General features: G+C 38.9%; 1 protein-coding gene and 1 long non-coding RNA gene across 18 annotated transcripts in view; both read left to right on the forward strand.

Moving 5' to 3' along the window:
- The window catches only part of LOC107763530 (uncharacterized), a 14,200-nt gene extending 5,328 nt beyond the window's left edge, over positions 1 to 8,872 (forward strand). For 4 of the 17 annotated variants that reach the window (XM_075257122.1, XM_075257118.1, XM_075257125.1 and 1 more), the window contains 9 exons: positions 611 to 1,965; positions 2,071 to 2,152; positions 3,260 to 3,364; positions 4,084 to 4,237; positions 4,323 to 4,429; positions 4,508 to 6,356; positions 7,204 to 7,265; positions 7,706 to 7,801; positions 8,415 to 8,872. In XM_075257122.1, coding sequence (XP_075113223.1) covers positions 611 to 885 — 275 coding nt within the window. In that variant the 3' untranslated portion in view covers positions 886 to 1,965; positions 2,071 to 2,152; positions 3,260 to 3,364; ... (4 more) ...; positions 7,706 to 7,801; positions 8,415 to 8,872. Of the gene's footprint in view, positions 1 to 610; positions 1,966 to 2,070; positions 2,153 to 2,253; positions 2,397 to 3,259; positions 3,365 to 4,083; positions 4,238 to 4,322; positions 4,430 to 4,507; positions 6,357 to 7,203; positions 7,266 to 7,705; positions 7,802 to 8,414 lie in introns of all 17 variants that reach the window. The other 13 variants (XR_012711563.1, XR_012711564.1, XM_075257130.1 and 10 more) reach the window with 8 other exon arrangements.
- Positions 8,873 to 29,585: 20,713 nt separating this feature from the next.
- LOC142182679 (uncharacterized) lies at positions 29,586 to 51,329 on the forward strand. Its single transcript, XR_012711565.1, has 3 exons — positions 29,586 to 30,223; positions 33,927 to 42,543; positions 51,109 to 51,329. It is a non-coding gene; the product is annotated as an uncharacterized LOC142182679 (long non-coding RNA).
- Positions 51,330 to 72,089: the final 20,760 nt, after the last annotated feature.

The raw sequence follows: 72,089 nt of genomic DNA on the forward strand, positions 1-72,089 counted from the left end.
AAAACAACGCTCTTCTATTGGTCGAATCATAACGTGTCATCCAACAGAAGGTGAACGGTATTATCTCAGATTATTACTAATGCATGTACGCGGACCGAAATCATATAACAATCTTTTAACAGTAAACGGAGAACCTTGTAGTACTTTCAAAGAGTCCGTGGAGAAAAAAGGATTGTTACATTGTGATAATAGTTTGATAGAATTCATGTCTGAAGCAGCAGGTTATCAGATGTCATACAACCTAAGGCGTTTATTTGCTACATTATTGGTCTATTATAATCCTACCAGTCCAAGACAATTATGGGAGAATTTTGAAGAGTCAATGACCGAAGACTATAAAGTACTACAAACTAATAAAAGAAAAGAAATACGATACCAAGCTTTGAATCATATCAACGACATTTTACATTCTATGGGCCACGATGTTAATGAGTATGAACTCATCCCAGAAACTATTCGGCCTTCAATAGCAGCAAAAGAAGCAAAAGAAGTTCATTTTGAAAAATCTATTACTATAAGTGAAGAAGACGTGTTATTACATACGAGATTAAACAAGAAGCAACTAATAGCATATAATGTGATTACTGATGAATATTTTCGAATAAAGCAGGTGCTTTCTTTGTCGATGGTCCAGGAGGAACTGAAAAAACTTTTTTATACCGTGCTTTATTGGCAACTGTACGATCTATAAGATATATAGCTTTGACAACAGCTACTTCAGGTGTTGCTGCTTCTATTCTCCCGGGTGGACGTACTGCACACTCGCACTTTAAAATTCCTATTGATATTGATGAACATTCCAGTTGTAACATTAGCAAACAAAGTGCACTAGTAGGTTTAATACGAGAAGCAAAATTGATTATATGGGATGAAGTATGGCAATAAAAGAATGCTAGAAGTTTTTGATTTGCTTTTAAAAGATCTTATGAATACAAATGTTTTATTTGATGGGAAAGTCGTTGTTTTAGGAGGTGACTTTAGAGAAACTCTTCCTGTTGTGCGAAATGGAAAGAAAGAAGATTTCATCAATGAAAGTTTGTTATATTCTAGAATTTGGTATGAACTTGAAAAATTACAACTGTCTAAGAACATGAGAGCAAAAATAGATCCTCTATTTTATGATTATTTGATGAGAATTGGAAATAGATAAGAACAAGATAGCTCAACGAATTAGATTAAATTTCCTGATTCTTTGGTTATCCCTTTCACAACCGAAAGAGAATCTTTAGATAAGCTATTCACAGTGACATATCCAAATTTGAATTCGTTCAACTCCAACACATTCTGTACAAATTCTCATGTAATTTTGACTACAAAAAATAATTTTATAAATGAAATCAATGACATGCTTATTGACCAATTTCCAGGAAAAGTAAGAACATTTACCGGCATTGATGAGACCATTGAATTGAATAATTAAACACAATTTGAAGATTTATTACACAGTTTAAATCCTCCAAGTTTGCCTCCTTATAAATTATCTTTGAAAGAGAATTGCCCCAATATGTTATTGCGTAACTTAAATCCATATGAAGGTTTATGTAATGGCACACGACTGACCTGCTGTGATTTTAAAACTCATGTGATAAGTGCTAAGATTTCAACAGGTGACTTCAAAAATACGCATGTATTTATACCGAGAATACCGTTATTATCATCACAGGATGAGAAAATGCCCATTTCATTTAAGAGAATACAATTTCCAATAAGATTGTGCTTTGCTATGACTATAAATAAAGCACAAGGGCAAATATTAGATTTTGTAGGGATTTATTTGTGGGAACCTATATTTTCGCATGATCAACTTTATGTTGCTTTATCGAGAGCTAAAAATTCGAACTGTGTAAAATTTCTGATTCGACCACCTACGCCGACAAGCTATGATGATCATTCTACATGTAGCATTGTTTATGATGAAATCATTCGAAAGGCAGCTAGTTGATGTTTTTGGCATAAGATGATCTTGTAGGTTTACCGTTCTTTTCGTACTTCATTATTCTGTATATACATGTTACCATGTCTTACTTTTGATAAAGTATTTTGCGTAACCTTTTTTCTTTCTTACTCCAGTTGCCAACACAATAGCTTTCATCTCAACAAATGAAGTAAAAGAAATGTCAAAACGAAGACGCTGGGCAAATTACTTAACTCGGTAATCCGAGTGCCAACTATATGGCTTCTCATTCTCTTACTTTTACTTATATTATGTTATCTACAATTGAAAATTTTCTTATTCTTTGATATGATCATCAGCTAAAAATCCTTGGATGGTATTCCAGTTTTAGTGGTTGATTATAACGAACATGTTATTGGCTACTCCTGCCAAAATTCACGGATTGCTTGACGCTTCAAGTTCTATGTTTCTTGATATTTACCACACATCATGTGATTCCCATGTAACTACTATTTGTTTCTTACTATTTATTTCACTACCATGTCAATTATGTCTATATTATATTAAACAGATGTTTCATTCTAAGATGACAATAAAGAGTAGAAGAGTTAATAGCAACAGTTTAGATTCTCCCATCTGGTGTGTGTTTATTCTGGCTTATAAGTATAATTACATTTACTATATTAAAGAAGATAGGAGATCGTGAATTATTCGAATTACCAAGATTTTCAATCTTTATCGTTTGATCCATGATACAAAATTGTAAGGTTTCTCCCTCTCTATCTTTTTTCTTTTCTGTTTCTTTTCCGTCGAGAACATTAGATTTGGGAGTGAAATGAACAATATCTATTACGAAATCCAAATGGGTGTTAACGAGCAAGACACAATTTTTACGAAATCCAACTGAGTTCTATAAATCTTTTCTTGGTTTTCTATTTTCTCTATGTGATTGGATTGACTCATTAGTGGAATTGATTATAATATGCATTCAAGTGGGTTCTTCTTCATTTTATTGACCCATTGTGCATTTGTAATGTATTGGAGTTGATTGTAGACTTAGAGTAATCTGTTTCAGTTATTACTTTGTTTTGAATTAGAAATACATGAATGTGTGATTATTTGGGCAATTGAAGTAGGAAAAAGAGGAACTTTTTAATTAGAATTATGTAGAGTATTTCTTTTTAGTTCGTAATTTTAAAATTTGAAGAATATATCTAGAAGTGTGTACTAGAGCTAGACCATAAAAATTATATTTGTATAAAAGAAAATCTGTTGTGATGAGTAGAAAGTTGGCATATTGTTGTACATTTTTCACTAAATAACAGATGAGGTTTGGAAGATTGACTTTCTTGATTCTATTGGCAGAAAGTATTTTAGAAGAATGTCATGGGGTTGAGCAAAACTAAAGTGAACTTGAAGAGATTACTTGTAAATGCACCACAGCAGCAAAATCAAGCAAAGTTTATACATGTAAGTGCATATATCATTCAAGTTCGATTCTTTATAAAGGAATGATGATTGCATTTTCTCATTTTTCTTTTCATTCTTCGAAGTACCTTGGGTGCTTTTTGTTGCATTTATGTGAGACTGGTCACGAATATGATGAGTTTATCATATCATTGATTACATTGTGTTGTTTTTTTTCTTATAGATATATATTAAGATATTATATTCTTAGATTGCCGAGCACCTCTATGTAAAACAATAAGAAAATCTGATGCTTGCTAACGTTGCCTCAATCTGCTTAAAGATTTACAATTTATTCTATACTTTCACTGATAGTATCGTAAATGCTGCTGGATTCAAATGTAGTTGCATGCGACTTTTGAGTGCAAATTCAGCTACTACTGGATTTGGAATTGGATATGAAGTACTGAACCCGAATAAATCTGTACTTATTAGTTCAACTTCTACTGCTTAATTGAATTATACTATTACTGTAGGTTTTTAAATTGATATGCACATAAATCTGTTGCTCCAACGAGTTTTTTGCTTCGAACAACTAAACTGTTGGTGTTAAATTATGTATGCTTAAAAGCTTGACCTTGAATTTTCAGTCACAATAAAATTTTCACTGATTATGTAATGGCACAACTTATTGGTGAGGTAGAAAACATGATACACCTGTGGTCTCTAAATGTTCATATTTTATACTACTTTTGCTGACTAATCATATACTTTTTTGGCAGAATTTTGTTCATATTGTGGATCTTGAAGACATGATCCCTGAAAGAAGGGGTATTACATCTTTGAATACATAAATGGTAACCTTGGGGTTCCCTATCTAAAGATCCAATCCCTCTTCGTTCACCCAGCACAACAAGAGCATACTTTCTTGAATCAGTACGTGTACTGCAAAAAAAAAAAAATAGTGGTTACTTTAAAATTTCCTTGGTCTGTCAGATTGATTCTCACTCAATTATTGCAGCATAATCTGCATGTTGGTTCTTATGTGAAGAATCGAAAAGAACTTTATTTATACGGTAACACATCCGGTCCCAAGCCCAAAGGAGGAGAGTTTACTATCTCTTAACAGTAAGATCGCCGATTGTTCTGTGTTCACTTTATGATTTGATTCTACTTATCATTAATTATTCTTCTCTATTATGATAGATTTGCCTCGCTCCGTCACCACATGATTTGTCTCCTAAAATAGTCAGAATGCTATTAACGGAATCCTAAAAGTTAAGCTTTTGCTGCTAACTATTTTATACACCAAGTAAATTTGATCTTTTGCAAAGCAAGTCAGAATCTATAGAAAGTTATGCAAATTCTTAGCAAAGAGACCCTGGGGTTATTATTCCCGGGACCTTACCTTAAGTTAGTACATTCATATTTGCTTTAAATCAATGATAAAGTTAGTTGCCTCTATTATATAGTTGCGACACTTTCTGTTTGATAATCTGTAGTCATAAATAGGGACAGTGGAAAGTTGGGTCCTAAAAACTGCGGGGAACACTTGGATTAGACGGGAAAAAGTTCCAGTATGTAAAGGCCAATTTGATACTGTGACAGCGCTAATGTGACGACTCGGTCGGCCGTCTTAATAATTAACGCCCCGATCCTCTATTAACTGCTTTCCCCAAGTTTAATTCTGCTATTTTAATTTGCCGGGATGTTCGGTGTTGAGTTTCGGAGAGTTTTGGGACACTTAGTCCCTAAATGAGAGTTTAAGTGTTGGAAAGTTGGCCGTAGTTGAAACAGTGTGAAGATCGCCTCGGAATGGAAATCCGATGGTTCTGTTAGCTCCGTTAGGTGATATCGGGCTTAGGCGCGTGTTCGGATTGTGTTTTGGAGGTCCGTAGCTAAATTAGGTTTGAAATGCCGAAAGTTGAATTTTTGAAGTTCCGATCCGATAATGAGATTTTGATCCGAGGGCCGGAATGGAATTCCAGAAGTTGGAATAGTTCCATAGTGTTGAATGTGATGTGTGTGCAAAATTTCAGGTCATTCGGACGAGGTTTGATAGATTTTTTGATCGAAAGCGTATTTTGAGAATTTTGGAGTTCTTAGGCTTGAATCCATGGTTAATTCAAGGTTTCGATGTTGTTTTAGGTGTTTTAAGGATTGGTACAAGTTTGGGTAGTAGTTTGTGACTTGTTGGTGCCTTTGGTTGAGGTCCCGGAGGCCTCGGGATGATTTCGGATGATTGACGAAAAGATTTTGAAATTTTAGTTGCAGCTTCAGCTGCTGGTTTTGTCATAACCGCACCTGCGGTTTGGGTTCCGCAGGTGCGGCGCCACAGAAGCGAAATTGAGGGAGGGCAGCAGGTTCCGCAGATGCGGGAGATTTTTTGCAGAAGCGGAACCGCATCTGCGAGTTGGAGACCGCAGGTGCGGAAATTGGCCATTAAATGAAAAGTTGCAGATGCAACCTTGGCTCCGTAGAAGCGGGACCGCAGATGCAGTCCCAAGGCCGCAAATGCGAAAATCGCTGGACAGAACATATAAATTCTTGTCTTCGCGAAATTTAGCCATTTTTCATTTTTTTCAAAACGGGAAGAAACTTGGGGAGCACTTTTCAAGAGGGATTTTCAGAGGAGTTCATTGGGGTAAGGTCTTTGGTCCCTAAACTCGTTATTAGAGTGATTTTTATATATTTAAGCATGAAAAATTAAGAAAAATCAGTGGTAATTGGGGGTTAGGGCTTGTCTAATTGGAGACTTTTGAGTGATGATTTGAGGGATGAATTGAGATCCGATATTGGTACTTTTGATATGACTGGACTTGTGAGAGTGCGAAGTTTCTAAAAATATAAATTTTACCTGATTTTGAGACGTGGGCCGAAGGGGTATTTTGGTCATTTTACCTAATTTCGCTTATTAGCTTAGAATATAATTGTAGAATTAGTTACTTGAAGTGTTATTTACATTATGAAATTGAACTTAATAGATTTGGGTCATTTGGAGTCGAGTACTAGTGGCAAGAGCATGGTTTCGGATTGATTTTTGAACCGGTTCGAGGTAAGTGACTTGTCTAACCTTGTGTGGGGGACCTTCCCCTTAGGATATGATATATTTGGTAATTGAAATTCCTTGTACGTGAGGTGACGAGCGCGTACTTGAGCTAATTGTTGAAATTCCAGTTTTTCCTTAAGTATTTCAATTGAGTTCTTTTTTTTTTCCTGTTTTATTCTACTTGCGAATTTAGCATATTGCTAGTTTAGAAAAGCATGTTTAGTTGACCTAATTGCATGTTTGCTTAAACTGCCTTAATTGTATTACGTGAAGCATGTTAGGCTAGAAATAACTGTTACTTGGTACAAAATTTAGCTTAATTAGGTATTCTTGTGTTGCTGCTGTGTGTTTTTTTACTTTGGGACTACGGGACGGCATCCTGGGAGATCCCATGTACGTATTTATGATCTGAACTGAGGTGCGGGATACCAAGAGATCCATGGCACGTATATTGAGGATACTAAGAGATCCTCGGGATACCGAGGGATCCCTAGCATATATTGAGGATACCAAGAGATCCTCGGGATACCAAGAGATCCCTAGCATATATTGAGGATACCAAGAGATCCTCGGGATACCAAGAGATCTCCGGCTATCATCGTTGTTATGAGTGGTACTTCCTGGTGTTTGCCTTTATTTCTGTTTCCGTTATTGTACTCCTTGTTATCCTGTGTAGATTCTTACTGTAGATTCTCAATTGTACTGTTTATCTTATCTTGTCATCTTATTATTTATTTAACCTCAGTAGGGCCCTGACCTTCCTCGTTACTACCCGACCGAGGTTAGGCTTGGCACTTACTGAGTACCGATGTGGTGTACTCATGCCCCTTCTGCTCATGTTTTTTATGTGCAGATCCAGGTACCGCTACTCAGGCCTACCCCCTTGAGGGAGGCGACTGTTTTAGAGACTTCGAGGTACATCTGCCGCGTCCGCAGACCGATGAGTCCTTTCTATTCCTGCTTTTAGTATTTAGCCCTTCTGTATTTTTCTATTCTTATTAGATATTCCGGAGTTAGAGCTATGTAGTATTTTTCTTAGCTTGTGATTCGTGGGTTTCCAAGTCTTGGATTTACGTATTGGTATCAAGAGTTAAACATGGTGTACGTCGAGCGGCACATTTAAACACTATTATTACTTTATTCTTATTTTAAATTGTTTTACTTCCGCAAATTTTAGTTTTTCTTCTGCAATTTAGGCTTACCTAGTCGTAGAGACTAGGTGCCGTCACGATGGTTCACGGAGGGCGAACCGGGATCGTGACAGCTAATTCCATGAAACTTTTTGTTACTGCTCTTGCCATGAATTGGAAAACTAGCTAAGGTCATTTCTGTTTTTGTTGCTCATTCTTTTTCAGAAGCTTGGAATGCTCAAGAAGCAAAGCATGGAACATACAAGTTCAATCACCTTGTATACTCCGATAGTCAAAGGCAAAAATGATGAGGATATGAGTGTAAGTTCCTCTTAATTAGTCCTTTTAACTTATAGGAGAAACTAACTAAGCAACTATGTTGTACCAATGTATGTCATTTTTAATTTTTTTAATTGATACATGATATGATGTTTTATCAAATTCTCAAACTTGGGCAACTTTTAAAATAAAAATTAATTACATCAGTAGAGCTAAGTGGAATATTTTTGGACAGATTGAAAAGGTATGATGAGTGCTTCCCTTCATGTAATCTACTTTGTTTGTTATTGAGTAATTTGATTCTCAAAATGATGTGCAATTCCAGAGCTTCATAGGTATGGTCCTGTCCTTGAATGCATTATCACAATACTGAAGAATTAGCATTGGAAAAGAGGCTGTTCAACTGCTTTCAAAAGACAAATATATGGGTCTTCCTCTCTTCCCCTTGGCCCTCTTCCCGTCTTGTATACCCTTGCTGCTATTAGCATTCTGCCTACTCTTATCATCCTCCATTATTCCAGCACTTCTCACTTTATTCTAAGAAATGAATCCTGCTTGGTTTTTTAATCTTAATTAGAAAACTTCATATACAATTAGCTTTCTCTAAATTTGCTCAAAGGGATTATATACATTTATTTGATTCTATTCTTTGTAGGTCCTCTTCATGGGATTCGGTATGGTCTGAAGAACATTATTGGCTTTCAAATCTTTCAAGAATGAAGTTCTTGATGTTGAAGCTTGGACTTATAAGAGGTATTGATATTTAATGAATGTAGAGACCGCATCCAGAAGCGACCTTGTGCATATGTTTGTATAACTTATAGATACGGATGCAAGCTGAAATCTACTGCTGCAGTTTTTGTTGCAAAATTGGTCGCTGGTTCTAAATAGGGAGAGTTTCACGAGCTTCGGGTTGTCCTTGCTAACCAGAGGATAAAATTAGAATTTTATCAGTTTGACTCATTGTTTTAATACCGTGCCAACTGGATATCTACATTCAAAGAGCAGCGCGTGTAGGTTTTGTAAAACCTGCCTGCCAAGTGCCAACACAAGTTTTCTCAGTACAATGTACTATTTGCCAACCCTTCTGATTATAGTTGATCCCCTTCTTCATTTTGTTTTGCCCTGTTCAATTTTCTCTTTACGATTGGTTGGTGGTCCTTTTTTTTTTCCTCCTGTTCCCCAAGTTGGCACTGCTGAAACTAAAAAACATGAGTTTTGCTGAAGGGTGAGTTTTGCTGAAATTTTTCTTCTTTAAGCTTTCCCTGCTATCTACTACTGCTGACAAGCTAGACATGCTTCTTTTATTAGCTTTCTGTTTCATCCTGATTAATATGATGGCTCTATTTTGTTTCATCTTGATTAATTTCATAGCTCTACTTAGCTTCTTAACTGATATATAACGAACTATTTGTGATTTAACATATGTAAATTAAGTTATTGTTAGTGAAAGCTGTGGAAATTATGTAGGAAGTACTTATATTTCACAATAAGTGAGCTACATCAAGAGTACGGAAATTGTTTGAGCACTACAAAACGCAAAAAACTTTTTACTTTTTTTTTTTTATTAACTTGGTAAAAAAAATCATTTTCCAAGAGAGAAGATGTGGCTCCTCTTACACCAACTCTCGGAGATTTTCAAATTTGTCACTGCTGATTTAATTAGTATACGTTGTATGCAACTCTTTGAGGTATTGGTTTATGTATTCCTCTCTCTCATAGAATTGCATCATGGTATTCAACCTTCATAAAGCTATAAACCTTTAAAATAGTTAAACCACAGAAGCATGAAATATCATTTGGGATCATCAATTTAGGAGGAACATTGGAAGTTGGAGGAATTTCAGAGGCTGGTTGAAATGATTAACAAACAAACCATTTCATTAGAGAGTCCCGATTCTTGGAGATGAGACTTTAAGGAATGATGATCGATTCCCAGTGTAGTCTTTTGCTTGCTAGATTAGGGATTTTAACTACCGAAAATTTGAGTAAGAAGAGGATCTCCTATGTTAGTTGGCCTTAATATAAGTTGTACAGAGAAAGAAATAAGATATTGTTTGAAGGAAGTGAACTTGATTTTGTACATTTGAATAACATTCTCTTATCTTATTTTTGTAGCTTAATCTACACCTTAGTATACTTCTTCTATGCGACATGGTTTTCTCCATTGTTAATGAATTAACGCTCTGAATAAAAAATTCTCATTATTCACCATTTGCTAATGTTTTGGTTTCGTATTGTAGAATATAAGTCCTAAATTTCTACGGAGAGCTTAAATTTTTTGCGAAAAAATTTCATTCTAAGATGCACGCCAGAGAATCAAGAGTTTTCTTTTGGTGCACCAAGTAACTTTCCGCTGTCTATGGAAATGCATACCACCTGTTTGGTATCTCAATTGTGAACTGCGCTTGTCCTTCGACTGTAATATTTTACTTTAAATGCAACGTAACTGCGGAATATGTAATCATCTAGAGCTTTATCTAAGCAGTTTTCAAAGCATTTGATAATCGCAATTTTAGTCAAAGAAATAATTACAGTAACAAAAATCAAAAGCACTAAATTACCAGGTGGTCTGTGTTTTCATTTGATCAACTATTTTCACAGTTTATTCCGATTTTTTATCGCACTATAGTTCTAAATCATCTACAGTAGTTTACAAAGCATTTGAGAATAGTCATTTTAATCAAACAAAGTGTTACATTGGAATGTCGAAAATCAAAAGCACCAAATTACCAAGCGGCCGCGATCAATTCCAATCTTTTACAGACACTATAATTACAACTTTTGGATGCAACTTTATAGGAGAAAAAAGAAATTCACAATAATTGGGCCCGGGCTTAGCCCGGCTACTCCTAACTAGTGAGTTCATATAAAGGCGAAATGGGGAAAAAGATGTGTATGTAGCAATAAAAGGGAAAAATGGGAGCGCTTATCAGCAAAATAACAAAGACACGCTTATCAGAGAAGACTAATTCACAAAGATCAAGTTCATTTATGGTAAGAGCCTAAATATATCCCCGCCAGAGTCACCCCTTTTTCTCGCGAAATCAGGTTTCGACATGTGACAACTCTTTTAAGAAAGGGTTTAAAAAGAGAGAGTCACTACCTGACGGGTTAAGGTACGTTAGGGCACTTATTTGTAGATAACTTTGTTTAACCAGTTTGCGCCACCAAAGATCGGGTAAGGGCTCAAAATTACCTTGAAGAGAAGGTGTTAGGCACTCTTCGAGGTCCACAAATGTGGGTCCCGCCCGAACTCAATTATGTAAATTATTATAATAAAGAAGCGAGGGGATTAATTAATAGGGATGGGGAGTCCTAAGTTATTTAGCCTAAAGGATCACCCCGTATAACATAAATAGTACTTTGTAACTCCCACAAGGCGGGGTGTTACTCATATTATTCAGCGGACACAGACTATCATTTCCTGCTACCCGATTACTATCTTTTAGTTATTCACTTAAAGCGATCTAATCAATTCTAACTCGTATCCTATGTGTGCACTATCCATCCCTTACCTATGGTCCTAGAGGCATTGAGACCTCTATTTTGGATGGTTCTAGACTCAACTTAGGTTGCTCAAAATTGTAAAACTATTCTACATAAAAAACAAGTTGGAATTTTCATACAAGAGCAGAAAAGGCTCAATTTACATTAAGCAGCAAATGCACGCAAATAGATTAGCATGTTGATAGTTTTAACAGTTAAGGCTATTGGATCCTATAGATATGATTTCTACGTGATTCTGGATTTTAAACATGCTGACAATTTATGAAAGTAATTTCTAGGTGATTCTGTAATTGTCTATTGATTTCAATTATAAGCATTTAAACCTATAGGCATGTTATCTATGTGATTTTCTCGACAGTTGACAGTAGTGACAACAAAAAATGCTCAAAATTAGTTACTCTTATAAGCATGTTTTCTAATGGTATTTAGCAAGACACCATGTTGAATCCAGTTTTAATACTTGGCACAAGTGATAGTTATCCCTATAGGCATGTATTCTACTTTTGAAACTACCATTATAGACATGCAGGTTAGCCAGGCGAGTATGATAATTAATTAAAGCCTATAGCCATGATCTCTACAGAAGCAGATTTAAATATGTTGTAAGTTGAACTTGATTATTGTACTTTCTATAGGCATGGTATCTAATCATGCGAAGTAGAATAGACAGTATACTAGCAGAACTTATTTGCCAGAATAAAATTCCTATAGGCGGGTTATCTAACATGCGATGGCAGACATAAATATTTAGACAAGTGTAACGACTCGGCCGGTCGTTTCATGAGTTACCGCTCCGTTTTCCCCATTTCTGCTTCTTTATGTGTTGTTCAGCTTCATTTCATCGTATCGTGTTGGTTGGTTCGGGTTTGGAGTAGTTTTGGAGTGATATGAGACACCTAGTCTCTTAAGTTGGCCATTTAGTTGGAAAATCAATCGGGAGTTAACTTCTGAGTAAACAATCTCAGAATTTGGATTTTATGGTTCAGATGGCTTCGTTAGGTGATTTGGGACTTAGGAGCATGATTGGAATGTAATTTGGAAGTCTGTGGTAGATTTAGGCTTGAATTGGCGAAATTGGAATTTTGCGTTTTCCAGTTGGTAGTGAAAATTTTGATATCGGGGTCGGAATGAAATTCTGTAAATTGGAGTAGATCTGTTGTGTCATTTGTGATGTGTGTGCAAAATTTTAGGTCATTCGGGTGAGGTTTGATAGACTTTTTGATTGTTTGCGGAATTCGGAAGATTTGGAAACCTTAGGCTTAAATCCGAGGGTGTTTTGATGATTCGATTTGTTTTGAGTGTTCCGAGGGTTGGTATAGGTTTGAATAATGGTACGTGACTTGTTCGTATTTTTTGTTGAGGTCTCGGCGGCCTTGGGATGATTTCGGATGGTTATCGGAAAGTTTGGAAATTTGAGTGTGCAGTTGAAGCTGATGGTTCTGTCATAACCACACTTGCGGTTAGGGGACCGTAGGAGCGAGGAAGTAGCCGCAGATGCGGCCACAAGTGAAAAGGGCAAAAGCCGCAGGTGCGGAAGAAGCAACGCACCTGCGAGACTGCGGTGCGGGTTAGGAGTCGTAGATGCGGTTCCAGGGCAATAAGTAAAAACCGCATATGCGGTTGCTTAGACCGCAGAAGTGGGAAAAGGACTGCAGGTGCGGAATCCCTGGGTAAGAAAGTATATAAGTTTCTCTTCGCGAAATTTGGGTTGTTTTTCACCATTTTTATCCGGAGTTGAAGCTTTTTAGAGGGTTTTGAAGAGGGAATCAAGGGGGTTTTCGTTGAGGTGAGTTTCTGGACCTAAAACTTGATTCTATGTTGATTTTTAGTTGTTAAGCATGAAATTTATGAGATTAAAGGTGAAAAATTGGGGAAGTTAGGGCTTGAAATTAGAGAGGTAAAATTGGGGATTTGAGGGGTCATTTGAGGTCCGAATTTGATGTTTTTGATATGTATGAACTTGTGGGAAGATAAGGATTCTATTAATATGATTTTTATCGGATTCTGAGACATGGGCTCAGGGGTCGGGTTTGACCAATTTCGAAATTTTTGATGTAATTTGATTATTTTTGCATGGGCTTCGTTCCCTTAACATATATTGTTATGATTCTGATTTTGGATAGATTCAACGTGAGTTAAGGCCGAGTCGAGAGGCAAGGGCGTTGTGGAGTATGATTTCATCCAGTTTGAGGTAAGTAACGATTGTAAATCTAGACCTGAGGGTATGAAACCCCGAAATTTCCTACTATTTTGATAAATGAGGTGACACACATGCTAGGTGACGGGCGTGTGGGCGTGCGCCCGTAAGGATTGTGACTTGGTCCGTCCCGTGGCAATTGTATAGTTGCATATTTTGATATACTGTATATAATATCCATATGTTTTAGCAATGAATCTGTTAACTTGGGTTGAAAGCCATGTTTGGGGCCTTTGTGCCGAACTGTTTAGACCCTTAGGGGTATTTTACTACTTTCCACACTGTTTTGATTTGAAAGTATATCCTTAGTCATATTTTACCTGTTTATTGTTTAATCCGGTTTCATTACTCTACTTCTTAATATATGACAACTGTATGGGCTGAGTTTCCCTGATTTTTACTGAAATGCCCGAGTGGCCATGAGGTTAATGACTGAGAGAGGTTGAGAACTTAATGGTGATGATTATATATATGTTGTGGATCGGGCATCACGTCACAGAGATATTATATATATGTTATGGATCGGGATGCACGCCGCAACGATATTTATATGTATATGGATCGGTCTACACACCGCAGTGATATGTATTGGATCGGGTTGCACGCTGCAGCAATATGACGCTTGGGCTATAGGAGCTCCTCCGGAGTCTGTACACCCAGTGAGCGTAGCCGACTATATACTATGGATCGGGTTGCACGCCTCAGCGGTTATTATTATGAGATATCTATTGAGCTAGAGTGCTAAGCGTGAGTACTGAGTGACGAGAGCTGAGTCACGAGTGACTAAGAGGCTTGCCCGAGAGGCTATACCTATGAGTATTACTTTGCCCGAGGGGCTTGTTTATGAGATTTTTTTATTTCTATTCTTCTTTTGTGCTGAGCCTCTATTGAAAAATATTGAATAAATGTTTTAAAGGATTTTCATTGAAACTGGAGTTTCTACGAGCTATTTGGTTATTGAACTGCAGATTTTCACTTTGATATTTCTGCTGAGATTCTTGATAAAGTATGCAAATGATTTTAAATGCTCGTCACTGCACTCAAACTTTATTTACTTTAGTTACTTACTGAGTTGGCATACTCACATTACTCCCTGCACCTTGTGTGCAAATCCAGGTGACAAAGCATCAGAGTGAGAGCTTTTACCAGCATCTGTGTATTTTCGGAGTTAGCAAGGTAGCTGCACGGCATTCGCAGCCCTGCCTTTCTCCTTCCTATCCTAGTACTTTATATTTCAGACTTGTTTTGTATTAAGCAGACAGTGTTTAGTTGTACTTAGTGGCTCATGACTAGTGACACCAGATTCGGGTTGTGTTGATGTATTTATGTACTTGTTTCCGCATATTTCTTTTGATATTTCAAAAATGAAAGATTTGAGACTTAATCTGTTTAGAAAAAAAATGAATTTTACAAAAGTCTTCATGTTGTTCGTGTGGTATTGGCTGGCCTAGTATTGTGATAGACGCCATCACGACTAGGGTATTTGGGGTCGTGACAAGTTGGTATCAGAACCTAGGTTACATAGGTCTCACGGGTCATGAGCCGGTTTAGTAGAGTCTCGCAGATCGGTACGGATACATTTGTACTTATCCTCGGAAGGCTGTAGAATCTTTAGGAAAACTTGACATTCTTGAAATTCCGGTCATGCGAATCTGTTGATTCTAGTACTAAACTTCTGTTATTCTATTCTCTCACAGATATTGACGACACGTGCTACCGATCAGGACGGACGACCACTAGTACCACCAGTTGGGGCCACTAGAGGCCGAGGTCACGGTCGAGGTCGTGGTAGGGGTAGGGGTGTAGCCTGCATAGCAAGTAGGGCAGCACCTGTAGATCCACCCGCTGCCCAGTTCAAGATCAGGTCCCAGTTGCGGACGCTCTAGCAGTACCAACTCAGGCACCGACTGTGCCGATTGTTATTCCATGCCTTCAGGAGGCCCTAACCCAGATTCTATCAGTGTTCACTGGCCTAGCTCAGTCGATCTCAGTTACTATGGCTGCAGTTACTTCTCAGGCCAGGGGAGGCTCTCAGACTCCCGCCGCGTGCACACCTGAGCAGGTTGTGCAGGGACTTCAAACACCAGGGGCACCTCCAACCCAGCCGGTTGCACCAGCCCAAGATTATGTGGTACCAGTTATGCCTGATGACAAGCACCATCGATTGGAGAGGTTTGGTAGACTTCAGCCTCCGACTTTCAATAGTGCAGAGGGAGAGGATGCCTAGGGTATCTTAGACAAGTGTTAGAGGATGCTTTGGACCGTGGGTATTTTGGAGACCAGTGGGGTCTCGTTCACTACTTTCCAGTTTTCAGGAGCTGCTTTTACTTGGTGGGAGGCTTATGAGAGGCGTAGGCCTATTGATGTAGCACCCCTTACTTGGCAGCAATTCTCTGCTATCTTTTTGGAGAAGTATGTGCCATAGTCTCGCAGAGAGGAGCTGCGCAGGTAGTTCGAGTAGTTGTGTCAGGATGATATGACTGTCACACAGTATGAGATGAGATTTTTAGAGTTAGCTCGTCATGCTGTGTGGTTGGTTCCTACGGATAGGGAAAGGCTCAGGAGGTTCGTGGATGGCCTCACGTATCAGCTTCAGATTCTTATGGCTAGAGAGAGGGTATCAGGTGCTACATTTGAGCAGGTTGTTGATATTGCCCGCGAGATTGAGTCAGTTTGTCTCCAGGAGTGAGATGAGAGGGAGGCCAAGAGGTCTCGAGGATTTGGTAGTTTTGGTGGCGCTCCTTCGAGAGGCCAGTTTCAGCATGGCAGATGCCGTCCATTTAAGCATGCTCAGTCGGCTCGTCCAGTTCATCACAGGGCATCATCGAGTCATGGTTCTCACAGTTCTCCTCAAAGCCAATCATTACTTAGCGCCCTTCCAGCCTAGAGTTTGTCCCATGTTCCACCAGTTTAGGGCTCTTCTATACCAGGTTCATCTACTAGTCATCCTGGTGCTAAGGGTTCCCTCCAGTCCCCATCTCCAGCACCAGGGAGTTGTTATGAGTGTGGAGTGTTCGGACATATGAGGAGGTAGTGTCCTCATCTTCTTGGGGGTCTAGCTCAGCAGAGGAGTCAACCCTCAACTTCAGTTCTAGTTACTTCACCACCCGCTCAGGCAGCCGGGGGAGTCAGTCAACTAAGGGTCTCCTTAGAAGGGAAGGTCGATCAGGTAGTGGTCAAGCCCGTTTCTATGCACTCCCAGCTAGACCCGGTGCTATTGCTTCAGATGCTATGATCAAAGGTATTGTCTCAGTTTTCTATAGAGATGCCTCTGTGTTATTTGATCCTGGTTCCACTTTTTCATATGTGTCATCATATTTTGCTCGTTTTTTGGATACACCCCGTAAGTCTCTAGTTTCATCTATTCGTGCATCTACTCCAATGGGCGATACTATTATTGTGGACCATATATATCGGTCGTGTGTGGTGACTATAGGGGTCTGGAGACCCTAGTGGACCTTTTGTTGCTTTGTATGGTGGACTTTGATGTGATATTGGACATGGATTGGCTATATCCGTATCGTGCTATATTGGACTGTCATGCTAAGGCAGTGACGTTGGCTATGCCAAGTATGCCATGGATAGAGTGGCGAGGTTTGACTTATTTTGTCCCCAGTAGGGTGATTTCGTTTTTCAAGGCCCCGCGGATGGTTGGGAAAGGTTGTCTTTCATGCTTGGACTTTGTGAGGGATGTCAGTGCAGGGACTCTGAGTATTGATTTTGTTCCCGTAGTGAGGGATTCTCCCGATGTGTTTCCTGCAGACCTGCTGGGCATGCCGCCGGACAGGGATATTGATTTTGGTATTGATCTGGTGCTGGGCACTCAACCCTTTTCTATTCCATCGTATCGTATGACACTAGTGGAGTTGAAAGAGCAGCTTTAGGACCTCCTTGATAAGGGGTTTATTCGGCCTTGTGTGTCACCTTGGGGTGCGCCTATTTTATTTGTGAAGAAGAAGGATGGCACGATGAGGATGTGCATTGATTACAGGCAGTTAAATAAAGTTACAATCAAGAACAAGTATCCTTTGCCTCACATCGATGATTTATTTGACCAACTTCAGGGAGCGAGAGTGTTCTCCAAGATTGATATCCATTCAGGGTATCACCAGTTGAAGATCAGGGACTCGGATATTCTTAAGACAGCCTTCGGGACCCGATATGGTCATTATGAGTTCCTTGTGATGTATTTTGGGCTAACCAATGCCCCAACAACGTTCATGCATTTGATGAACAGCGTGTTTCGGCCTTATCTCGACTCGTTTGTGATTGCTTTCATTGATGATATTCTTGTATACTCGCGTAGTCAGGAGGAGCACACGGAGCATTTGAGAGTTGTGTTGTAGAGGATTAGGGAGGATAAGCTTTATGCAAAGTCCTCCAAATATGAGCTTTGGCTCAGTTCAGTGGCTTTCTTAGGGCATGTGGTGTCCGGTAAGGGTATTCAGGTTGATCCGAAGAAGATAGAGGCGATTTAGAGTTGGACCACACCGTCTTCAGCCATAGAGATTCGCAGCTTTCTTGGTTTGGCGGGCTATTACCATCGGTTCGTTCAGGGATTTTCATCTATTGCATCACCCTTTACTAAATTGACTCAAAAGGGTTCTCCATTTAGGTGGTCGGATGAGTGTGAGGCGAGCTTTTAGAAGCTCAAGACTGCTTTGACCACAGCTCCAGTGTTAGTTTTGCCATCAGCTTCAGGTTCATATAATGTGTATTGTTATGCTTTGAGAGTTGGTATTGGGTGTGTGTTGATGCAGGAGGGTAGAGTGATTGCTTATGCTTCTCGTCAGTTGAAGCCTCATGAGAAGAACTACCCTGTTCATGATCTAGAGTTGGCTGCCATTTTTCACGCGTTGAATATTTGGAGGCATTACTTGTATGGTGTGTCTTGTAAGGTGTTTACTGATCATCGTAGCCTCCAACACTTGTTCAAGTAGAAGGATCTCAATTTGAAGTGACATAATCGAAACGGGATTATTATTATTCAAATTCAGAGTCGCCACTTGGGATAATTTATGGTGTCCCAAGTCACCGGTTTAAAATCCCGAATCGAGAAAGTTTTGACTCTGTTTTAGAGTCCGCAAAATACAGAAATCCGGGTAAGGAATTCTTTTAACCCGAGACAAGGTGTTAGGCATTTCCGGGTTCCGTAGTTTTAGCACGGTCGCTCAACTATTATTAATTGGCCTAATTACCTAATTTATTATATATTTAAAACCTATTGTACATTTTAACCTTTTAACTGCTTTTAATTATTTATGGAATTATTTCTACAACAAGTCACGATTGTCGTACACTTATTTGTTTTTGTACATGTTGCGAATCGTGTCACGGGAACCGTACCCACAATCGACAACACGTGTATTTTATTATTGTTTGAAGTTGTGGTCGGGTCACATGAAGGCCATACCCGAATTGAGATTTACGTATCATGACCATGTCACGAGAACCGTACCCATGGCTACAATAATTACTTACGCGCTGAAAAGTTTGCCTACCCGAATATTAACGACCTAAACATGTTACTAGCATTAATGAAACAACCCATTAGTCTTTGTTCTACCTAATTCAACTTTGCTGAACAAGCAAAAATGCACCAAAAAGCAACTGCAAGCAACTTAGAAACAAAAACAAGTATAACAATAGCAAACAATGCAAACTCATCACGAGACAGACACCAAAAAATGTAGATAAATAAATAAATATATAAAAAGAATATTTTTGTATGAATTCTTGATATGATAAACTCTTGAAGCTAAACAGACCATGTAAATTTGATTAGAAAGTCAACATGAAAGAAACTAAATTAGTTGTATTCAGATACTCAAAACCTAAAAGCATATCCCAAATACAGCACTTCAAGCAAAACAAAACAAAATAAAATGATAACCTTTCCTTAGTAAACCATCAAAACTAGAAAATTCCAACAAATTCATGCATGTAATAGGACTCTCACTTCATCGAAGCAACTGAATAAAAAGAAACACGCAAATACAGACACCATTAGTTGAAGAAGACAATAAAACTGATCTGCTGAAATCAAACCTTAAGTCAGAAACCTTGACCGAAACTTATTCAGTGCCGAGCTCCGATTTCTGTGAAATGGAGCGGACAGGAGAGGATGGACGCTGGTGTTTGGAATCACATTCGCAGGCCAGCCAGTGATGAAATCCGGCGGCGGCGATGGTATTGGAGAAGGGGAGGTGTGGTCGTTTGAGGGTGGTCGTTGGTTAGGGGTATGGTGGTGATGGCTGAGGTCTTGGTTATGAGATGAAAGCAGCATCGACTGTTTTTCTTATCTAGGGTTTCTGACGTTATGGTTTTTGTCCAAGGGTCCCTTGAAGAAGATGATCTCCAAGTCTTTTTTGTCAAAAACGGTTGATGCTTCCCTTTGGTGTAAACAAAATCTGATCTATATCTAGGTTTTTAGGGTTATTTTTAGGTTAGGGGAGTATGGGCGGCTAGATCTGAATTGGGCCAAATTTTGGCCAAATTTACCTTTAAAAAAGTGGCCCTTCTAAAATTATTAACTCCCAAAATAATAACTATAAAATTGTGAAATCATTCCTAATTAATTAAAACAAACTACATTATGACAAGAAGTTATATATATATATATTGATATTTTCAAAGATTATACTAAAATAAAAATGGGTTAAGAATAATATTTTTCTAAAAATACCTAATACCTTAATTAAATAGTGAAAAATGAAATTATTTTTTTGTATTTTCAGTTTTTGTGATAAAATAAAGTAAAAGAGTCAAAATTAGTTAAAATAACTATATTAGACCTAAACTAAGTATTTAAATGCTAAAATATATAAAATCTTGGAGAGGGTCAAAAATCACATGTCTACAGCTGCCCCTCTTTGACTGGAAATACGAAGTATTTTTAGACAAAGAATGACGAGACAGGTTTTTTGACCCGACCCTTATTTAGAGAGACCAAAAGCTAAAAGAACGGAGAATGTGATCGAGCCCTGGTATCTAAGCTGCCTATATATCCTTGCTTATAAAGGAATCAGGCCACGTGTAGTTCAGAAGTAGGAACGGTAATGGAGTATACCGAGGTGGAGAGCCGATTAAGGTGTCATTCCGTCGAGGTTCCGGTCTGTAGTCCCTTTTTTACATCAAAAGTCAAAATTAAAAGACTAACTAAGCCTATCAGCTACGAGTTACAAGATTCCTATCTATGAGTCTTCTGAAGCTTGATCTTGAGTCTTGGTTGGTTCTTCATGTGGACTCTGATCTGAATCTTGATGCTTGTTAGCTGCAGGTGCTGGTTCATTCCTTTTTCAACTTCTCGGATCAAGGCTGGACATGCAAATCTTGTGACTTTAATCACGTCTTGAGCAGCCCACATCTTTTCTCCGCTTCTGCACTTTGAGTTCACTTCTTTTCTTTTTCTCTTCTTTTTTTCTTTTTTTCTTCATTGAGACTCCTTTTGGTTATCTCAAACCCTTGTCGACCCGCATTCTTGAGGCGAGCTTCTGCTACTTCTAACTTGAATTGACAACAAGACTGGAGGTTGCCCCTATTCTTCAAGAGGGATCCTGCTATCTCTGATTGGAACTTGAAATGAATTCCCTTATTCTTCAGGTGGGCGCCTGCTACTGACTTGAAACTTCAAATGACTCTCAAATGAGTTCCCTTGTTCTCCAGGTGGGTGCCTTCTACTATAATAAAACAGACAAAACAAAAGAAACTTTTCTGCCGCAGTTTGCACTAGGAAGATTTGTGAGTTGGTAGCAGAACTATAAATCACCTATGTTATTAACGAGAGTAAAATTGAAGACTCGACTAGGATGTGCGTCTCCTGTGAGTAAAACCAAGAAAATTTCGACTAGCAAATGCGTCTGCTAAAAAACCTAAATGACCCAGAATAGGAAGTGTGTCTCCTAGATTTAAGATTGAACTTGCGGAAAACTATAAACTACGCTTGACTAAAGTAAAAACTGACCCTATTCTCCAAGCGGAATCCCTGATTTCAAGAAAACTGAAGATTGGTAACTTAAGAAAATTAAAAATTGACCCTTTTTTTTTCAAATCCAGACTTCCTCTTTTTTATTATTATTTTTAAAGAAATTATTATCCTAGGAGAAATTTCATCAGACTAGATTTTAATCTTAGGAGAAAGATTCATCACACTAAGACTTCGATCCTAGGAGAAAGTTCATCAGACTAGGATTTTGATCTTAGGAGAAAGATTCATCAGACTAAGACTTCGATCCTAGGAGAAAGCTTATCAGACTAGGTCTCTTCGCTTTTTTTTGGTATCTTAGGAGAAAGATTCATCAGACTAGGATTTTGATCCTAGGAGAAAGTTCATCAGACCTGGTCTCTTTTTTTGGTATCTTAGGAGAAAGATTCATCAGACTAAGATTTCTTTCCTAAGAGAAAGTTCATTAGACTAGGTCTTCTATCTTAGGAGAAAGATTCATCAGACTAAGATTTTGATCGTAGGAGAAAGTTCATCAGACTAGGTCTCTTAGGAGAAAGATTCATCAGACTAAGACTTCGATCCTAGGAGAAAGTTCATCAGACTGGGTCTTCTATCTTAGGAGAAAGATTCATCAGACTAAGATTTTGATCATAAGAGAAAATTCATCAGACTAGGTCTATTTTTGTTATCTTAGGAGAAAGTTCATCAGACTAGGTCTTATCTTAGGAGAAAGATTCATCAGACTAAGATTTTAATCCTAGGAGAAAGTTCATCAGACTAGGTCTCTTTTTTTGGTATCTTAGGAGAAAATTCATCAGACTAAGACATTTATCCTAGGAGAAAGATTCATCAGACTATATTTTCTTATCTTAGGAGAAAGTTCATCAGACTAAGATTTCTATTGGGAGAAAAATCCATCAGACTAGGACTTTTATCCTAGGAGAAAAAATGTGAAGATCAATGGCAAGATTTTATGCACAATAGCAAGACAAATAAAGGCAAAGATTTGAGAAACTTCCCTTTGTTAGCTCTTCTCTTCTTTTCTTTGTCTTCTCTTTTTTTTTCTTTTTTTTGAACCACTTTCCTTGCACTGCTTTGTTCCTATTCAAACAAAGAAATTTTTATCAGTTTTTTTAAAAGTGGTGGTCAGTTTGTGGCCTTGAGTCTTGAGCAACTTGGCTTTTGCTCAATCAACTTGAGTCGGTTTCAAGAGACCCTTGCTCTGCATCAACCCTAATTGTTTCACACCCAGTACCATTTGAATTTGTGGCTCAATCAGCCTTATCGCAACTGGAGATCTTTTCTTAGTTGACCTTTTCTGATATCTTGAATGACTTCCTGCTTTTGAGCAATTTGTCTGCCAGAGAGAATCATCAGTTATTTTTAATTATGCCAAGTAGGCTGAGAAGAGTCTTTTGGGGGAGCCTTTGCTTAAATCCTCAAGCCACGTTGACAGTAACAACCAAGTGTGCTGGCCAAATTTGCTTTGTGCAACTGAAAAGCTGGTAGCAGATTTTGAAATCTTTTCTTGCTTGTTTTGACAAGGACTGACTCGGAGTGAAGGACACAATGATGCAAAGAAACAAGTATTAACAAGAAATGTCCCTGTCGGAAGGACATAAGGAAGAGTTTTTTTTCTTTTCTTTTTTCATAACTAGCCTTAATGATCATGACATGCATTTTGGACTTAATGGCCTGATCTATCAAACTAATCTAATCTTCCCTTTTACCATTCTTATGACCTTTTCGTGTCAATTCTTTGCATCAGCTTCACGACTCACTATTGACTAGCGGTGCCCTGAGGGGTTTTCACTAACAAGTCTCTCTCATTTATTCATCTCTGCTTACCATCGCCTTATAGTGCTCGTGAAGATTTTCACTAGCAAGACTCTCTCATTTTTTCTTTCTCTTTTTTTTGGTGAGCAACTTGACAGTGTTCTATGTTGTGTGACAACTGTTGGTCATTACATGCATCTCTCGGCATTCTTGAAGGCAGATCAGGAGGTCTTTATTTGGAAGGTTTTGGACAGGGTTGGAAAGAAAGGACGGTATGGAGGCTCAAAGTAAACTCAATATAATGGGTTGTATACTTACAACTCATGGAATCGACTCTTTCAAAAACTAAACAAACTCATGCCCCAGTTTTAGATAATGGGGAGTTTTGGATTTTTTTTCTCTTTTTTTCTGAATTCTTATTTGGTTGGACCGAACCGTGTAAGGCTGCCTACGTATCCTTTTTTTAAGGAATCAGGTCAAACATAGTTCAAACATCTAACCTAACTAAATTTTTTTCATCTTTTGTCTGTTAATCTGTCTTCTTCTTTTTTTCTATCTTTTTTTCCCTTTTTGTTTTCAAAACAAGTTGCCCCAGCTTCTATTTTCTGGGGGCATGGATCTTTGACAGTTCTTTTCTTCTTTATTTTTTTCACTTGAACTTTCTAAGAATTTTCCCAGTTTGTACTCTTGGGACTTGGACTTTTCTTTTCTTTTTCTTTTTCTTTTTCTTTTTTTTCATTTTGGTTTTTTTTGTGATTCTTGACTCTAAATTTGATTCCAAAAGGAGGGTGGTCAAAGAAAATAACACAGACTCAAAAGGGGTAGCGAAGGATATAAAGTGTTTGGATAGCAGAAAAAGGGCCTCCCAGCTCGAGAACGCCAAACATAGTATCCTTTCGCAATCACGGCATTGATGAACATGTTTATCTTCTTGGTCTGTCGTGGTCGAAAGACACTTTCAATCCGCTAATGTCAAACTTTCGACCAGGCTTCAATTGATTCAATATCCCAAGCTCGATCTTCACAGTGATTCAAAAGGTAGATATCTTTAACTTCCATGAGCATGACTGCTTTGATTCCATGTAAACTTGGCTCATGCTCATTTTTCCAATGTTTTATGTCTTTATTCATCTTCAAAAGTGTCTCTTTCTCACTTGTCCAGTTCAAGACTAAATCAGTTTTCTAAGATCTGGCCAAAAATTCCACATGCACGTCATGTCACTAGAACTAGCGTGAAAAAAACTATGAACAAAATGGACACACAATGACTGACTACCTTTGTTTCTATTGAATAAAGGATAGAAAGGTCCGATAGCATAAAAAGAAGAAGAAAATAAGACAAAATATGCTACCATGACTCATCTCTGTCTAAAAAAGGAATGACTTTCCAGCTTCTAAGCAACAACTAGCCACAGACTTGTACATTAGCATTACTACGGTTGTAACGACCCGACTGGTCGTTTCATGAGTTACCGCTCTATTTCCCCCATTTCTGCTTCTTATTGCCTTGTTCAGCTGTATTTTGTGTTATCAGGTTGGTTGGATCGGGTTCGGAGAGGTTTTGGTAAGGTTTGAGACACTTAGTCTTTTTTTAGTAAGCTTAAATTGGAAAAGTCAACCGGATGTTGACTTATGTGTTAAAGGGCTCGGATGTGAGTTCTGATGGTTCGGATAGCTTCGAGAGGTGATTTGAGACTTATGAGGGTGATCAGAATGTGTTTTGGAGGTACGGAGTAGATTTAGGCTTGAATTGGCGAAATTGGAATTTGGCGTTTTCCGGTTGGTAGGTGAGTTTTTGATATAGGGGTCGGAATGGAATTCCGGGAGTTGCATTAGGTCCGTTGTGTCATTTGGAATGTGTGTGCCAAATTTTAGGTCATTCGGACGTGGTTTGATAGACGTTTTGATCGAAAGCGGAATTTTGGAAGATTTTGGAATTCTTAGGCTTGAATCCGATGCAAATTTGGTGTTTTGATGTTGTTTTGAGCGTTCCGAAGGTTGGAACAAGTTTGAATAATGTTATGGGATATGTTGGCATGTTTGGTTGAGGTCCCGATGGCCTCAGGTGAGTTTCAGGTGGTTAAACGGACCATTTCAAGTTGGATAAAATTGAAGAAAATCTGTTGTTGATGTTGCAGACAATTGTTCTTCGTGTTCGCGAGTGGACCCTCGCGTTCGCGAAGGGTTAGTATGGGAGGTTGTGAAGTTGTACTTTGCATTTGTGAAGGAGGTCCCGCGATCGCGAAGGGATGAGCTTGTTGGTCATCGCGTTCGCGAGGGTGATGCCGCGTCCGTAAAAGGTTGAGTTGTTGAGGCATCGCATTTGCGAGTGGTGGTCGCGTTCGCGTAAGAGGAATTAAAAAAACTAGGCAGAATGATTTAAAAGACCTATTCCGCGACTTTTAGCCTAAGTTCCTCAATTTTTGGGCAATTTTAAAGCTTTTTGAAGGAAATTGAAGAGGGAATCAAGGGGGAACACTTGGAGGTAAGATTATGGACTTAATACTCAATCCTAATGTGATTTCTACCTAAATAATCATGGAATTTGTAGAATTTAAGCGTAAATATTGAAGAACTAGGGCTTGTAATTGAAGACCTAGAATTTAGGATTTTAGGGATCGTTTATGGTTGGATTTCGGTGCTTTTAACGTGAATGAACTCGGGGAGTGATAAGGAGTCTATTAATGTAATTTTTATCGGATTCCGAGACGTGAGCCCAGGGGTTGGATTTGGCCAATTTCGGGATTTGTATTGTAATTTGATTTCTATCGAGTGGCCTTTGTTCCCTTAGCATATTTTGATGGTTTTGCACTGATTTTTGTTATATTTGGAGCATCCGGAGGCCGATTCGAGAGGCAAGGGCATAACGGGCTAGAGTTTGGACCGGATAGAGGTGAGTAATGATTGTAAATGTTGTCCTGAGGGTATGAAACCCCAGATTTCACATCGTTGTGCTATATTGAGGTGACGCACATGCTAGATGATGAGCGTGGGGTCGTGCACCATTGGGGATTGTGATTTAGTCCATTCTGTATGACTGTTTTACTGCGTAATTGATTGAAAACTGTTTGCTATCATCATGTTTTGGGTTGAATGCCAACTGTTTGGACCCTTAGGGGATTTTTACTGCTATTTCCTCACTGTTTTGATTTTATATCTGTACTCAGTCATGCTATATTATACTGTTTTTATAACTCAGTCATGTTCACTCTATTTTAATACCTTAAATGATATTTTGGGTTGAGCATCATATTTTACTGTGCCCGAGTGGCTTTTAGAGATTTCTGACTGAGTACGGCCGAGGGCCTATGTTGTGAGGTTATTATGGGATCGGACTGCGCGCCGCAGCAGTGTTGTACTGATTATAATTATGAGGCCGAGGGCCTGAGTTGTACGCCATAAGGTGGTTTGATATGAGGTCGAGAGCCTATTTGTTTATGCCACGAGATGGCTTGATATTGCGCTTGGGTCGTAAGGGGCCTCTCCCGGAGTCTATACACCCCCAGTGAGCGCGGGTACCCAGTGTGATATGCGATATAGCCTGAGGGGCTTGTGTTGTTCCATGTTATTGCCCGAGGGGCTGATTTTATGTTTTTACCTTTTCTCGCTGCTTTTCATTTACTTGTTTAACTATTAAAAAGGTGTTTTAAAGGAGTTTATACTGAACTAAGGTGTTTTTATAAGATTTCACTATTTTATTGCATTGTATTGGTTTTACATTGCCTCTTGTAGCATTTTGCTTGTCTTTTACGTGTTTTCTATCGCTCAGTCTTCATTTATTTTTATTACTCACTGAGTTGGAGTACTCACTTTACTCCCTGCACCCTATGTGCAGATTCAGGCGCTTCAGGTCCCGCCAGTGAGGGTTGATTGCTCCCAACAGGCTATTCAGAGTCTACTAGGTAGCTGCTCGGCGTTCACAGCCCAATGTTTCTCCCTCCTATTTTACTTCCCTTGTTCTAGTTCTGTAATAGACTATAGAAACACTTTCATACTCTTAGACTTATGTTAGATGCTCATGACTGGTGACACCCCGATGGCGGGCTATGTTTGTTTCTGCAATTGATATATTTCACTCTATTTTGGGATTTACCATTATTAATGACTTAATTATGAATTATTATATCTGTTAATTAATTTGGGAGTTTGTGTAGGTTGGCCTTGTCTTCACGAGAGGCGTCATCACAACCAGATCTAGGTTTAGGGTCGTGACAAGTTAGTATCAGAGCCTAGATTACGTAGGTCTCACGAGTCATGAGCAGGTTTAGTAGAGTCTCATGAATCGATACGGAGATGTCTGTATTTATCCTCGAGAGGCTATAGAACCTTTAGGGAAAAACTTCATATTCTTGAAATTCTTGTCGTGCGATTTTTTGATCCGAGTACTAAACTTCTGTTATTCTATTTTCTCACAGATAGTGAGGACACGTGCTATCGGTCAGGATGGACGACCACCAGTACCACCAACTGTGGCCACTAGAGGCCGAGGATGCGATTGAGGTCGTGGTAGGGGCAGGGGTGTATCCCGCACAGCAGCTAGGGTAGCACCTGCAGATCCACCAGCCGCCCCAGTTCAAGATCAGGTCCCAGTTGCGGACGCTCCAGCAGCACCAGCTCAGGCACCAGCTGTGCCCATTGTGATTCTGGGTCTTCAGGAGGCCCTAGCTCAGATTCTATTAGTATGCACTGCCCTAGCTCAGGTGGTCTAAGTTACTACAGCCACAACTACTTCTCAGGCTGGGGGAGACACTTAGACTCCCGCCGCTCGCACACCTGAGCAGGCCGTGCAGGGGATTCAGACACCGGGGGCATATCCAGCCTAACCGATTGCAGCTGCTCGGGACTATGTAGCTCCTGCCATGCCAGAGGACGAGCAGCGCAGGTTGGAGAGGTTTGGTAGGCTTCAGCCTCCGACTTTCAGTGGTGTAGAGGGCGAGGATGCCTAGGGTTTCTTGGACAAGTGTTAGAGGATTCTTCGTACAACGGGTATTCTGGATACCAGTAGGGTTGCTTTCACTACTTTTCAGTTTTTTGGAGCTGCCTTCACTTGGTGGAAGTCTTATAAGAGGTGTAGGCCTGTTGGTGCAGCAACCCTTATCTGACAGCAGTTCTCTGTTCTCTTTTTGGAGAAGTATGTGCCATAGTCTCGCAAAGAGGAGCTGTGCAGGCAGTTCGATTGGTTGCGTGAGGGAGATTTGACTGTCACACAGTATGAGATGAGGTTCTCGGAGTTAGCTGTCATGCTATTTGGTTGGTTCCTATGGAGAGAGAGAGAGGATTAGGAGGTTCGTTGATGCCCTCACTTATCAGCTTCGTATTCTCATGACCAGGGAGAGGGTGTCTAGTGCTACTTTTGAGGAGGTTGTTGATATTGCTCATGAGATTGAGTTAGTTCGTCGCCAAGAGCAAGATGAGAGGGAGGCCAAGAGGCCTCGAGGATCTGGTAGTTATGGTGGTGATCCTTCGAGGGGTTAGTTCCAGCACGATAGAGGTTGTCCATTCAGGCATGCTCAGCCAGCTCGCCAAGGTTATCGTGGGCGTCATCGGGTCATGGTTCTCACAGTTCTCATCAGGGCCAGTCATCACTCAGTGCCCTTCCAGCCCAGAGTTCGTCCCGTGCTCCATCAGTTCAGGGCTCTTCTATGCCAGGTGCATCTACTATTTATCTTGGTGTAGGGGTTCCCTTCAGTCCCCATCTCCAGCACCAGGGAGTTGTTATAAGTGTGGAGAGTTGGGTCACATGTGGAGACAGTGTCCTCGTCGTCTTGGATTTTTGACCATCCCCAAAAAATTTTATATTTTAGCATGTAAATATTTAATATAGGCCTAATATAGCTATTTCAACTATTTTTGACTTCTTTACTTTACTTTCGTCATAAAAATGGAAAATTACAAAAAAAATTTATCTTACGTATCTTTCATAAATTTAAATAAAAATAAACAAAAAATAGTACCTTATTTTTATTTTTACATAATCTTGAAAATACAAAAAAATATGTTGCATTTGCATTTAGGATTTAATTTTACATTTTTAAATCAGTTAGTAATTTATCTGCTTTACAAAAAAAAAATCACAAAAAATAGTTTATTTTGCTTCAATTTTTAGATTTGAATTTTGTTGGTTTTCCTTTAATTTGGTTTTTAATTAGTTGTAATAATTATTAGGTTAATTAATTTAATTTTCTAGGATAATTTACGGTTAGGAATTAATTTAGGTTTTATTTAAAAAAACAAAATAAATAAAAAGGAGGTTTGTACCTAATTTAGGAAGCTTCCCATAGTGGTAGGGTTTAGGAAAATGCACTACTAATTAATTTAAAGAACTAAGTTAAGTGAAGTTAATTAAAAATTATTGAAAGGGCATTTGTGAATCCAATGGGGCATTTTCTACTGCCTATATAGAGGAGCTGAAAAGAGAGGACAAAAAAATGAAGAAGACGCCTGATATACAAAAAAGAGACTGAAATTAGCGCAGCTTCTCACAAAAAACAGACCACCCCCCCACATCGTCTTCTTCTCCATAGAACTTAGAGCAGCCATAACAAAAGAAGCTGTTGCTTCTTCTTCAGAAAACCAACAGATCCTTTCTCCAAAAGTGCACATACACAGTTACGATACAAAACCTGGAACCCCCCTAAAACACAGCAGAACCTGAGGACCCAATTCCAAAAAAGCTTGAGCAGCACTCCCAAATTGGAGACTCTCGTCTCTTTGTTACACACGTCGTAGATTCCCCTCCCCATCTTCATTTTTTTTCATTTTCTTTGTGTTTTCAATTGGTAAACAAACAAACACCGCATCGAAACTCAACCCCCAAAACATGGCAAAATGAAACCAAAAAAAAAAACGAAGCAATAGCCGGCGATGAGGTTGGTTGAGGTGGCTGGAAAAGTTTTCCGGTTGAGGTTCCGTTCGTAAGCTCTGGTCGCTGTCCAAATTTCCATCGAAATTTCGTCGCTAATTTCAAGATTTTTATTCCATTTCCCATCTACTTTCTTAAAGATTTGGCTTGGAGATTCTTATTAAATTACAAAAGGTCAATTCTCTTACTCATTTCTTCTATTAATTTATGTGTAGATCTAATTTATACTCTTCTGGCTTGAATATTATGGCGTATGTTCTAGATTCAAAATTTTAACATGACTAGCAGGACTGATTTTGTTGGCAAAAGTGTTGATGTTGCGATTTCTCTGTATGTAGGAGGAAGCATTATTTTGTCTTAGATTTAATTGGAAATTAGTATTTCACGTTTTAGTCTATCACGTGTGTAGTAAGCAGTTTGGATGATTTTAAATGTGTGTAGTAGTTTGAATGATTTTAAATGATTTTGTCTTTTTGTTAAGTAATAGTAAGTACCACTGTTAGTAAATTATTGCTTTACTAGTTTTAATCTTTTGTCCATTGTGGTAAACAAATCACCGTGTAGTAGTTTGAATGATTTTAAATGATTTTATCTTTTTGTTATGTAATAGTAAGTACCATTGTTAGTAAATTATTGCTTTTCTAGTTTTAATCTTTTGTCTATTGTGGTAAACAAATCACCTTTGAAGGAAGTGTATAACTTACTTTACAAGGGGTAATCTTCAAAAAGCTCTGGTACAAAGGTTTGTTGGCTCGAGAATAATAAGCATATTTTACAGCCTTGTTTTGTGGTTTAATCACTCTTTAATTTACCGTTGTTCTTGATATGTGTATATATAAGTAATATAGAGTAAATAAATTATGAACATCCGTAGTTCGCTTTAAGTTGAGTACAACCGTTTGAAATAATCTGAGGCGTGCCATGCCAAATAAAATCCCAAAACTCATGGCCCTCACTTAATTAATTTTAACTCTTTAGAAATCGATGCGTGCCATTAGTTGAATTATCCATGGCCCTGATAAACTTGAAAGTGCGTAGTTGCTTTAGGCGCGTTATTTTAATAATTTACCTTCCTAAACTCGGGTGTGCATTTATGTGACCCAAATCCAAATCTCAACAATGTTAGATAAAATGTGTTGCGAACCTCGGGTGCATTTATATAGCGTGGCTTACGATGTGTTTTAATTAACTTTGAATTTTTCTCAAAATATTAAAAGCTGCTAAAACAATAGCAGCTTTTGCTTTTGCTTTTTACTTTTTTTTTTGCTTTTTGCTTTGGGTCTGTATGATTCGTCCATTTTGAAAGATATGAAAAAAAATATGTTAGAATAAGATTTTAATTTAATCCCAATAATTTATCTCATACTTTTGTTTTAGTAGCCTCTTTGTTAATTAATTTCACATTGACTTATCTTAATAACAATGAAGTTATCCTAAAAGGTTTAAAGTGTCAAAGTACGTCCCTTTATTAGTAAATGATGTAAATAATAAATAGCACACTCCCTAGTTTGCCTTCACTTTCCATAGTCAAGCCTTTCTCTAATTATAAAAAACATAATTCATAAACAACGTAGTTTGCTTTAGGCACGATTGTTAATAGATTATCATGGCTATGGGTACGGTTCCCGTGACATAGTTATGATACCTAATTCTCAAATTCAGGGGTGCATTACATGTGACCCGATCATAATAACTTCAAACAATAATAAAATAAACATGTATTGAATCGCGAGTGCATTTCATGTAGCGTGATTCGCGGTGTGTGCCAAAACGACAAGTGTACGACAATCGTAACTTGTTAAACCTAGAATAACATAGCCTCATGCCGAATCCCTAGTAGGAACATTTGTTGCATCATGTGCATTTGACTTTGGGGACTCAACACAGGGGTTGGGTCCATCTAGGACAGGTGTACCCAAAATAACAGACCATCTTGATGCATCCTATGTGCTACATGTTGCATTTCTTCGAGGGTAAAAGGGTCATTTGGCGGACCAATGATAATAGAGGGTGAATGAAAAAAGAGAGGTTGAAATGTGAAGATAAAGCAAGTAGGGCTCAATTATGTTTTTTGTCACATTGTTTTTAAGGAAAAAAAAAAGATTTTGCACTTTTTTATCATTTTTCGAAAAATCAGAAAATCAAAAAAAAGAAAAGAAAATCCAAAAAGATTTTACATGTTTCATCATTTTTCGAAAAAAAAAAACAAAATAATGTGCTTTCTATAAATTAATTTTTTTTTTAATTCTCGCCCGTATCCAATCTGCCCGAACTACGCATACCTGATTCTCATCTTTCGGGGCGGGATACGTAGGCAACCCACATAGGGTCCGATCTTCCTAGTAAATCTTAGGCGGGTCTTAGCAAAATTTTGCACTTCTAGCCACCTTTTGGCCACATAAGTCATTTTGCAAAATAGCCTCAACCATGTCTTGCATGTGTCTAATAGGGAATGTTATTGTTTCACATAGTGTTGGTTTAAGTTTTCTCATACATACGTGAATTTACTTACCGGAGTTTGAGCATGACAGACACCTCGAAACCATCCAAGCAGGATCACTCATTCAGGAGTTGTTTAAGAAGAATTTTCATTTTTTATTTTTATTTTTATGTTTTGAGTTTGTTTTCTTTTTATGTCGTCTTTTACCTTTTAGTTTTGTATAGTAATGTCGAATTTTTTTATTATTATTGTACTTTCTATTTTGTATTTAAAAAGGTGTGTAATAAATTAAAAATCCAAAAAAAAAAAGATTTTGCGTTTTATATTTCCGTTAGGAATTTCTTTAGAATACTAATTGTAGAAATGAAAAATTTGAGGTGGTTTTTCCTTTATGCAATTAATATGTAGAATTTAAAATAAAAATTATTTTTATATTTCATTTACTATATTAGGACCAAAAATTCAAAAAAAAAAGAATTTTTCTTTTAAATTCTACATATGTTTTCTCTAAGATATTAATTCCAAAAATCCAAAAAAAATCTTTTGAGGTTCTTCTTTGGGAAATCAATAAAAATGAAAATAAAAATTTTACTAGAACTTTAGGACATTGTACATAGAAGAAATAACATACCTTATTTGTTGTTTATCTTTAAAATTTCTCCTTTAGGTAACTAAAACATTGAAATCCAAAAACAGTTTTTTTTTTATCTTTTTCTTTTCTCATTTTAAAATCTTTCTTCAAGGATATCAAATGAAAATTCAAAATATTTTTCTTTGGTTTATTGTTTAGATTTCCTTCCTAAAAAAAAAGAATCAAAAAATATTTTTCTCTTGTAGGGTTTTTTCCTTAATAATTTCTCATAGAGTGTTTGTTTCAAAAAGAAGAAAAAAAAGGTACAAAATATTTGATCGTTGAGCTTGAGTTTAGAATAAGTTATAGAACATTAAGCCTAAAAAATTCAAAAAAATGGGGGATTTGCTACTTTTATTCCTCTTTGCTCATCAGAGTAGTCATTAAGGTAATTAAAAAAGAAAAGAAAAAGGGAACTCTAGTTTGTTATTTTATTCCCGATCTTCCAGAACTACGCAAAAATCTGATTCATGCGGGGTCATGATACGTAGGCAACCTACATAGGGTTTGATCGAATCATTTTTTTTATTATTAAAAAAAGAAAAGAAAAAAAAGTGAAATTATGGGATGTGAGAAATGAGAGGAAAGAAAAGAGTGATAATTAGAAGGGAAAAAGGAAGGAAAATGAATAAGCAAGTGCTAGAAAAGCAAAGAAAAGAGAGGTTGAAATGAACAAATTGGGATGATGCCAACTGACCTTTAGAACCGATAACTGTGGCTAGGTGCATTGCACATAAAATGAGATTATCTTATGTTAAATGCCCTAACGCTAATGTGATGACTTCATTTTGTTATATTCATCGCAGAAGGTTGGTTGGTTTGTGGGTTTTAAAGTGGTAACTCTTCTCTACAACACAAAGTCAAAAAGCAATGGCAGACAACAACAGAACTGAGTTGGTTGATACTGGTGCCCGAAAGCAGTTGGTTGAACAGGACAAAGGGTTGGTTGAAGAGGTAAAGATGTTAAGACAACACATGGCGGACATGTATCAGGCTTGGATGACTGGGGAGGCACCACCCCCGCCACCACCTAGCTTCCTAGATGCTGCCCTTACCCAAACTCCGGACACAATGCCAGATGATTCTCCATACTCTCCAGATCCACCCGCTTATCACAGCTTTCCCAACCACCCTAGTAGCTCCATCATTCGTCCTCCAACTATCTTTTCCTAAAAATGTCCTCCTGTCACATCTACTATCCCAACAATGGACACCCACTCAAAGCTCATGATGCCCAATATTACCCCTCAGAGGTTGCCCACAAGGTTCCCAACTCATACAAGCATGGCCCGCGGGATGAGCCTCATGTTGAAAATAAAAAGTTCACAGGAAGAGAAAGGCGAGATGGGATATCCAGGAGGATGAAAATTATAGAACAGTCCTTAAAGAACAAGCAAGGAATGGGAGACCAGGGTAGCATGGATTACAAAGAACTGTCTGTGTCCCCTGACGTTCGCCTGCCCGCGGATTTAAAGTGCCAAAATTTAACTTGTATGATGGGTGTGGAGATCCGGTAGTCCACCTGATGGTTTATTGCAGTGAAATGAGAAGTGTTGGAGAGAAAAATGACTTGTTGATGGCCTATTTCACTAAGAGTTTGACTGGGGAAGCTTTAGACTGGCATACTCGTCAAGATGTTGGTAAGTGGCCTACATTGGGTGACATGGCTCAAGATTTTGTTCGATACTTTCAATACAAATCAGGTGTTATCCCAGACTGCTCCTCCCTATCTAGAATGGAAAAGAAGCCGGAGGAAAGCTTTAGAGAGTTTGGGCTCAGATGGAGGGAGCAGGCTGCTCGAGTCAATACCTCGATTGGTGAAGAAGAAATGGTTGAGTTTTTCCTGCAAGCCCAGGGACCCACCTACTCCAGTCATTTGATCCCGGCCTTGAGAAATCCTTTCAATGATGTGTTAAAAATGGGGGAGCTAGTAGAAGAGGGAATCAAGTAAGGCAAAATCACGAGTTGTTTGAAAGACATTCAGAACATCCCAGTAAGCTTGGGTGGAAGAAAGAGAAATAGAAGAGATTATCCGATGGGCTTTCCCGATCAATACTTCCAGCCTCGACATCGTCCCCGTGGATATCTTTGTGCACCAGATGATTCTACCCAATGCCACTTCTCTTCACAGAACTCCCAAAGTCGCAAATCACTTTCCCAGTACCCAGCTCCACAAAATGCCTATCTACCCCCACGAGCCTAACGAAAACCCCCTGGATCAGGTTTTCGACCCAATCAAGTCTTTAAGAACGAGAGGGTACAGAAGAAGAAAACCTTCACTCCATTGGGAGATCCATATGTCAATCTATTCCAGAGGCTAAGGAAATTGGACATGTTGAAGCTGACCCAGATAAAAATATCAAACCCTCTTCCAAAGAAGTTTGATTTTTCTTAAAGGTGCGCATATTGCTCAGATGACTCGGGGCATGACATAGAGAAGTGTTGGAATCTGAAGAATGCGATTCAAAAGCTTATTGATGTAGGCGACATTGTCGTGCAAAGTCCAGATGCAGCAGACACTAGCCAAAGTCCATCACCTGTGCATAATGAGACGCATATGGTGGGTATGATTTATTTTGAAAAGGAATATGAGAATCCTTCTGGGAGCCTCGGAGGCCCACGTGCTACTAAGCTTTTAGCGCTATCAGAGGTTGATCTTAAGAACAAACCGGTAAAAGGAACCCAAAAGCAACTTGTTAAGAACAATGTGATGAAGACATATGAAGTTCCTATTATGGTTGATGCAGAATTCAGTGGCTAAGATACCGTGCTTAGTAATTGGAAAGACACTCCATTTCTTGGTCATTCGGAAAGGAGTTTTGGTGGCTTAGTTTGTTGTCATTTCTGTTGTCCAGATTATTTTAGGGTTGTAATCCGGATATTGTCTTGTAACTCAAGCCCTTCTATCCTTTTATTTTGTCTAGTTCCTTTAGTCGTAGTATCTCATTTAGTGTTATCTAGGTTTGTTCTAAGGGTTGTACCCCAGTTTATTGTGCTTCTTTTGTTGTCCAAAATCTTTCACTGTCTGTCTAATGCAATTCTCTATTTTCTGCTATTTCTAGTCATTTCTGTTTAGTCCTCTTCTCCTCTTATAGTTCTTTTTATGCTGGCTCTAGTGACATGACATGCACGCGTAAATTTCAGCCTGGTTTTGAAAGTCAGTTTAGTCATGAAGCAATGAAACAATGTTGAAGATGTAGGGACATTTGAGGGAAATAAGCAAAGACATTTTTAGATCACTTCAAACCTGAGTTGTGTGAAACTAGGCAGATAGAATATAAATAAACCCAATTGAAATGCATCATGCCACATCAGGTTTGCCCAAATTGATAGGGTCCGTTCGTGGTAATGACAGTGAGGGTGTTGTCCAATGGTGCTTTGTAGTTAACAGATGTAGAAGGCGAATGTGTAGATATGGTTATCAAGTCTAGTATAATCAAAATATGTTACAAATGTTTTCCTTGGTTTGTTTAATTATGTAGTTTGCACTTGGCATGTTTTGGAGATTGGAATGCAGAAGGCATTTTGTTCTGCTATCTAAACACTTTATCATTCGTTACCCCTTTGAGCCTTATTTATTTTCTTTCATACCTCTCTTTCGGAATCAGTAGCAAAGATTAGAAACGCAAGCGTAAAAGATAAGTAAAGGAAAAAGAAGAAGACAGGAAAAAAAAAGAGAAGAAAAAGAAAAAGAAAAAAAAACAAAACAACAAAAAGAGAAAAAGAAGAAGAAAAAAGAAAAGAAGAGAAAGAGAAAGAAAAAGGAAAGAAGAATCACAACAACAAAGTAATTTCTATGACATGAACTACATTCGACCTGATTCCTTTAAAGGATATGTAGGCAGCCTCACGGTTCGGTCCCATCAAAAGAAAATCCAAAAGTCCCCAAACAAGAAACTGGGCAGAAGTTGTGGTTGTTGTAAGAAATCTGATTCCGAAAGTTGTAATTTTTAACCCATTTGAATTGTTTGAGCATGTTATACCCTTTCTTTCTAACATTATTCAAAAGCCCACATTACGGTCCAAAGAAAGACCTTCCGATCAGTCTTTAAGAGATGCCAAGTCAAGCGAGTAGAGGTGAATCATATCAGGGGCAACACTCCAGTCCAAACAAGGGAAATGAAGAATGAGAGAGTCTTATTGATGAAAACCCTCACGGGTACCGAAAGGCGATGAAAGCTGAGAGAAATAAAAAATGAGAGAGACTTATTGGTGAAAACTTTCACGAGCACCATAAGGCGACGGTGAGTTGAGAGAAAGACCAAAATGAGAGAGGCTTGATGGTGAAAACCCTTCGGGCACTACAAATCGAATAAGGATTGTGAATCAGATTGGATAAGCGGAGCATTGAAGCCCAGTTTCACGGCAAAAAGGTACAACAAGAGCTGAACATTAGATTTGCTTAACAGAATAGGCCGCAGGTGCATATCAAGGTCATTAGAGTCGGTATCCACATCCGATAGGTTTCTACTTTGTAGTTTTCTTGTTAGGAATCATCTCTTTCCATTGTCCTTTACTATGTTCCTTTTGTCTTGTTTACTTCCTCTTCCTGAGTCTGTTTGGTCAGAACAAGTGAGAAATGACTTCAAAATTTGCCACCAGCTTTCCAATGGGATCTGGCTAGAACATCAAGGTGTCATACGTCAAGAAAGAACAACAAGCGCATTGAGTTGGTAACAATCAACATGCTTTGGAGTCGTGTGAAATACAATGGTTTGGTATATATCAATTCATGAACAATGCAACAGATGGAGGTTAGGGTGAACGAATCAAAGGTATTCTCTGTGATAAGAGTGACAAAGAAAGTGGATAACCAGTGACAAGCGAGGTATTCCAAGCATGAATCAAAGTTATCATGGTAGGTGAAGGAGCAATAGACCTCAAGGCCAAGCTAGTGATTTAAGTCAGGAAAGAACAACATGCGCACTAAGTGGATGGCAATTGACGTGCTTTGGAATTCATGAGAAACACAAAGGTTCAATATATGTCAATGCAAGAGCACAATGCAACATATGGAGGGTGTTGGGTGGACGAATCAAAGGTATTTTTCGGTGAAACAAAAAGGTTTGGTAAATGTCAGTTCATGAGCAATGCAACAGATAGAAGGTACTGGGTTTGAATGAAGAAGAGGTATTTTCTGTGATAAGGGTGACAGAGAAGTGGTTAGTCATTTGAACAAGCAAGGTCTTTGAGTGGAAATCAGTTATCATGAGAAGCGAAGGAGCAATAGCCCTCAAAGTTAAGGCCCCAAACCAACCACCATATTTTAAACTGACAAGATTTTTCTTTGATTGAAATAGGGGCAGAAAATTTCGTTTGTTTTAGAGAAAACCACTGCAAGGAAAGGCAGGCACCAAACAGGTTTGACAGTAAATTCTCAGGACCCTCCTGGAAAATATGACCTAGTTTAAAAATCGAAACAATCATAAGTAGCAAAATCTAGCATAAATGTATCCCAAAGGAATATAAGTTGGCTTAAAAGTTTGCATGTTTAAGATAGGATTCAATTAGGATTTTTCAGGACCCTCCTGAATAATGGGACCTAGTTTTAAGATTTCCATTAGATAACAAGATGTAGCGTAAGTTCTGTTGTAGGATAGTATAATCCAGCCGTAAAATTGTCCCTCTTAAGATAAGATTTGATTTTTGATTTTTGATTTTCAGGACCCTTCTGGATAATGGGATGTAGCTTTAATACTGTCTTAGATAACAAGATGTAGCGGAAGTAATACCTTCAGAAGATATAACTTAGATTTTAAATTATCATTTAATTAAGAGTTGTCAGGACCCTCTTGGATAACGGGGTGTAGTTTTAAGATCGGCTTAGATAACAAGATTTAGCGGAAGTAACACCTTTAGAAGATATAACTTAGATTTAAAATTGTCATTTAATTAAGAGTTGTCAGGACCCTCCTAAATAATGGGACCTAGCTTTAAGATTTCCATTAGATAACAAGATTTAGCGTAAGTTCTGTTGTAGGGTAATATAATTCAGCCGTAAAGAATTGTCACTCTTAAGATAAAACTTGACTTTTGATTTTCAGGACCCTCTTGGATAATGGGGAATAGTTTAAGACCCTCTTAGATAACAAGATTTAGCGGAAGTAACACCTTTAGAAGATATAACTTAGATTTAAAATTGTCATTTAATTTAGAGTTGTCAGAACCCTCCTGAATAATGGGACCTAGCTTTAAGATTTCCATTAGATAACAAGATTTAGCGTAAGTTCTGTTGTAGGGTAATATAATTCAGCCGTAAAGAATTGTCACTCTTAAGATAAAACTTGACTTTTGATTTTCAGGACCCTCCTGGATAATGTGGTGTAGTTTGAAGATCGGTTTAGATAACAAGATGTAGCGAAAACAATACCTTTAGGAGATATAATTTAGATTTAAAACTGTCGTTTAACTAGGAGCTATCAGGACCCTCATGGATAATGGGATTTAGCTTTCAAATTCTTAGTAATATTTGGTAATATGATTCAGTTTAATACTCACATATGTGCCCAGCTACCAAACTGGGGCAGAATATTTCCTTTGTTTTGTCTATTTTTGTTGAAATCAGGTACCCACTTGGAGAACAGGGAAAAGCAGTTCAAGTTCAGCAGTTAGGCGCCCACCTGGAAAGCAAGGGAATACAATTCAAGTTCAGCAATCAGGCACCCACCTGGAGAGCAAGGGAATACTATTCAAGTTCAGCAATCAAGCGCCCACCTGGAGAGCAAGGGAATACAATTCAAGTTCAGCAATCAGGCGCCCACCTGGAGAGCAAGGGAATACATTCAAGTTCAGCAATCAGGCGCCCACCTGGAGAGCAAGGGAATACAATTCAAGTTCAGCAATCAGGCGCCCACCTGGAGAGCAAGGGAATACAATTCAAGTTCAGCAATGAGGCGCCCACCTGGAGAGCAAGGGAATACAGTTCAAGTTCAGTAATTAGGCACACACCTGGAGAACAAGGGAATACAATTCAAGTTTCAGCAATCAGGCGCCCACCTGGAGAGCAAGGGAGTACAGTTCAAGTTTCAGCTTTCAAGTTCTTATTGATATTTGGTAACATGATTCAGTTTACACTCACATATGTGCCCAGCTACCAAACTGGGGCAGAAATTTTTCTTTGTTTTTGTCTATTTTGTTGAAATCAGGCACCCACCTGGAGAGCAAGGGAATACAATTCAAGGTTTAGCAATCAGGCGCCCACTTGGAGAGCAAGGAAATACAAATCAAGTTTCAGCAGTCAGGCGCCCACCTGGAGAGAAAGGGAATACAATTCAAGTTTTAGCAATCAGGCGTCCACCTGGAGAGCAAGGGAATACAATTCAAGTTTCAGCAATCAGGAGCCCACCTGGAGAGCATGGGAGTATAATTCAAGTTCAGCAGTCATGCATTTACTTGGAGGAAAGGGAAAACATCTCAGATTACAATTCAAGTCAGCAACAAAAGAAGTCTGTGTTAAGAATGCGAGTCAACAGTCCGAGGTGATCAACAGAAGTTAGTCACAATAAAGAAAAAAAAAGAAAGGCAATAAATTAATCCAAATATCGAAGTTGATGAAAGATATGAGCTTCTCAAGACATTGTTGAGGTCACAAGCACTACATGTCCGGTTTTGATCCGAAAAGTTGAAGAAGAATGAACTAGCACCTGCAGCTAACAAGCGCTAAGGTTCAAATCTAAAGTCTGCATGAAGAACCATTCAAGACTCAAGATCAAGCTTCAGAAGACTTATAGATAGGAATCTTGTAACTCATAGTTGACAGGCTTAGTTAGTCTTTTTCATTTCTTTTGATTTTGATGTAATAACAAGACTGCGGACACGAACCTCGGCGGAACGACACCTCGACTGGCTCTCCACCTCGGCATACTCCATCATCTCACTCACCTCTGAACTACACGTGGCCCAATTCCTTTATAGCTAATGATATGTAGGCAACTCAGATACCAGGGCTCGGTCACATTCTCCTTCCTCTTAGTTTTTTTTGTCTCCTCAAATAAGGGTCGGGTCAAAAATCCTGTCTAGTCATTCTTTGTCTGAAAACACTTCGTATTTCCAGTCAAAGAGGGCAGCTGTAGACATGTGATTTTTGACCATCCCCAAGATTTTATATATTTTAGCATGTAAATATTTAATGTAGGCCTAATATAGCTATTTCAACTATTTTTGACTTCTTTACTTTATTTTCGTCATAAAAATGGAAAATTACAAAAAAATATTTTAGCTTACGTATCTTTCATAAATTTAAATAAAAATATACAAAAAATAGTACCTTATATTTATTTGTACATAATCTTGAAAATACAAAAAAATATGTTGCATTTGCATTTAGGATTTAATTTTGCATTTTTAAATCAGTTAGTAATTTATCTGCTTTACAAAAAAATAGAAAAATCACAAAAAATAGTTTATTTTGCATTATTCAATTTTTAGATTTGAATTTTGTTGGTTTTCCTTTACTATCCTTCGGGGTAGGGGTAAGGTCTGCGTACATATTACCCTCCCCAGACCCCACTTATGGGATCATACTGGGTCGTTGTTGTTGTTGTTGTTGTAGATTTGAATTTTGTTGGTTTTCCTTTAATTTAGTTTTTAATTAGTTGTAATAATTATTAGGTTAATTAATTTAAATTTCTAGGATAATTTGGGGTTAGGAATTAATTTAGGTTTTATTTTAAAAAAACAAAATAAATAAAAAAGGAGGTTTGTACTTAATTTAGGAAGCTTCCCATAGTGGTAGGGTTTAGAAACATGCACTACTAATTAATTTAAAGAACTAAGTTAAGTGGAGTTAATTAAAAATTATTGAAAGGGCATTTGTGAATCCAAGGGAGCATTTTCTACTACCTATATAGAGGAGCTGAAAAGAGAGGACAAAAAAATGAAGAAGACGCCTGATATACAAAAAAGGGACTGAAATTAGCGCAGCTTCTCACAAAAAACAAACCCACCCCCCCACATCGTCTTCTTCTCCATAGAACTTAGAGCAGCCATAACAAAAGAAGCTGTCGTTTCTTCTTCAGAAAACCAACAGATCCTTCCTCCAAAAGCGCACATACACAGTTACGATATAAAACCTGGAACACCCCAAAAACACAGCAGCACCGGAGGACCCAATTCCAAAAAAGCTTGAGCAACACTTCATTTGTTTTCATTTTCTTTGTGTTTTCAATTGGTAAACAAACAAACACCGCATCGAAACTCAGCCCCCAAAATATGGCAAAATGAAACCAAAAAAAACGCAGCAATAGCCGGCGATAAGGTTGGTCGAGGTGGCTGGAAAAGTTTTCCGGTTGAGGTTCCGTTCGCAAGCTCTGGTCGCTGTCCAAATTTCCGTCGAAGTTTCGTCGCCAATTTCTAGATTTTTATTCCATTTCCCATCTACTTTGTTAAAGATTTGGCTTGGAGATTCTTATTAAATTACAAAAGGTCAATTCTCTTACTCATTTCTTCTATTAATTGTGTGTGTAGATCTAATTTATACTCTTCTGGCTTGAATATTATGGCGTATGTTCTAGATTCTAAATTTTAACATGACTAGCAGGACTGATTTTGTTGGCCAAAGTGTTGATGTTGTGATTTCTCTGTATGTAGGAGGAAGCGTTATTTTGTCTTAGATTTAATTAGAAATTAGTATTTCACGTTTTAGTCTATCACGTGTGTAGTAAGCAGTTTGGATGATTTTAAATGTGTGTAGTAATTTGAATGATTTTAAATGATTTTGTCTTTTTGTTAAGTAATAGTAAGTACCACTGTTAGTAAATTATTGCTTTTCTAGTTTTAATCTTTTGTCCATTGTGGTAAACAAATCACCGTGTAGTAGTTTGAATGATTTTAAATGATTTTGTCTTTTTGTTAAGTAATAGTAAGTACCACTGTTAGTAAATTATTGCTTTTCTAGTTTTAATCTTTTGTCCATTGTGATAAACAAATCACCTTTGAAGTAAGTGTATAACTTACTTTACAAGGGGTAATCTTCAAAGAGCTGTGGTACAAAGGTTTGTTGGCTCAAGAATAATAAGCATATTTTATAGCCTTGTTTTGTTGTTTAATCACTCTTTAATTTACCGTTGTTCTTGATATGCGTATATATAAGTAATATAGAGTAAATAAATTATGAACATCCGTAGTTCGCTTTAAGTTGACTGCAACCCTTTGGAATAATCTGAGGCGTGTCATGCCAAATAAAATCCCAAAACTCATGGCCCTCACTTAATTAATTTTAACTCTTTAGAAATCGAGGCGTGTCATTAGTTGAATTTTCCATGGCCCTCGCAAACTTGAAAGTGCGTAGTTGCTTTAGGCGTGTTATTTTAATAATTTACCTTCCTAAACTCGGGTGCGCATTTATGTGACCCAAATCCAAATCTCAACAATGTTAGATAAAATGTGTTGCGAACCGCGGGTGCATTTATGTAGCGTGGCTTACGATGTGTTTTAAATAACTTTGAATTTTTTCCGAAATATTAAAAGCTGCTAAAACAATAGCAGCTTTTGCTTTTGCTTTTGCTTTTGTTTTTTACTTTTTTTTTTGTTGCTTTTTGCTTTGGGTCTGTATGATTCATCCATTTTGAAAGATATGAAAAAAAAATATGTTAGAATAAGATTTTAACTTAATCCCAACAATTTATCTCATACTTTTGTTTTAGTAGCCTCTTTGTTAATTAATTTCACATTGACTTATCTTAATAACAATGAAGTTATCCTCAAAGGTTTAAAGTGTCAAAGTACGTCCCTTTATTAGTAAATGATGTAAATAATAAATAGCACACTCCCTAGTTCGCCTTCACTTTCCATAGACATGCCTTACTCTAATTATAAAAAAAATTACTTCATAAACAACATAGTTTGCTTTAGGCACGATTGTTAATAGATTATCATGGCTATGGGTACGGTTCCCATGACATTGTTATTCCCAAATTTAGGGGTGCATTTCACGTGACCCGATCAAAGTGTACGACAATCGTAACTTGTTAAAGAAATAATTCCATAAATCCTAAAAGCGGTTTAAATAATTAAAAAGCAGCTATAAATGTTAAAAATTCAATAATTTTAAAACATGTAATAAATCAGATAATTAGGCCAATTTTAATAGTTTAAGAGACCGTGCTAAAATCACAAAACTCGGGAATGCCTAACACCTTCTCCCGGATTAACAGAATTCCTTACCCGGATTTTTATTTTCGCGGACTGTACTACTGAGTCAATCTTTTCCTCGATTCGAGGTTTGAACCGGTGGCTTGGGACACCATAAAATTATCCCAAGTGGCGACTCTAAATCTTTAATTGAAATAATCCTGTTTCGATTGTCACTTAAATTGGAAAAAACTCCCTTATACCCTCTCGGGGGTGTAGGTAAAAAGGAGGTGTGACAGCTCTTGCTGGAGAACGAACCCAGAATCTCTGGTTCAGGGTTCAAGAATTCGAGCTTGTTAATGCAATTTTTATTTGACTTTATTGTTGATATTACTGTATTTTGTGGACTTAATATGCTAAATGTTGTTTTTACCGCTTTGATATGGTTGAACTGTACATATAAACTGCTACGAAACCCTCCCTCTTTCTGAGTCTTCTAAATCATGGAGAAGGGTGCACTTCGTGTGGCTTCTCTTCCGTCCAGAGTCTCATCCCATTTTAGAACGAGTTTCGGACAAGTTGCAAAGCCGGTGAAGCTTCTGTATTCCCGGTACGCTTGCCCCCCTCGGCTCGAGCTATCCGCTTAAGCAAGCCAGGTCTAGAACAAATAAACCTATGTTTTTTAAACCTAGAATAATATAGCCTCATGTCGGATCCCTAGTAGGAACATTTGTTGCATCAAGTGCATTTGACCTTGGGGACTCAACACAGGGGTTGGGTCCGTCTAGGACAGGTGTACCCAAAATAACAGACCATCTTGATGCATCCTATGTGCTACATGTTGCATTTCTTCGAGGGTAAAAGGTTCATTTGGCGGACCAATGATAATTGAGGGTGAATGAAAAAAGAGAGGTTGAAGTGTGAAGATAAAGCAAGTAGGGCTCAATTATGTTTTCTGTAAAATTTTGTTGAGGAAAAAAAAGAGCTTGAAAAAAAAAAGATTTTGCACTTTTTTATCATTTTTTGAAAAATCAGAAAATCAAAAAAAAAAGAGAAAAGAAAATCCAATTTTTTTTTACATGTTTCATCATTTTTCGAAAAAAAAACAAAATAATGTGTTTTCTATAAATTAATTTTTTTTTAATTCTCGCCCGTATCAAATCTGCCGGAACTACGCATACATGATTCTCATCTTTCGGGGCGGGATACGTAGGCAACCCACATAGGGTCCGGTCTTCCTAGTAAATCTTAGGTTCTTGGCTTTGCGGGGTCTTAGCAAAATTTTGCTATATCCGTTGTTATTATATATGGTAAACTTCGATGTTATATTGGGCATGGATTGGCTATATCCGTGTCCTGCTATTTTGGACTATCATGCTAAGACAGTGACATTGGCTATGCCGGGTGTGCCACAGATTGAGTGGTGAGGTTCGATTGATTATGTTCCTAGTAGGGTGATTTCATTCTTGAAGGCCCAGCATATGGTTGGGAAGGGTTGTCTTTCTTACTTAGCCTTTGTGAGAGATGTCGGTGGAGAGACTCCTAGTATTGATTCTGTTCCATTTGTGAGGGATTTTCCCGATGTGTTTCCTGCAGACCTACCGGGCATGCCATCGGACAGGGATATTGATTTTGGTATTGACCTGGTACTGGGCACTCATCCCATCTCTATTCCACCATATCATATGGCACTAGCGGAGTTGAAGAAGTTAAAGGAGCACCTTCAGGAACTCCTTGATAAGGGGTTCATTCGGCCTAGTGTGACGCCTTGGGGTGCGCAAGTTCTATTTATGAAGAAGAAGGATGGCACGATGAGGATGTGCATTGATTATAGGCAGTTGAACAAAGTAACAATCAAGAACAAGTACCCTTTGCTTCGTATCGATGATTTGTTTGACCAACTTCAGGGAGCGAGAGTGCTCTCCAAGATTGATCTCCGTTCAGATTATCACCAGTTGAAAATCAGGGACTCGAATATTCTTAAGATAGCATTCAGGACCCGATATGGTCATTATATGTTCTTGGTGATGTCTTTTGGGCTGACCAATTCCCCAGCAGCGTTCATGCATTTGATGAACAGCATGTTCCGATCGTATCTCGACTCGTTCGTCATAGTTTTCATTGATGATATTCTGGTGTATTCGCGTAGTCAGGAGGAGCACGCGGAACATTTGAGAGTTGTGTTGCAGAGATTGAGGTAGGAGAAGCTTTATACAAAGTTCTCCAAGTGTGAGTTCAGGCTCAATTCAGTGTCTTTCTTGGGGCACGTGCTGTCCAGTGAGGGTATTCAGGTTGATCCGAAGAAGATAGAGGTTGTTCAGAGTTGGCCTAGACCGTCCTCAGCCACAGAGGTTCGCAACTTTCTTGGTATGGCGGGTTATTATCGCCAGTTTGTTCGGGGGTTCTCATCTATCGCATTGCCCTTAACCAAATTGACTCAAAGGGGTGCTCTATTCAGGTGGTCGGATGAGTGTGAAGAGAGCTTTCAGAAGCTCAAGATAGCCTTGACCACATCTCCAGTGTTAGTTTTGCCATCAGCTTCATGTTCATATACTGTGTATTATGATGCTTCGAGAGTTGGTATTGGGCATGTGTTGATGCAAGAGGGCAGAGTTATTGCTTATGCTTATCGTCAATTGAAGCCCCATGAGAAGAACTACCTTGTTCATGATTTGGAGTTGGCTTCCATAGTTCATGCGTTGAAGATTTGGAGGCATTACTTGTATGGTGTGTCTTGTGAGGTGTTTACTGATCATCGTAGCCTCCGACACTTATTCAAGCAGAAGAATCTCAATTTGACGCAACAGAGATGGTTGGAGTTGCTAAAGGATTACTATTTTGTACCATCCGGGAAAGGCCAATGTGGTGGCCGATGCTTTGAGCTGGAAGGCGGTGAGTATGGGGAGTTTGGCATATATTCTAGTTGGGGAGAGACCTCTTGCAGTTGATGTTCAGGCCTTGGTCAATTAGTTCGTGAGGTTAGATATTTCGGAGCCTAGTAGGGTGTTAGCTTGTGTGATTTCTCGGTCTTCCTTATATGATCGCATCAGAGAGCACCAGTATGATGATCCTCATTTGCTTGTCCTTAAGGACAAAGTTCAGCACAATGATGCAAAAGATGTGACTATTGGTGATGATGGGGTGTTGAGGATGCAAGGCCAGATATGTGTGCTCAATGTCGATGTGCTTCGGGAGTTGATTCTGAAGGAAGCCCATAGCTCGCGGTATTCCATTCATCTGGGTGCCGTGAAGATGTATCAAGATCTGAGGCAGCATTATTGGTGGAGGAGAATGAAGAAAGACATTGTGGGATTTGTAGCTCGGTGTCTTAATTTTCAGCAGGTGAATTATGAGCATCAGAGACCGGGTGGCTTGCTTCAGCAGATGGATATTCTAGAGTGGAAGTGGGACCGGATCACCATGGACTTTGTAGTTAGGCTCCCACGGACTTCGAAGAAGTTCGATGCTATTTGGGTGATTGTGGATCGGCTGACCAAGTCCGTGCACTTCATTCCTATATGTACTACCAATTCTTCAGAGCGGTTGGCAGAGATCTATATCCAGGAGATTGTTCGTTTGCATGGTGTCCCAGTTTCCATCATTTCAGATAGGGGCACTCAGTTTACTTCGCAGTTTTGGAGGTCTGTGCAGCGAGAGTTGGGTACTCAAGTTGAGTTGAGCACAGCTTTTCACCCTCAGACTGACGGGCAGTCCGAGCGCACTATTCAGATATTTGACGACATATTGTGTGCTTGTGTCATTGATTTCGGAGGGTCATGGGATCCTTTTCTACCGCTCGCAGAGTTTGCATATAACAACAACTACCAGTCGAGTATTCAGATGGCTCCATATGAGCCTTTGTATGGGAGCCGGTGTAGATCTCTAGTTGGTTGGTTTGAGCCTGGTGAGGCTAGGCTATTGGGCACAAACTTAGTGCAGGATGCTTTAGAAAAGGTGAAGGTAATTTAGGAGAGGCTTCGTACAACGCAGTCGAGACAGAAGAGTTATGCTGACAGGAAGTTCGGGATGTGTCCTACATGGTTGGTGAGAAGGGTCTGTTGAAGGTTTCACCCATGAAGGGTGTTATGAGATTTGGGAAAAAGGGTAAATTGAGTCCTTGTTTCATTGGGCCTTTTGAGGTGATTCAGAGGATTGGGGAGGTGGCTTATGAGCTTGCTTTGCCACCTAGCTTGTCGAGTGTGCATCCGGTATTTCATGTTTCTATGCTTCGAAAGTATATTGGGGATTCATCTCATGTTCTAGATTTCAGCACGGTTCAGTTAGATGATTATTTGACTTATGATGTGGAGCCATCGGCTATTTTAGAGCTCTAGGTTCAAAAGTTGAGATCAAAGGATATAGCTTCAGTGAAAATGCAGTGGAGAGGTCGGCCTATGGAGGAGGCTACCTAGGAGACCGAGCGGGAGATGCGGAGTAGATATCCTCACTTATTTGAGGCTTCAGGTTTGTTTCTTGACTCGTTCGAGGACGAACATTTGTTTAAGAGGGGAGGATGTAATGACCCGGCCAGTCGTTTCATAAGTTACCGCATCATTTCCCCCATTTCTACTTCTTATTACCTTGTTCAGCTGTATTTTATGTTATCGGGTTGGTTGGCTCGGGTTTGGAGAGGTTTTGGTAATGTTTGAGACACTTAGTCTCTTTTGAGTAAGCTTAAGTTGCAAAAGTCAACCGGATGTTGACTTATGCCTTAAAGGTCTCGGATGTGAGTTCCGATGGTTCAGATAGCTTTGGGAGGTGATTTGGGACTTAGGAGCATAATTGGAATGTGTTTTGGAGGTACGGAGTAGATTTAGGCTTGAATTGGTGAAATTGGAATTTTGGTGTTTTCCAGTTGGTAGGTGAGATTTTGATATAGGGGTCGGAATGAAATTCCGGGAGTTGCATTAAGTTCGGACATGGTTTGATAGACTTTTTGATCGAAAGCGGAATTTGGAAGATTTTGGAATTCTTAGGCTTGAATCCGATGCAAATTTGGTGTTTTGATGTTGTTTTGAGCGTTCCGAAGGTTGGAACAAGTTTGAATGATGTTATGGGATATGTTGGCATATTTGGTTGAGGTCCCGAGGGCCTCGGGTGCGTTTCAGGTGGTTAAACGGACCATTTCAAGTTGGATAAAATTGCAGAAAATTTGCTGTTGATCTTGCAGACAGTTGTTCTTCGCGTTCGCGAGTGCACCCTCGTGCTCGCTAAGGGTTAGGATGGGAGGCTTTGAAGTTGGCCTTCGCGTTCGTGAAGGAGGTCCCGCGATCGTAAAGGGTTGATCTCGTTGGTCATCGCGTTCGCGAGGTGATGCCACGTCTGCGAAGGGTTGAGTTGCTAAGGCATCGCGTTCGAGAGGGGTGGTCGCGTTCCCGTAAGAGGAAATTCTGGTCAAGTTAAGTTTGTGCTTCGCGAACGCGAGGCGTTGACCTCGTTCGCGAAGACGGGATTAAAATAACTAGGCAGAATGATTTAAAAGGCCTATTCCGCGATTTTTAGCCTAAGTTCCTCTATTTTTGGGCAATTTTGAAGCTTTTTGAAGGAGATTGAAGAGGGAATCAAGGGGGAATTCTTGGAGGTAAGATTTATGAACTTAATACTCAATCCTAATGTGATTTCTACCTAAATAATCATGGAATTTGTAGAATTTAAGCCTAAATATTAAAGGACTAGGGCTTGTAATTGGAGACCTAGAATTTAGGATTTGAGGGGTCGTTTGTGGTTGGATTTCGGTGCTTTTGACATTAATGAACTCGGGAGTGATATGGAGTCTACTGATGTAATTTTTATCGTATTCCGAGATGTGAGCCCGGGGGTCAAGTTTGGCCAATTTCAGGATTTGTGTTGTAATTTGATTTCTTTCGAGTTGGCTTTGTTCCCTTAGCATATTTTGATGGGTTTGCACTGATTTTGGTTAGATTTGGAGCATCCGGAGGCCGATTTGAGATCAAGGGCATATCGGGTTAGAGTTTGGACCGGATAGAGGTGAGTAATGATTGTAAATGTTGTCCTGAAGGTATGAAGGCCCGAATTTCACATTGTTGTGCTATATTGAGGTGACACACATGCTAGATGACGAGCCTAGGGTTGTGCACCATTGGGGATTGTGACTTAGTCCATCCCGTATGACTGTTTTACTGCATAATTGATTGAAAACTATTTGCTATAATCATGTTTTGGGATGAATGCCATATTTGGGCCTCGTGCCAACTGTTTGGACCTTTAGGGGATTTTTATTGCTATTCCTCACTGTTTTAATTTTATATTTGTACTCAGTCATGCTATATTATACTGTTTTCATAACTCAGCCATGTTTACTCTATTTTAACACCTTAAATAATATTTTGGGCTGAGCATCATATTTTACTGTGCCTGAGTGGCTTTTAGAGATTTCTGACTGAGTAGGGCCGAGGGCCTATGTTGTGAGGTTATTATGGGATCAGGCTACACACCACAGCAGTGTTGTACTAATTATGATTATGAGGTCGAAGGCCTGAGTTGTACGCCACAATGTGGCTTGATATGAGGCTGAGAGCCTATTTGATTATGCCACAAGATGGCTTGATATTGCGCTTGGGCCGTAAGGGGCCCCTCCCGGAGTTTGTACACCCCCAGTGAGCGCTGATACCCAGTGTGATACGTAATATAGCCCGAGGGGCTGGTGTTGTTCCATATTATTGCCCGAGGGGCTGATTTTATGTGTTTACCTTTTCTCGCTGCTTTTCATTTACTTGTTTAACTGTTAAATAGGTGTTTTTATAAGATTTCACTATTTTATTGCATTGTATTGGTTTTACACTGCCTCTTTTTAGCATGTTGTTGTGTTTTACATGTTTTCTTATCGATCAGTCTTCATTTATTTTTATTACTCACTGAGTTGGAGTACTCACTTTACTCCTTGCACCCTGTGTGCAGATTCAGGAATTTCGGGTCCCGCCAGTGAGGGTTGATTGCTCCCAGCAGGCTATTCGGAGTCCACTAGGTAGCTGCTCGGCGTTTGCAGCCCAGTGTTTCTCTCTACTATTTCACTTCCCTTATTCTAGTTATGTAATAGACTGTATAAACTCTTTCATACTCTTAGACTTATGTTAGATGCTCATGACTGGTGACACCCCGATGACGGGCTGTGTTTGTTTCCGCAGTCGATATGTTTCACTCTATTTTTGGGATTTACCATTATTAATACTTAATTATGAATTATTATATCTGTTAATTAGTTTGGGAGTTTGTGTTGGCTGGCCTTGTCTTCACGAGAGGCGCCATCACGACCGGGTCTGGATTTAGGGTCGTGACAACGGTATTCGACCATTTTTATTGCTATGGATTCTACACTCAAATTCTGACTTTTGATCAAACGGTTCCCCATATTGGCTGTCGGATTTCAGGATTGACAACATGGGAATTTTCACAGTACTTAATTTTCCAAAGGACTTGGGCGAATTCTCATGTCTCACTATCATCACGGATCATCCAAGCAGAGCATGTCATGTTGCTCAAAACTAGTAGAAGTTGCCTCTATTCTTATCACCAACTTGCCTACTTGCCTTTTCGTGACCTTAGTTGGATCAACAATAGTGGTTCTTGTTCCTTCGGTTGAGAAGATGCTTTTATTTTCAAGGGATCTTGGATTATTCTTGGTGACTCGCCATTGCAAACCAACAAACCATCCACCTTTAACTAAGTTTTATTTCAAAAAAAAACAACCATGTTAGAAACACTATCTTTTTTGTTTTCTTTTTTGTTTCTTTTGTCACTCCTTTTTTTTTTTAATCATTCGATCGAACCTGATGCGGGTTACGTACGTATCATGTGGGAACATGAATAAGATCTTGCGTAGTTCGGGAAGATCAGGAATAAAGTAAAAAAACTAATTGTGAATTTTCTTTTTTTTCCTTTTTTTGTCCTTTTTTAATTTTCGAAAGAACGACTTATAAAGAAGAAAGAAAATATTTTTTGATTTCAATTTTTTTTTTAAATTTTGAAAGAAAAACTTCTAAAGAAGAGAGAAAATATCTTTGGATTTTTGGATTTTATGTTAAAATTGTGAAAGAAAGACTTCTAAAGAAAATATTTTTGAATCTTCAATTTTCATTTTAATAAAAACTTCTAAAGAAGAATGAAAATATTTTTGGATTTTTAGAAGAAATTAAAAGAAAATATTTTTGAATTTTTTATTTAAAAATTGGGGTCTTAAAGAAAGACTTTGTAAAGAAGGAAGTAAAGAAAAATATTTTTGGATTTTTAAAAATTGGGGCCGGAACCGATGAGGTTTGCCTACGTATCTCACATCCAGTGAGAATCTGACCCGCGTAGTACGTCAGTTTTGACGCAACAGGAAAATATGACTTATTTTGAAATGAATTTTCTTCTTCTACTTTTTTTTTTCGACAGAGTTTCAGGATATTTCAAATATATACCTCTCACTCTTTTTTTTATTTTCTTTTTATTTTTTTTTATTTTTTCCCTATTCTAGAAGCCTGTCAACATGCAAGACGAAACAGCTCTACACAGGTAGTACGTAAGATGCATCAGTATGGTCTTTTAATTTGGGTACACCTATCCTAGACGGACGCAACCCTTGTGTTGAGTCCCCAAAGTTAAATGCACGTGATGCAAACAAGCGTTCCTACTAGGGATCTGGCATGAGGCTATGTTATTCTAGGTTTAAAACCTGGGTGTATTGTTCTAGACCTGGCTTACCCGAGCGGACAACTCGAGCCGAGGGGGGCAAAGTACCGATAACCAAAAAGCCATCCGGCTTTGTAACTGATCTGATCCTCGTTCTAAATTAGGGTATGACACTAATAGAAAAGAAGTTACGCCAGCGTGCACTTCCCAGAAGAATAGAAGAGAAGGGTTTTACAGCATTTTATATATAGTTAAAATAATATCAAAGCGGTAGAAAGCGGCATTTAGCACATTAGGCCCAAGCATGTAATAAAAATCAGATAATAAATAAAATCCAAATATAACAATTATTCTAAGCTCGAATTCTTGAACCCTGAACTAGAAGTTCTGGGTTATTATCCCCAGCAGAATCGCCAGAGCTGTCACACCTCCTTTTTTCCGAGGGGATTAGGGAGGTTTTCCAATTAAAGTGACATAATCGAAACGGGATTATTATTATTCAAATTCAGAGCTGCCACTTGGGATAATTTATGGTGTCCCAAGTCATAATTGTTGTTAAGTTTTGACTCTGTTTTACAGTCCGCGAAATACAAAAATCCGGGTAAGGAATTCTGTTAACCCGAAAGAAGGTGTTAGGCATTCCCGGGTTCTGTGGCTTTAGCACGGTCGCTCAACTATATTAATTGGACTAATTACCTAATTTATTACATATTTAAAACATATTGTGCATTTTTACCCTTTTAACTGCTTTTAATTATTTATGGAATTATTTCTGCAACAAGTCACAATTGTCGTACACTTGTTTGTTTTTGTACATGTTGTGAATCGTGTCACGGGAACCGTACCCACAATCTACAACACGTGTATTTTATTATTATTTGAAGTTGTGGTCGGGTCACATGAAAGGCACACCCGAATTGAGTTTTACGTATCATGACCATGCCACGGGACCCATGGCCACGGTAATTACTTATGCACTAAATAGTTTGCCTACCCGAATATTAACGGCCTAAACATGCTACTAGCGTTAACGAAACAGCCCATTAGTCTTTGTTCTACCTAATTAAACTTTGCTGAACAAGCAAAAATCCACAAAAAAGCAACTGCAAGCAACTCAGAAACAAAAACAAGTACAACAATAGTAAACAATGTAAATTCATCACCAGACAGACAGCAAAAAAAGTAAATAAATAAATAAATATATAAGAAGAAAATTTTGTATGAATTACTGATATGATAAACTCTTGGAGCTAAACAGACCATGTAAACTTGATTGGAAGGTCAACATGAAAGAAACTAAATTAGCTGTATTCAGATACTCAAAACCTAAAAGCATATCCCAAACACATCACTTCAAGCAAAACAAAACAAAATAAAACGATAACCTTTGCTTAGTAAACTATCAAAACTAGAAAACTCCAACAAATTCATGCATGTAATAGGACTCTCACTTCATCGAAGCACCTGAATAAAAAGAAACACGAAAACACAGACACTATTAGTTGAAGAAGACAATAAAACTGATCTGCTGAAATCAAACCTTAAGTCAGAAACCTTGACCGAAACTTGTTCAGCGTCGAGCTCAGATTTCTGCGAAATGGAGAGGACAGGAGAGGATGGGCGCTGGTGTTTGGAATCACGTTCGTCGGCTAGCCGGTGATGAAATCCGGTAGCGGCGATGGTATTGGAGAAGGGGAGGTGTGGTCGTTTGAGGGTGGTCGCTAGTTAGGGGTATGGTGTGACGGTTGGGGTCTTGGTTATGAGATGAAAGCAACAGTGATTGTTTTTCTTATCTAGGGTATCTGATGTTATGGTTTTTGTCCAAGGGTCCCTTGAAGAAGATGATCTCCAAGTCTTTTTTGTCAATGACGGTTGATGCTTCCCCTTGGTGTAAAAAATCTGATCCATATCTAGGGTTTTAGGGTTATTTTTAGGTTAAGGGAGTATGGACTTAGGAATTATGGGCTTGAGATTTATGGGCTAGATCCGAATTGGGCCAAATTTTGGCCAAATTTACCTTTAAAAAGTGGCACTTTAACTCTGCTAGACTAAAAATATTAACTCCCAAAATAATAACTATAAAATTGTGAAATCATTCCTAATTAATTAAAACAAACTACATTATGACATGAAGTTATATATATTGATATTTTCGAAGATTTTACTAAAATAAAAATGGGATAAAAATAATACTTTTTAAAAAATACCTAATACCTTAATTAAATAGAGAAAAATGAAATTATTTTTTTGTATTTTCAATTTTTGTGATAAAATAAAGTAAAAGAGTCAAAATTAGTTAAAATAACTATATTAGACCTAAACTAAGTATTTAAATGCTAAAATGTGTAAAATCTTGGGAAGGGTTGTGACGACCGAGCCAGCCGTCTCATGAGTTACCGCTCTGTTTCCCTCATTTTTGCTTCTTTATGCTTCGTTATCCATGTTTTGTGGTATCGGGTTGGTCGGATCGAATCCGGAATGATTTTGCTAAGGTTTGAGATACTTAGTCTCTTTTAAGGAGGTTTAAGTTGGAAATGTCAACCGGATGTTGACTTAGGTGTTAGAGGGGTCGGATGTGAGTTCTGATGGTTCGGTTAGCTTCGGGAGGTGATTTATGACTTAGGAGCATGATCGGAATGGGTTTTGGAGGTTTGGAGTAGATTTAGGCTTGAATCCGATGTGTTTTGGTAGATTTGATGTTGTTGGAGGTGTTTTGATGATTGGAACAAGTTTGAATAATGTATTGGATTATGTTTGTGCTTTGGGTTGAGGCCCCGGGGGCCTCAACCCAAATTTCGGATGGTTAACGGAGGAGTTGAGATGTTATTGCAGCTGCTGAAGTTTTGCTGCTTCTGGTGTTTTCGCACCTGCAATTTAGGGACCGCATGTGCGACGTCGCATATGCAATGGAGTGGCCGCAGTAGCGGATTATGAGGATTTATCAGTGAACGCAGAAGCGGTAAGGATAGCCGCATCTGCGGAGCCACAGATGCGGAAAGCGTATCACAGATGCGACTTTTGGGCTGTTAGTGATTTTCGCAGAAGCGGAGGAATTAACCGCAAATGCGGTGCCGCAAAAACGGGTTTTGGACTGCAGATGCGGGTGTCCCTGGGCAGAAGGTATATAAGTCTTCCTTCACGATTTTTGAAGGTTTTCACCATTTTTGAACACGGATTCGGGAGCTTTGGGCGATTTTGAAGAGAGAAATCAAGGAGACTTCGTTAAGGTAAGGATTTTGGACCTAAAACACATTTCTATGGTAGTATTCCATGGATTAAGACTGTAATTAAAGGAATTAAAGGGCTAAAAATGGAGGATTAGGGCTTGAGTTTAAGAGGCCTTTAAAGGAGGATTTGAGGGGTCATTTGGACTTCGATTTTAGTATTCTTGATATGTATGAGATCGTGGGGAGGTGCAAGAATTTCTGAATTTTGAGACGTGGGCCCGGGGGTCGGATTTTGGTAATTTCAGGATTTGTGCCCTTTATTGATCATTTTCGCTTGGGCTTCATTCCCTTAGCATATTTTGACGTTCTCGTTCTGATTTTGGATAGATTCGACACGCATGGAGACCGATTCGAGGGGCAAGGGCATCGCGAGCTAGAGATTTAGCTGGTTCGAGGTGAGTAATGATTGTAAATGATGTTCTAAGGGTTTGAAACCCCAGATTGCACATCGTAGTGCTATGTTGAGGTGATACACACGCTTGATGACGAGCGTGGGGTTGTGCACTATTGGGGATTGTGACTTGGTCCATCCCGGTTGATGATTTTACCGCGTATTTGACTGAAACGTAATTGCTATCATCATTATTTGGGCTGAATGCCATATTTGGGCTTCGTGCCAACTATTTGAACCCTTCGGGGATTTTTATTACTATTTCCTCACTGTTTTGACTTATTACTTGAACTCAGTCATGTTATTTTTCATTGTTTTACTATTTTCCCGAGGGGCTTGTGATGATTTTTGACTGAATAAGCTGAGGGCCTATATTGTAAGGAAACACTGATACTGATTGGAGGCCGAGGGCCTGAGATATGTACGCCATAAGGTGGCTTGATTGATATGAGGTCGAGGGCCTAGATTTGATGCCACGAGATGACTTATTATTGCGCTTGGACTGTAAGGGGCCCCTCCAGGAGTCTGCACATCTCCAGTGAGCGCCGGTACCCATTGTGATGTGAAATTGAGCCTGAGGGGCTGGTATTATTTTATGCGATTGCCCGAGGGGCTGGTACTATTCTGAGATGTTGCCCAAGGGGCGAATTTGTTGATATTGTGCCCGAGGGGCGAGCCTTTATGTGTTTACTTTTCATAATTGACTGTCAATTACTTGCTTAATTATTGAAAAAGCTTTCATGAAACTAAGTTGAGTTAAAGAATTTTACCTATCTTTCACTGGTTTACTGTTTTAATTATTTTACTGCTTCATTATAGAATGCTTTGTGCTTTACATGATTTCTTGCTTTTAGACTTTATTTACATTTGTTACTCATTGAGTTGGAGTACTCACTTTACTCCCTGCAACCCTGTGTGCAAATTCAGGCGTTGCGGATCCTGCCAGTGCGAATTGAGAGCTCCCAGCTGATATCGGAGTCCACGAGGTAGCTGCTTGACGTCCGCAGTCCCTTGTTTCTCCCTCTTTATCTTTTCTATCTCTTATCAAACATTTGTAATTGGTTGTAGACTCTTCAGACTTGTATTAGGTTATATAGATGCTCATGACTAGTGACACCTCGGTTTTGGGCTGTGTTGGATATTTTCCGCGATTAATGCTATTAACCGCTTAAACTTTGATTTATTTATTCATGTTTAGATTGTTTTCTTAATGCTTAACTGTTAATAATTGGAAATTGGGAAGTGTCGGCTGGCCTTGTCTTTGCGAGAGGCGCTATCACGATCGGGTCCGAGTTAGGGTCGTGACAAGGGTCAAAAATGACATGTCTACAATCGTAGCCTCCAACACATGTTCAAATATAAAGATCTCAATTTGAGGCAGCGGAGATGGTTGGAGCTGCTAAAGGACTATGATATTACAATCTTGTACCATCCAGGAAAGGCCAATGTAGTGGTTGATGCCTTGAGTAGGAAGGCGGTGAGTATGAGCAGTTTGGCGTATATTCCTGTTGGGGAGAGACCTCTTGCAGTTGATGTTCAGGCCTTGGCCAATCGGTTCGTGAGGTTGGATATTTTGGAGCCCAGTCAGATATTAGCTTGTGTGATTTCTCGGTCTTCTTTGTTCGATCGCATCAGAGAGCGCCAGTATGATGATCCCCATTTGCTTGTCCTTAAGGACAGAGTTCAGCACGATGATGCCAGAGATGTGACTATTGGTGATAATGGAGTATTGAGGATGCAGGGCCGGATATGTGAGCCCAATTTGGACGGGCTTCAGAGTTGATTCTAGAGGAGGCTCATAGCTCACGGTATTCCATCCATCCGGGTGCCGCAAAGATGTATCAGGATTTGAGACAGCACGATGGACTTTGTAGTTGGGCTCCTACGGACTTTGAAGAAGTTCGATGCTATTTAGGTGATTGTAGATCAGCTGACCAAGTCTGCACATTTCATTCCGGTGTGTACTACCTATTCCTCAGAGCGGTTAGCTGGGATTTATATATGAGAGATTGTTCTCCTGCATGGGGTTCCAGTTTCCATCATTTCAAATAGAGGCACTCAGTTCACTTTGCAGTTTTGGAGAGCTGTGCAGAGAGAGTTGGGTACTCAGGTTGAGTTGAGCACAACTTTTCACCCTCAGACGGACTGGCAGTCTGAGCGCACTATTCAGATATTAGAGGACATGTTGCATGCTGGTGTCATTGATTTTGGAGGGTCATGAGATCAGTTTCTACCGCTCGTGGAGTTTGCATATAACAACAGTTATCAGTCGAGTATTCAGATGGCTCTCTATGAGGCTTTATATGAGAGACGGTGTAGATCTCCAGTTGGTTGGTTTGAGCCCAGCGAGGCTAGGCTTTTGGGTACAAAGTTGGTGCAGGATGCCTTGGACAAGGTGAAGGTGATTTAGGAGCGGCTTCGTACAACACAGTCAAGACAAAAGAGTTATGCTAATAGGAAGGTTCGTGATGTGTCCTACATGGTTAGGGAGAAGGTTCTATTGAAGGTTTCACCCATGAAGGGTGTTATGAGATTTGGAAAGAAGGGTAAATTGAGTCCTCTGTTCATTAGGCCTTTTGAGGTGCTTTGGAGTAGGGCTGTTCATTCGGATCGGATATCCGAAATCCAAACCGATCCATTCAATTTTGAATTTCGGATTTCAGATTTCGGATTGGATCGGATTTCGGATTATGTTTATTAAAATTTAGGATTTCGGATCAGATTTCGGATTGGTATATTTTAATCCAATCCAATCCGAAATCCGAAATTATTAGGACATGTATAAATACTACACTTTAATTTACATCAACCTCCAAGTTATTACCTTTACAATTGCTAGATTTAGCTATATTGGCACCATAGTACTCTCATAATTGCATAAACATGAATTTTTCTTAATGTATTGCCTCTTTTACAAAGAAAATATACATATTAGTTTAACTTTGAGGCATAATAATACGATCCGATATCCGATCTGATCCAAACTTTAAAATTCGATCCGATCCAATATAATTCGGATCGGATTCGGATTGCATTTTCTAGAATCCGAAATCCGAAATTCAAATCCGAAATATGCTAAATCCGATCCGATCTGATCCATGCACAACCCTACTTTGGAGGATTGGGGAGGTGGCTTATGAGCTTGCTTTGCCACCCAGCTTGTTGAGTGTGCATCCAGTATTTCATGTTTCTATGCTCCGGAAGTATATTGGAGATCCATCTTATGTTTTAGATTTTAGCACGGTTCAGTTGGACGGTGATTTAATGTATGAAGTTGAGATCAAAGGATATAGCTTCAGTGAAAGTGCAGTGGAGAGGTCGACCTGTAGAGCAGGCTACCTGGGAGATCGAGTGGGAGATGCGGAGCAGATATCCTCACCTATTTGAGGCTTCAAGTATGTTTCTTGGCTCATTCGAGGATGAACGTTTGAATAAGATGGGGAGGATGTAATGACCCGGCCAGTCATTTCATGAGTTACCGCTTTGTTTCCCCCATTTCTGCTTCTTTATGTGTTGGCAAAATTGGAATTTTGGCGTTTTCCGGTTGGTAGTGGAAATTTTGATACCGGGATCGGAGTGAAATTCCGAAAATTAGAGTAGGTCCATTTTGTCATTTGTAATGTGTGTACAAAATTTCAGGTCATTCGGTGAAGTTTGATAGACTTTTTGATTGGTTGCAAAATTTGGAAGATTTGGAAACCTTAGGCTTGAATCCGAGGGTGTTTTGATGATTCGATGTTGTTTTGAGTGTTCCGAGGGTTGGTTTAAGTTTGAATAGTGGTATGTGACTTGTTCGTATTTTTGGTTGAGATCCCGGGGGCCTCAGGATGATTTCGTATGGCTATCGAAAAGTTTGGAAATTTGAGAGTGCAGTTGAAGTTGTTGGTTCTGTCATAATCGCACATGCGGTTAGGGGACCGCAGGTGCGACATCAGAAGGAGCAAAGAAGTAGCCGCAGATGCGGCCACAAGTGAAGATGGCAGAAGCCGCAGGTGCGGAAGAAGGAACGCACCTGCGGGACCGCAGGTGCGGGTTAGGAGTTGCAGATACGGTTCCAGGGCAATAAGTGAAAACCGCAGGTCCGGAATCCCCGGGTCAGAAAGTATATAAGTTCCCCTTCGCGAATTTTTGGGTTGTTTTCCACCATTTTTATCCGGGTTGAAGCTTTTTAGAGGGTTTTAAAGAGGGAATCAAGGGGGTTTTCCTTGAGGTGAGTTTCTTGAACCTAAAACTCGATTCTATGTTGATTTTCAGTTGTTCCAGCATGAAATTTATGAGATTAAAGGTGAATAATTGGGAAAGTTAGGGCTTGAAATTGGAGAGGTAAAATTGGGGATTTGATGGGCCATTTGAGGTCCGATTTTGATATTCTTAATATGTATGGAATCGTGGGAGGATAAAGATTCTATTAATGTTATTTTTATCGGATTCCAAGACATGGGCCGGGGGTGGGGGTCAGGTTTGACCAATTTCGAGATTTTTGATGTAATTTGATTATTTTCGCATGGACTTCGTTCCCTTAGCATATATTGATGTTATAATTCTTATTTTGGATAGATTCGATGCGAGTTGAGGCCGAGTCAAGAGGCAAGGGCATCGCGAAGTAGGATTTTATCCGGTTTGAGGCAAGTAACGATTGTAAATCTAGACCTAAGGGTATGAAACCCCAAAATTTCCTACTGTTTTGATAAATGAGGTGACGCACATGATAGGTGACGGGCACGTGGGCATGCGCCCGTAGGGATTGTGACTTGGTCCATCCCGTGGAGACCGTATAGTTGCATATTTTGATATATTGTATATGATATTCATGCATTTTAGCAATCAATCTGTTAACTTGGGCTGAAAGCCATGTTTGGGGCCTTTGTGCCGAACTGTTTAGACCCTTAGGGGTATTTTACTACTTTCCTCACACTATTTTTATTTGAAAGCATATCCTCAGTCATGTTTTACCTGTTTATTGTTTAATCCAGTTTCATTACTCTACTTCTTAATATATGAAAGCTGTATGGGCTGAGTTTCCCTGATTTTCACTGAAATGCCCGAGTGGCCGTGAGGTTAATGACTGAGAGAGGTTGAGGACCTAATGGTAGGATTACATATATGTTGTGGATCGATCTGCACGCCGCAACGATATTATATATACGTTATGGATCGGGCTGCACACCGCGGCGATATATATATATATATATATATATATATATATATATATATATATATATATATATATATATATATATATAGATCGGGCTGCACGCCGCAGCGATATGTATTGGATCGGGTTGCACGCCGCAGCGATATGACGCTTGGGCTGTAGGAGCCCCTTCGGAGTCTGTACACCCCCAGTGAGCGTAGTCGACTATATACTATGGATTGGGTTGCACGCCGCAGCGCTTATTATTATGAGATATCTATTGAGCTAGAGTGCTGAGCGTGAGTACTGATTGACGAGAGCTGAGTCACGAGTGACTGAGAGGCTTGCCCGAGAGGCTATACCTATGAGTGTTACTTTGCCCGAGGGGCTTGTTTATGAGATTTTTTTATTTCCACTCTTCTTTTATGCTGAGCCTCTATTGAAAAATGTGGAATAAATGTTTTAAAGGATTTTCATTGAAACTGGAGTTTCTACGAGGTTTTTGGTTATTGAACTGCAGATTTTGACTTTGATATTTCTGTTGAGATTCTTGATAAAGTATGCAAATGATTTTAAATGCTCGTCACTGCACTCAAACTTTATTTACTTTAGTTACTTACTGAGTTTGTATACTCATGTTACTCCCTGCACCTTGTGTGCAGATCCAGGTGCCAGTGCATCAGAGTGAGAGCTTTAACCAGCTTCTGTGTATTTTCGGAGTTAGCAAGGTAGTTGCACGACGTTCGTAGCCCTGCCTTTCTCCTTCCTATCCTAGTACTTTATATTTCATACATGTTTTGTATTAAGCAGATAATGTTTAGTTGAACTTAGTGGATCATGACTAGTGACACCAGATTCGGGCTATGTTGATGTATTTATGTACTTGTTTCCGCGTATTTCTTTTGATATTTCAAAAATAAAAGATTTGAGACTTAATCTGTTTAGAAAAAAAATGAATTTTACAAAAGATCTTCATGTTATTCGTGTGGTTTTGGCTGGCCTAGTACTGTGATAGGCGTCATCACGACCGGGGTGTTTGGGGTCATGACAACAAGCTTTCAGTATACTATTTTTGGGCGTACAGTAAAACCTATGGGCATGTTATCTAGCAAAAAACTTATATGCATGTTATCTACCCATTTTATATACAACATCAAATAAGCCCATTTCCCAATTTTATTATAACCCCCAATTGTCATTACAAATAATTATTACAAACCAGAATCAAATGAATAAATTATAAAGTGTATAGACCATAGGAAGCCTGCAGCAGACCCAAATGCACTTAGACAAACCAGGCCTTCAACTCGTAGCATCTCCAAAGCCCATGTTCATAGGTACAACATGACCAATGGTGAGTGATTCACCCATATTTCAAAGAAAAGCATATAGAACCCAAATATCTAATGTGTCAGAGTTCCCAAGGGCTTCAAGAACCAAGGGCACTACTCACACTAGAGAAAAATGATCAGAACAGTTCAAGGAAAATTATGGACCAAATCTTGGTGCATCACAGTTCATGAGGGTCTCATAGGAACCTTGAGCAATGCTCACACTAGGAAGGCTAGGGGACAATACCTAGATTACTTTGGCTTACAGCCAGCAGAGAATTAGAATTCAGAAAAGTGCAGGACAAGATTGGGAAGCATATTTAGGGATAGAATCACACATAGAACAGAGACAAACACATCGAAACTAAGCAGACTTGAAACTAACAAGTTTGAAATAAGTTGATAAAGACAAATTTCTAAACATGCTTCACAAAGGCAATAAAGAATTCTGATTAGGATAAGTCATATGAGATTAATCATGAGTCAGTAGGCACATTAGTTACCAATAAATATTAACAAATATGATACAGCATGGTGAGCACAGGATCAAGTAAATAACATGACAACAGACTTAGCAACAAACTAATGACTCTACATGGTGAATCAGTGTCAAAACACAATTAATACCAAATAGCAGTCTTAAGTTACACACAATTAAACAAGTTTCATCAATTAATTCACTAAGTTTAAACATGTATAAAACATGTAAAGCAATGAGTCTAATAATAGTAGCATATTTAACAAGTGACATAGTAGGGAAGTTTCAATAACTTACTAGTTCAGATGAAACAGAAAGAAGTTTAATGATGCAGCAATGATCATCAACAACAACAATTAATGGATGATTTCTGGACTTGGCTTCCAGCTGGCAAAGAATCAAAGCAGAATAGAATAACAATATAGTATATAGTTTTAATAGTGAGAAATACTCGAGTTCTTAGTCTTCTCCAAAGGGAAACAGTCCAAAATAGCACGACACGGAGATAACCAATCCATGCCCAACATCACATCAAAATCAACCATACTAAGCAATAAGAGATCCACTCGGGTATCCAAACCACCAATAGTCACCACATACGACCAATATACGTGGTCCACAACAATAGTATTGCCCACCAGAGTAGATACACGAATAGATGAAATAAGAGACTCGCGGGGCATATCCAAATAATGAGCAAAATATGATGACACATATGAAAAAGTGGAATTGGGATCAAACAATATAGAGGCATCTCTGTGGCATATGGAGATAGTACCTGTAATCACAGCATCTGAAGCAATAGCATCTGACCTGGCTGGGAGTGCATAGAATCGAGCCTGACCACCACCTAATCAACCTCCCCCTCTAGGGAGACCCCTAGCTGACTGACCTCTACCCCGAGCTTGCTGAGCAGGTGGGGAAATAACTGGTGCTGAAGACGAAGGCTAACTCCTCTACTAGGATGAACCTGCCGTAAGACGGGGACATAAACTCTTGATATGACCCAAATTTCCACACTTGAAGCAACCCCTTCCAGCAAATGGCGATATGGACTAAAGGGAGTCCCGAGCACTGGGATACCCACTAGAAGAACTAGGCATAGATGAGCCCTAAACTGATGGTGCATGAGTCGAACTCTGAGCTGGATGGGCACTGAGAGATGAGTGACCCTGATGTGAACTCTGAGAACTGTGGCTAGATGATCTACCACAGTGACTCGAACAGGCTGCTGAGCATGTCTGAATGGGCAACCTCTACCGTGCTGAAACTGACCTCCTCAAGGAACATGACCAAAACTACCAGATCCTCGAGGCCTCTTGGCCTCTCTCTCATCTTGCTCCTAGCGGCGAACTGACTTTATCTCTTTGACAATGTCAACCACCTCCTCAAAAGAAGCGCCAGATACTCTCTCTCTCTAGTTAGAAAAATTTGTAGCTGATAAGTGAGGCCATCAATAAACCTCCTGATCCTCTCCCTATCTGTGGGAACTAGCCAGATAGCATGACAGGCCAACTTGGAGAATCTCATCTCATACTACGTTACGATCATATCCCTTTGATGCAGCTGCTCGAACTACCTGCGCACCTCCTCTCTGCAGGAATATGGTACATACTTCTCCAGGAAGAGAATGGAGAACTGATGCCAGGTAAGGGGCGCTGCACCAACAGGTCTACGCCTCTTATAAGACTCCCACCAAGTGAAGGTAGCTCTAGAAAACTGAAAAGTAGTAAATGGGACTCCACTAATCTCCAGAATACCCGTGGTGCATAGAATCCTCTTACACTTGCCCAAGAAACCCTAGGCCTTCTCGCCTCTGTTTCATTGGAAGTAGGAGGCTGAAGTCTACAAAATCTCTCCAATCGATGTTGCTCGTCATCAGGCATAATTGGAACCACATAATCCTGAGTAGGTGCAATCGGCTGGGCTGGTGGTGCCTCCGGTGTCTGAAGTCCCTGAGCAACCAGTTCGGGTGTACGAGCGCCGGGGGTCTAAGTGCCTCCGCCGGCCTAAGAAATAACTACTGTAGTAGAAACTGCGACCGCCTGAGCAAGACTAGTGCACACGGTCAGAATCTGAGCCAAGGTCTACTGAATACCCGAAATAACAATAGGCACAGTCGGTGCCTGAGCTGGTCCTATTGGATCATCCCTTGCTGAAGCCTGATCATGAACTGGGGCAGCTGGTAGATCTACAGGTACTGCCCCAGCTGCGGTGCGGGCTACACCCCTACCCCTACCACGGCCTCGACCGCGACCTCGGCCTCTAGTGGCCCCAACTGGTGGTACTAGTGGTCGTACGTCCTGACCGGTAGCATGTGTCCTCACCATCTTTAAGAGAATATAATAACAGAAGTTTAGTACCAGAATCAACAGATTCGTACAACAAGAATTCAAGAATGTGAAGTTTTTCCTAAAGGTTTTGCAGTCTCCCGAAGATAAGTACAGACATCTCCGTACCGATCTAAGAGACTGTATTAAACCTGCTCATGACCCGTAAGACCTATGTAACCTAAGCTCTAATACCAACTTGTCCCAACTATAAAACTGAGCCGATCATGATGGCGCCTATCATGAAACTAGGCCAGCCAACTCATTTCCAAAATAATCCGTATTTCATTTACAACTTACGTAAAATCATTTTTCAACTGAAATCCGATAAAAGATATAAAGTCAAAATCAAACAAAGCGGAAAATACAAGCCCGACCTCGGGTGTCACTAAGTCATGAGCAATGCTACAATAGTTCTAAAACAAGACAAGACCAAAATAGTCTGGAAATAACAACAATGAACTAATAAGAAGATAGAGAAGGATAAAAATGGATCTGCGATCGCCAGGCAGCAACCTCACTATCTCTATGAAGTCCGTGACTGGAATAATCAATAGCCGCTACCGTGCCCTGAGATACCTGGATCTACACACAAGGTATATGGGGTAACGTGAGTACACCAACTCAGTAAGTAATAAGTCCAAACTGTAGACTAACAGGTAGTGATGAACCAAAACCTCAGCGGGTAATACAATTAGATTGTACAGTAAAGTAGGCATGCTTGCAGTTCAAGTATTCAGCTCAACAGTAAATAAATACAATTTGAACAGTGTGAAGTATAAAGCTCAGCAAAAACCCTATGTACCAATGCACAGAAAGCATGAAGAATGTACCATGTACCTCCACTCTCAAGTCCTCAACCACTCGGTATTGTATATGGCCATCCGACCCAGGGAAGATCCATCCCAGAATATATAAACATCACTGGCCACTGTCACCCAGTACCGAGGAATGCCATTCCAGCCCTATAGCGAAGATCCATCTCTAGGTATAAATACTTCGGACAAGATCCATGTCCAGGGATGATCCATCCCTCAATAATATCAACTGCGCTTACTGGGGGTATAAAGACTCCGGAGGGGCTCCTTTCAACCCAAGCGCTATAAAAAGCCAACGAAGGCATAATCAATATGTCGATGCGGTGTGCAACTCGATCCCATACTATCACTCAATATCAGGCTCTCGGCCTCACTCAGCCATCACTCTCCAGTCTCACACACACGGGCTCAAATACCATGATACTAGCCCGGAAAAATAATATGATGTGCCAAATAACAATAATCGAGGCTGAGACATGATATAATATGCATGAACAGGACTGCGTACAGAATATCAATGAAACTAATTATATGACAACAAGAAATGACCTCTCGGGGTCTCAACAGTATCGGCGTGAAGCCTTAACATGATAATTAGCATGATTTACAGCTCATATACTTAATCACATAACCACAACAAAGATATCAGCAAGAAAGAGTCATTAAGTGGTGCCACAGAATGATCCAGGCTATGATTCTCACGATGCATGCCCACACGCCCGTCACTTGGCATTTGCGTCACCTCAATAGTAATTATAGAACACATAGTTCGGGGTTTCGAACCCTCAGAACCAAGTTTGGAAGCGTTACTTACCTCAAACCAAGCCAAAACTCTAGCCTGTGATGCCCTTGCCTCTCGATTCGGCCTCCAAATGCTTCGAAGGTAACCAAAACTAGTATATTATCATCAATACACGCTAAAGGAACAAAGCCCATACGAAATATCAAATTAACTCCAAAATCCCGAAATTGGCCAAACCCGACCTCCGGATCCATGTCTTAGAATCCAACAAAAGTCGCAAAACTAGAAACTCCTTTCACTCCAGAGTCCATACATACCAAAATCATCAAAATCGGACCTCAAATGGTCCCTCAAATCCCCAATTTAGACTCGTCAATTTTAAGCCCTAATCTCCCAACTTTCTTCCCTAATTTCCACTAATATCATGATTTAAATAATGAAAAAATGGTCATAAATACAAGTAATAAAGCTTAAGTAGCTTACCCAACTGATAACCATTGATCCCTCTTGAGAAATCACTGTCCAAGCTAAATTCCCGTCTTAAAAAATGGAGAAACTTTGCAAAATTCACGAAGAAGACCTTTTTATACCTTCTGCCCAGTGTTTTCCGCATCTGCGGTCTCAGAGTCGCTTCTGCAATGCTGCACCTACGGAAAAACCGTTGCAAGTGCGATTTCACTTAACCCTGGAAATCCTGCTTTTGCGGTCAACTTCTCGCTGCGATCTCACAGGTGCAGTCTTTGTGTGCACATGCGGTTTTCCTCAGCCCCCAATTCACCGCATATGAGGTCCAATCTTGCTTCTGCGAGGCTCACACCTGCGGTCCCCAATCCATAGGTGCGGAAATGACAGAAGCAACAGAGTTCAGCTACTCAAACCAAATCCAACTCCTTCCGTTAACCATCCGAATTCATCCCAAGGCCCTCGGGCCCCCCATAAAAAACACTAATAAGTCATATACTACTATTCAAACTTATTCCAATCTTCGGAACACTCAAAACAACATCGAAACACCAAATCAACCTCGGAGCCAAGCCTAAGAACTTAGAAACTTTTAAATTTCGCAAATGATGCCAAAACCTATTAAACATCACCCCGAATGACCTGAAATTTTGCACACACATCACAATGACACAACAGACCTACTCCAATTTCCAAAATTCTATTCCGACCCCGATATCAAGATTTCCACTGTTGACCAGAAAACGCCAAATTTCCAATTTTGCCAATTCACACTTAAATCTACCACGGACCTCTAAACCACATTCTGAACACGTTTCTAAGCCCAAAATTACCTAACGGAGCTATCTGAATATCAGAATTTCACATCTGAGACCTTCTACACATAAGTCAACGTCCGATTGACTTTTTCAACTTAAGCTTACTCAGAAGAGACTAGGTATCTCATTCCTCTCACCACTTCGAACCCAAACCAACCAACCCAATACCACATAATACAGCTGAACAACACATAAAGAAGTAGAAATGGGGAAAACAAGGCTGAAATTCATAAAACAATCGGTCAGGTCGTTATATCCTCCCCCTCTTAAACAAACGTTTGTACTCGAATGAGTCAAGAAACATACATGAATCCTCAAACATGTGGGGATATCTGCTCCACATCTCGCGCTCGGTCTCCCAAGTAGCCTCCTCCATGGGCCGACCTCTCCACTGCACTTTCATTGAAGCTATATCATTTGATCTCAACTTTCGAACCTGCCGCTCCAAAATAGCCACCAGCTCTACATCATAAGTCAAATCACCATCTAACTGAACTGTGCTGAAATCCAAAACATGAGACGGATCGTTAATATACTTCTGGAGCATGAAAACATGGAATATTGGATGCACACTTGATAAGCTAGGTGGCAAGGTTAGCTCATAAGCCACCTCCCCAATCCTCCGAAGCACCTCAAAAGGCCCAACGAATCGAGGACTCAATTTACCCTTCTTCCCAAATCTCATAACACCATTCGTGGGTGAAACCTTCAGTAGAACCTTCTCCCCAACCATGTAAGGCACATCACGAACCTTCCTGTCAGCATAACTCTTTTGTCTTGACTGCATCGTACGAAGCCGCTCCTGACTCACTTTAATCTTGTCCAAAGAATCCTATACCAAGTCAGCATCCAAAAGACTAGCCTCGCCCAGCTCAAACCAACTTATTGGAGATCTACACCATCTCCCATGTAAAGCCTCATATGGAGCCATCTGAGTACTCAACTGATAACTGTTGTTGTATGCAAACTCCGCGAGCAGTAGAAATTGGTCCTATGATTATATTTGAAGAGTTCAAACCATAATACATGTGTCTTGTGCAATAGTCAAATTGTTTGAATGCATATGGATTGATATAATTTTATTGTGAATAAAATATATATACATATAAGTTAAATTATTGAGATAGTTTGTAACTTGAATTTGAATTTTTTGTATTAGATACGACTGTAATCTATAATAGGTTATTAGATTATATTGTTATTTTAATTGTAATTAGTTCATGAGATGTTAATTAATAATAGGTTTTTAGCATGACTTATTTTTATAAAATACTAGTTTCTGGATATGCGCGTTGCGCGTGAGTCCTATATCAAATAGTATAATATTCTTTTTCAAAATTACATTAGTATTATTTAAAAATATATCTGAGCTATAAAATGAAATTAAAGGAAAAAATTCAAGTTTATGAAAATAATTTTTTAATATTGTTAACTTGGTAAAGAAGAAATCATAATACAAAAGTCCACATGTGCCAGATTGAATTACTTCAAATATTATTGAAGTTCACTGAACTTTGTACTATATCCTAGCTGTTTGTTAGCGACATAGATGTATGAGTTGTGAAAAACATATTTAATTCTAAAACAATCATTTTATAAATTTAATCAACATAAAAGAGATAAAATTATAATGTACCTACATAAAAAACTAATTTTGTCTCTTCATTTGCTGTTAGTGTGTATATATATATATATATATATATATATATATATATATATATATATATATATATATATATATATATATATATATATATATATATATTAGATGTTCGATAGACAACACTTTTCATAATATGATTTCTTTATGAAATTAAAAAGAAAAAAAAGAGAAAGGAATTCATAAGAAAAAATTTCACTTCATAAATATGTGTGTATGCACACCTTAGTCCATCTCACTTCTTTATTTGATACTTTTATGAAATGGTATAAAAAAGAAAAAATTCTTCTATTCAAATAAGAACTTGAAATGAAATGCAAGGCAACTAAAAACAAAAAGAAAAAGAAGAAGAATAAATAACATCTAAAATTGTGGTGTCTGTCCATTGAACTGTATTTTCAATATCTAAATTTTTCCTATTCTTTTTCCTTTTCCAACATTTTTCTTCTTTTCTTTTCCTACTATTTTTTAAACTCCCTCTCAATGAATGTCCATCTAAACTCTGTTACAAAATTCATTTAAAGGAGTAGTAATTTCTTTGGGAAAGAGACAACTTGTGAATCTTCTAACATATATCACATCAGTAAAAAGAATAGGAAAAAGTTAAAAGGGAAAGAATGACCAAAAAAGATGAGAGAAAGAGTAATTGTCGGTTTAATCGTTGTTTACAAACTTACCCTTATGCTTTAAGGGTCATAAAATAAAAGTTCATGTGCAACAATCACCTGAATACATTTACATATGCACGAGCGATAATTAAACTGTACTTATCTTGTTTCTTACCAAATGCCTTTTAGTGGCCATTGATTCGAAACTAAGCAATAACATGTTGAGAAGCCTGCCACTTCCGTTCTTTCAAGATTTCACTGTAGCTCTTATATTTTCCAATTCAAGAGTACTTCAACGTGCCTAGCTCCTTTGTATGTAAAGACATACCAGTTCCATATAGTATATATTTCCACTCCACCAACATATCACCCACGAAAACAAATTCAAATTAAGCATAAATTCTATTTATTTTTGAATAATCAGTACAATTATATAATTATCCATCCAGAATAGTACCAAAACTATGTTCAATTAATGACACAACTCCAAAAGTCATGTCCCTTCGAGGACATCCAAACAAATAAAGAAGTTCAAAAGTCATTACTATAAAATAATTAAGCAATCGTTTCTTGCCTGAGATAATCCAATGGCAACATTTTAATGTATGTGAACACTCAATTAGTCATTAACTATTGTTGAAGGAAGCGGGTAAATTCTGAGAAAATTATTTTTGTTTCCATCTCTTCTTGCAATTTAGTGATACCACTTCAACCTTACTCCTTCAAATGAGCACCTGCATAATACATAAAAATATCTTTATTTCTCGTACTCTTCATTCGTCCGTAATTTCACATAACCTCCAGAAGGAAAACAGAAAAAGAATAAAGATAAGGAAGCAGCATACCAGGATATGTCTCTCATACGTGAGCATATACAGTCAACAATTTATACAGCGACGGAAAAGTTTCAATCATTTTGAGAAATTAAGCAACAATTTGTGCAATAACAATTATCGAAACACAGGCTTATAAAACCATATATAGATAGAGAAAATCAGTAAAAATTGCTAACCAAATATGCATCAACATTGAGAATCAGAAGGGGCCACATCTATGTATAATGGTTCTGTGTGATTTTTTGTCTTTTTTTTCTACTTTGAGGTGGGGAAGTATATGTATTCTGCAATTGGTTTCAGTTTGTACACTGTATTTTATCATGTGAGAGAGAGCATATACATATGTGGCAATAATGAGCTAGAAATCATTGAAACTGTGATTGCAGACCTTGTGTCACGACCCAGATTTCCCACCATCGGGTGTCATGATGGT

The sequence above is a fragment of the Nicotiana tabacum genome, chromosome 7 (assembly GCF_000715075.1).
Source record: "Nicotiana tabacum cultivar K326 chromosome 7, ASM71507v2, whole genome shotgun sequence".
NCBI classification, from domain to species: Eukaryota; Viridiplantae; Streptophyta; class Magnoliopsida; order Solanales; family Solanaceae; genus Nicotiana; species Nicotiana tabacum.